The following is a 72,089-nucleotide window of genomic DNA, read 5'->3' as shown; positions in this document are numbered from 1 at the left end:
CTTTTTTATTATTTCCTCCTTACGCTCATAAAGAGCAGGCAGAATAAAATTTCACCACGGATATAGGCCCTACAATGCAATCTTAAAATTAAATACCGTTGGAATTCAGTAAATCGGGAAAATGCGTTGTAACTACGCGTACGTATATATACATTTTCATAACAGCTCTTAAAGAAAGTTGTTCTTAAAAGTGATCATATATATAGTACAAATGTGTCAGACATTCAACTTCGTAAACTCTGCTATATTCTAGCTTTTGTTAACATGTCATCCAATATGTATAATATTAAAACAAGGCTAAAATCAAATGACCATGACGGCATTCCTCTAATTGAATTATGGTAATCAAGTAAGATTATTATAAAGGTAAACATACTTCATTTGGCTTGAAGTTCCCATAATCGCTAGACAAAAGTGAAACAAAATCTAGAGTGAAAAGCAGAACAAACCATGTACTGTTTGTAAGATTTATTGATTTGTGGTTTGAATATCATAATGAAATCAGGAAAACAATAAGATTCTAAAGTTTACAGCACTGGGCTGCAGCTGCAGATCTAACACCTTTGCTCCTCTACATGATAAGCTTTGGTGACTGGATTAGCGCCACCACATGTTTCAATTGTGCATCCCATATGCATATATCAGTGTAGGTTTGAAAGAAAAAAACCAAAAACAAAAACAGACACGGCTGACGAATTCGGGAGCTGACCTCGGGTACAATGTTTCGTATTTTCCTGTCGAGAGGGAGGGATTGTTGTAAGGTTTATGTGCTTTTCTCAAAGCAATTCAGGAGCAAGTCTGATGGACTTCACAATACGGTATGAATTACTCCCATTGTTGATTAAAGTTCCTGCAAATCATATCTTGGCACTGCAGCGGCACATTCATAGTCCCATACTCAAATAATCATGTAGTGTTATGAGGAGCGATCTTTTTGCAATGATCAGTGCAGTGTTGACCGCCCGCCTGCAGTGCTGCACCGTCGCCCCGCCGGCCGCGCCCGTTGGTAGCTGTTGCGTGTGGTCCCTAGGCTCCGTGTGCGCCACAACACCACCGCCACGCGCGCCAACACTTGACGCCCGAATAGACAGAATAATAGCTAGATTTCTAGTTATCAGAGGAAATGACTCCAGGTCCAACTCTTCCTTCTTTTAATAACTGCTGAAATGTATTACAGTGTATATTTGTTGAATCAAACTGAAAAATGATGTTGATGATGAGAGCAAGCAACAGAGCAGGGTCAGACTTAGCCCCGGAGACCGCGCCGCTATGCCAACGCTGCACGTTGGGGCTGGTCGCAGTTAGGTCAGACTTAGACAGAAAGATCCGTCTGTCCGGAGGAGTCTTTTAGTTTTTGCCATTAACGCTCTCCACCGTAGATACGGAGGGGATCCGTGAAGCCAGACGTAGTCTCCGCGGAACATTCCCCGGCGGACAGATACAGACCGATCTTTCGGTCAAGGTCAGACTAGAGTAGGCCCTAGAGCTTACAGAGAATCACTATGTCCAGTGACCCGATCCATTCAACACTGGAATTTACAAATTTATGACACGTTTTCATGTGTTTTGGTGGCAGAGACTTGGCACACACTTTGACAAACTTGGCTTGGCTTGGGCGTACGCCTTGGGCTTGTAAAATCTGTAACACTGTATAATGTGGCTGCCACCCATCGAAAGTGATTAGCTAGATCTATGGCTCAGAATTCAGGTTGATCACAGGATTGCCTCTCAAGGTACAGCCACAGGAAGAGCTGAGGAATGCACATGAGTTATAAAATATTGATGCATGCGATACAACAACTGTCTAAATATTATAATTTCAAGTAATGACTGAACTTGATAGTAAGGATGTGTTTGCATTCCTTGTAATTATGTAATCATTGGAACAAAGGCAAGCTTTTTTTGTTCAATGATAAATACTTGTATACTAACTGGAGTGGAGTGATCGACCAAGCTCTATGACCTGTGCTTGGTAATCTCTAACTCAATTTAAAATTTCCAAGATTTCTTTTTAGGCAGCCTCTGAGTGGAACCACATTCCTCCTCGAAGCAAGCATACAGGTTGAGCAAGGCCATTTTCATGATAGGCTTCGCAGCCCTTTGAAGATTTAGAAAGAAGATGAAGATAATACAGCAAAAGTTTTTGTTTTGTTTTGTTATCTTTTTTTTAATTGTGCCCAAAAAGGATACAGTAGTTAATAAGCATTTGATTTGTTTATTGCTTGTCCATTTTCTGTATGAAAAAGAATTTCTCTTTGCTTTAGGTATGGGTAAATATCTCAAACAGGAACACATTATTTATGTGAATTAACAATTACAGTTTTAACTTTTCTCACTTGCAGATACCGCAAACATCACAATGGATAAAAAACAACAAGAAAGAGTATGGTGCACAGGTACAGATTCATGTTCAGTTTCATCGTTTATAGCATGCTTTGCACTGCTTAGCTGTTTAAACATGTCACTTATTTGATCCATTTGTAGAGTGTCAAACCTGTTCAATGTAATTTTGTGACAGCATTGTGCAAACATTTGTGCCCCCATTTTTCCATCACTTGAAAAAATCAAAACAACTTGTTTGCAAGGACACCTTTTCAATGAAAATTTTATGAAACATAAATTTTACTACATAAATGCCAATGCATTGCTTTGTGTATCTTCTATATAATCCACGGTGAATGATAACAGCACTGACTTATGTCTTTTATCAATTGACCCTCCTCTAGTGCTTTTGTTGGTAAATATGCAAACTTGGCAGTCCACTGTCTCTATCTGTCTCTATGACTGTTAATGCTTTGTGTGTCCAGGATTGTAACTTACTGAGGTTTTTCATCAGCATTCACTCATTCATCTGACCTACTATGTAGTTGTGAATGTAGCAAGGCCACTCAGGTGTGGCAATGTGCTTCCAGACCAACAGAAAGGCCATGGTGACCCAGTAGGGATTAACCCTAACCAGGCCGGGCTTTTTTGGGTGTTCTGTGGCCGGGGAGGGGTTGATTCATCCCCCCCCCCTGAGATCTCGGCCGTCGATTGCGCAATCGCCATGAAATTTGGCACGTGCATTACCTGCGGCGTAATCTACCAAGCTATACAAAAAGAAATGGAAATTTTCGTCCTAATAATTAATTATGCTAATATATGCATAAAATCATACATTTTGCTCTAAATCAGAAATTAAAGCTCCTAGAATCCTAATTTTTGGTGAAAACATTCTGTGTAGCATTCCTAACAATGTACTTGAAAAAAAATTTGGTATCAAAATCAATTTCTTATGTATTCTATTGTTTTATGAATTTCTTATGTATTTCTTTGTTTTTTCGACCTTTTGTTTATTTTTTTTTTCGCAAAATTTATGACAGAACCTATATCAAGCGTAATCATGCTAAAATTAATTAGTTTCAGCCTATAAAAGTGAAAATAATCATATCTTTATGAATAAGAAGAGAAAACTCCATTTGCATAGACTTTATACACAAAATTACGTTTTTGAGCCATTTTCGGTCTGACAGGCATGTATAAAATGTTATGCAGCGTCGTAACGGTATGCACGATTTTCGCAAAAATGGTGTCAAAAGATGCGCGAGACTTGAAAGTAAAAAGTCAGCGAACGGCGCGGTCAAAAAATTTCGCGTGGCGGAGTAGTCACGAAAAACGTCGAGGGGGGGGTTGATTCAACCCCCCCCCGGCCTTTTTAGGGTTAAGGGGATTAGGTTTGACAATCTCTCTTCATTGACAATTAGTTCTCAGACATCTGTGCCAAGCAACAAAGGAAGCACTCTAGCATGTGTCCCAATGGTGCACAAAGCACAGTGATGGTTAAGGTAGTCTTCCAGTATGACTCAGTAGGCCTACGTTATACGTGTATCATCTGGCACTTCAGTTCACTTTGTAGGTCATTGGTTGACCAACTGTGGTACTGAATTGTTATGTTTTTTGTTTTTTGTTTTTTTTTTTTGGGGGGGGGGGGGGGTTTCAGTTAAGCCCAAACAAATTTCTTTGGTATATTTAACATCATTTTTAAGCTCCCATGAACAATGCCTTTCACTGGTCTTTTTTAGATTTATGATAAGGTGTCCATCAGGAGCAATATCTTGGATCAGTGTTATTTCACTTTGTTTGTTCACTGTTTTTTCCATGCATTGCTCACTTGCAGAGCAAAGTCAACCTGGAAACTGTTGAGCATCTGGAACGTCTAGCTCTTGTGAACTTCAACAATGCCGCTGGGGTGGAGAGGCTGGAACATGCCATCGCTCTGGCTGAGCAGCTGGATGCAGTGGACACCACTGGGGTGGAACCCATGGCAACTGTGCTGGAAGATCAGTAAGAATTGTCTCATTGCTTTTAAAAAAGGAACATATTTTTGTTATTGCTGTTGTTGTTTTTCTTTTTTTTCCCTAAGTATTGGCATTGGTTTTGCTAGAGAAAGATCGTGACCTTACTTTTACATTATGGCCTGAGTGAATGGGATTTGAAGGGTGTCAGAGGTTGTTAACAGGCTTGGTTGCTTAGATACTGCTCAGCAACAAAGCCAGTTGCAGAATTTGTGTCGTGTGTGTGCAACAGTATTATGAATATGAATATATCACAGGCGGGAAAAAAAGAGAAATCTGTAGAAATTTTGGTTGAAAAAAAAATGAATATCTCTTTGTTTGTTCAAAGACACTCACTTGCTTTACACAGCAATCCGAGCTGGCAGATACAGTGGAAACTCGATAAAACGAGATGGTCGGGACCGAGTCATTTTCCTCGTTATAGCCGATATCTCGTTATATCAGTAGGCATAAAAGAAGGCATAAAATAAAGACATTAATTTGCACATGTGGAACTACCCATCATATTTCAATCAATACTGATAACTTGATATTGTGTGTGAGGGAATTACTCACCTTTATGGGTAAGAAGATGTTTTTCGCCAAGGAAATCCAATATCAAGAATGTGTTTCTTTTTAATTGTAGATGTTTGAATTTGTAAATTTATATAGCTTGCAATTGTAAAGATCGTCTGTGGATTGGTATGTGGTTATCGTATGGGTGTGTGTTGTGTGGAAAGCTTGAATAATCTGGTCTGCACAATGCTGTGTGTGTATGTGACACATTCATGTACATTATGACTGCGTGTCTGTGAAGACGGGGAATTCCCTAAGTAGAAGGCCAATCACAGCATCAGATTGCCTCACACCTGCTAAACGTCATGATGATGTCATGTATACATATGGCCGTCCCACCACATTTTCTGCATGTATCAGTGTGCGTGCACACACACACTTCACACGTACAACATGCAGTGCTAGCTGGAGTGCACTGAAGAAAATGATTATGTGTGTACAAGACAGTTTTTGGCGCATCAAGCTTTACAATCTCGGAAGATGATAGCACAGGCGGAGTAAGCTTTACCGAAGGCATTTTGCTTTACCTCGCTATAGCAGGTGTGATTTACTATGTTTTTCTTTGTTTGGAAGTCACAAAATTTATCTCGTTATAGCAGTTATTTCGTTATAGCCGATCTCGCTATAAGAGTAGCATTTTACATAGACTTGTGTGGAAGGAAATTTGGGACCGAGATAATTTCCTCGTTATAACCGATATCTCGTTATAGCAGTGTTCGTTATACCGAGTTTCCCCTGTACTACATTTGTCTGGGGTTTTTTTTGACATGAAATTTCTGCAGTTATGCATGCTACTACAGATGCATGGAAATGAAAACAACTGATTGTCCTGATAAGATTCCGATGGTTACATTCATGACATTCTTTGTAGCCCGCTCTTACCATTTCTAATAATACAGATAATACAATTTGTGTTGTTTCTGTCTGCCAGGGAGCTGTATCTGAGGGATGATGTTATTACTGAGGGTTACTGCGCTGAGGAAGTCCTCCGCAATGCTGTCAAGACATGTGAAGACTACTTTGTGGCACCTCCTGGTAAGTTTTCATGAAAAATGTGTGTTTTCATAAAAATGCTGCATTAAGATAAGTTAGTTACAACTGTACAGGGACTGTTTGAGTGAATCTTTTCAATACAGTGGAACCCAGTTAAAAAAACCAAAACAACACCCCCAAAACACCAAAAACTTAATGTTGGATATAACAATACCCATTAATAAAAATGTGGTTTTGCAGGTTTTTACTCTTTATATTTCTTTGTTTTTGTACCCTTTATAGTAATGTAACAAAGCAATTTTCATGGCTTTTATGTCCTTGTTGTAACAAGGTTCCCCTGTACATAATGAAAAGATCCAAGCAGAGCTTCAGGCCACTGCATGTGTGGTGCAATACAAGAACTAACACCAACAAAGGGCAACTTTGACAACATATAATATGGTTTGTTAATTATACCGTAAGGTGTACCTTTCATGAGATGATAGTTTTCACATCAGAAAACTTGATATTATATTCATTTATCCTCTCATGAAGTACATACAGTCCAACCTGGGTTACCTGGCCATGTCAGGACCGGTGGCTGTCCATCTAAGTGATGCCAGAATGGCAAAATATGCTCAAGCAGTACACCTTCTGAGAAGTTGCGTTGGGATGAATATAATCCAGGTCAATTCAGTATTGTTATTTTCATATTTACCTCTGGCAAGGAAGGAGGAGGTTTGTCTGTTTGCAAAATAACTCAAGAAGTTGTGTACAGATTAACGTGAAACTTGCATAACAAGTCGATATCGACACAGGGAACACCTCATTCAAGTTTGGTTGCAACCCGGGAAGTTTTATGGATTTTTGAAGGATTTTTTCCTCTTTTGGCACATAAGGTCAATAAACTTGGGGTTGAAGCTGCGCATACTGGAGGTTTACATACGCGCACTAAAGCGCTTGCTCAGCTCGGGCAAGGGGCCGTGCAATGACGTAAACAAAAGGCTTCCATTTTGGGAAACGAGCTGCTGGCTTGGCAGAGGTCTGTGCTCTCCGAGTGCTTGTCTATTTCATCATTTTCATTATGTGAAATAAAATCAAATGCATGTGTAAGTTGATGTACCACTTCTTATGCATCCTTGTTTCTTCAAGTTTGCTTGCCAGCAAAGATAAATCTGGGTGGTCTCCCCCCCCCCCTCCCCATCTCCCTGATCAGACCATCAGTCATGCTGCTGCAGCATACATTTCCTTCTTGTTACAGCATCATAGGTGGTATGAATATGCATCATATCATAGTGATCTGCATTTATGCCCAAACTTTTTCTTGAGTAGGATTTACAAGAAAATTATGTTTGCATTTGGTTTCAGTATTATTTGACAAAAAAAATGCACAAAAACACATTCAATGATGGTAAACATAAATGCTCCAGATGTTGAAACTCACTGCGAACCTGTGCATGTGGAGTTGAATAAAGTTTCTCATGTTAAAGTTGAGTGCAAAACAGTGGGTTGTTTAGCAAGATACGTTGGCTTTATTTCTCTAATGCCTGCTCACCCGATTAACAATTGGTCAAACACTCCTTTTCATTCATTTCATGTTTAATTTTATTTTGTTTTAATTCTTTATTTTGATCTGCAGGTAACATACCACTCTCACCCAAATCTGGTGCACAACTCAGGGAAATAGATGCAGTGAGTGATAAAGACAGGTGACAACAAGCAAGCTGGATTTTTTTTAACCCATTGTTTACTTTATCCCTCACCATGACAACCTGGTTCCACCTGAATGTTCTTCTGTGGCATAGTGGATAAGACTCATGGCTTGCAGTCGGATGGCCCGAGTTTGAACCCTGTCAAGTGCCTACGTCATTGGACGAGATGTTTAACGCACCATGTCCCTCTTTGTATCCAGGTGTATAAATGGGTACCTGGCAACGCGAGGGTGATAACACTGGCAGGGCCCTCTGGTAGAGCAGTGACAACACTGAAGAGGCTACTGTGGATAACGAAGACCATATCATATATATATATTGTAGCAAGCCGGGAGCGGTCTAAGAGCCTTTAATTCTTGTCCCAACGTGTATACTTATGTGTTCGACATGTACTTCCAGGGAATAATGCATCAGCAGTACCTCAGCACCTTAGTCAGATAGCTCTCACTCAGCCTATCTCATACTCCGTGTCTATATACTAGGAATCACAAGGCGCATTAGCACCAGGCATATCACTCTACCATTCAACCATACATCTACCCATTCAGCAGGGTCTAGTGCCCGAGACTAGCAGTTGCAAGAAGGAGGCTGGTGTGGAAACGACAGGCCAAATTACGGTTCAGTGCAGCATGGGCTATATTCTGGTTTCTGCTGTTACAACCGATGGTTTTCTCTCTGCTAAGCTCTGTCACACAGACCTAATGTGAACTAGTGGTTCCCCCCATTTATCGTTTAGTTATTTCTAGAGAGAGAGTGCGGTGGACCGCACTTACCCCCTATAAACCAAACTGAAAAGTTGTGCAGTGAGCTCTCGGTATTTATACCTTTCTGAGCCAGGGTCACGTGACTAGTCCTGCCTTCTTAAACCATCATCTCACCAAATGCTTGGGAGTATTATACAACACTACTTCTATGGCTTAACCGTTTCTGGACCCTTTTCCCTAGGGCTTCTGGCCTTTTTCCCTACTCTGAGCATTTCTGTACAGGGTGTATCATGAAAGCATAGGGTGTTCCAAGATCTTTTATACAATTTCTCCATAGGAAAAGCACAGGGGCAAACTCTATGGGTTTTTTACATGTGTTCAGAAGTTAAGGGTATGAGCCGCATATTTTAAAGGCTCTGTATCGCATTTTCGCCACACTGTATATATTTTTATTATACAGGTGTATTATCATTTGAAGCAATCAGCTGTTCACTCTTCTCAAACAGACCTCTTTAAGATACCAACACAGAGAGTCAAATGTTACAGAGTTGTATGAACATAACTGTTAATTTCAAAGCCATTTACATATGTACAAACCTGTTGCATACTGTGTTAAAAGTGTCATCCACCTGCAAGGTATTTTCTTATGAGTAATATCAAGTCAAAAGCACCTATAAATTGAGCAGAACCGATCAATGCTAATGATCATTGGAAACACTGTAACAGCAGGATTTAGCTTGGCAAAAAAACAGATAGCCATTTGTCATCTGAACTTGGAATGCAGCTCTTTGTGCATTTATCACTCTTGTACGCTACAGTCAAACCTGTCTGTAAAGACGAGGTAGAGGAAATACATAATGCGGACTTTGTAGACGGGTGGTCTTTATTGGACAGGTTTGACACAGCAGCCATTTTGGCAGGCTGCAGGTGGCATTTCTTGTGGAAGCAAAACAAGTTGCTGCTGGTTGTGTGTGGACGGTGGTTGATATGTACTGATTCATTGAAGCACGATTTGTGTATGGGGAAATTTATAGTGGACACTCGGGACAGCTGGTTGCTAAGACAATGTTACAGGCTGTTTCTCTTGCCATTACACTGATTGTCAGCATTTTCACTCGTTGAAGACTGGTCCCAAGTATACTCAGGCAGGTGTCTATGGAAAATGTGTGTTAGAGCAAAATAAATTCTTCCTCAACGGGATAATAAATCAATCTTTCAACTGCAAAGTTTGACTTTTTATTATCTTCTGTTCTTGAAGTCACAAATTTGTACATGTATGTTTAAGCCTATGGAAATAGTCATGGCTACTCTCTGAACTATTCAGGGCAAGAACTGGAGAACTACACTAACAAGATCAATTAAGACATAAATGATCAATGAGTGCTCAGTTGAAACATGGCTACTTTCAAAAGATCTTAAAGTCTACTACAATTCAAACATAAAGTACCTTGAAAATCCATAAAGGTTATAGCCTGCTCTATGTTTTGAAATAATTATGAATTTAAAAGGAGGATGAGGATAAACCGTAGATGATAAATGATGATAATGGTTATTTTGGTACGGCAGCATCATTATAAAAACAATTTATTGCAATTTTGAAGAAAACTGTTTAGTATGAAGATGAGAAAAACAGAAACATTTATAACAACAGTGACGTTCGTAACCATTGTGGCAATCCTGATAATATTTACAAAAGTATGAGCCAACATAATACAGTACATGTATGACTAAAATCCAATTTCATGTACCGGTACCTTAAAGGGATGGTATAGTACCGGTATTGAGATGAGGATTCAGCTTTTATCTTTTTTGTGAGATACTTGGAAACCACTTATGAAATGTTAAGGAGCATATAATTCTCGGAGAATTTCAAAGTTTATTTGATGAAGATCGGTTTTTAAATGGCTGAGATATCCAAAAATAAAATACATGTAAAGCAAAGCGATCCCAATAAAAAGGGGGGGGGGGTCACACCTTTCATTGGGATGGTCTAACGTTTTATTAGGATTGCTTTGTTTTGGATATTTCATCAGCCATTTCAAAACCGATTTTCATCAAATGAACTTTGAATTCTACCTGTTAGAATTATGTTGTATGTATATGTTCTTTCACAATTTGTAAAATATGTATGTTTCTCATTATCTCTCTAAAAAAAGTTGGAAACCTGAAGGCTCATCTCAACCAAAGCCAAAATTAAGAGGAATTCAATTAGGACTACACTGAAACTGATAATTGAAATGGTATATGAACAATTTATGAACAATCACCATCATCATCACCACCACCTATATATCATCATCATCATCATCATCATCATCATTATCATCATCATCATCATCATCATCATCATCATCATCATCATCATCATCATCATCATCTTCACCACCACCACCACCATCATCATCATCATCATCACCATCATCACCATCATCATCATCATCACCATCATCACCATCATCATCACCATCATCACCATCTTCATCACCATCATCATCACCATCATCATCACCGTCATCACCATCATCATCATCATTATCATCATCACCACCATCATCACCATCATCACCATCATCATTTGTTAATTGGCCGTGCGAAATGCACAATACTTTTGATGCATAGATACGAGCGATGAGATACGAGCGAGCGGCATCGCCTCGCGCGCCTCACCTAGTTTGCAGGCACAAACCCTTGTTGGTCGTATAGGAGTCTGCATGCGCCAAGACTAACACACGCACCACTACACTGCAGCCTCTCCCAACAAGGGTTTGTACAGACTTCTAAAAACAGTTTCTCACGGTGAAAATCAAACTCCACCCTCTACCCATGTGATTGGTTGCTTTCCAATGTCCATCACCATCTCTGGGGACTTGGCTGGCAGCACCCAATAACTGGATAATTAGGAAGACAGATTAGGCAGATATCACCAGTCCATGGGTGAAATAAAATCAACACTGGTCAGACAACCCTTCCTCCATTGATACCAGTACACCAGATTCCAAGGGGTGTATCAGGTGACCGTTTCTCCCTACTTTACACAGCAAAGTCATCTTTTCCCCTGACTCTGACTCTTCTGTAAACCATGGAGCAGCATGCAGACCTATGCTATGTGGATTCATGGTGTAAACCATGAAATGACTAAAATGTAATGAGATATTTTTAAGGGCATCATCTGCTTTTCTGAACAAGATTTCAAGGCATGTTTTAACTTTTTACAACAATTAACGAGAATCCACTTTTTATGACTATCAAAAGAGCATTGGCCCCTCCATACTATTCTATTAAAATTTCGTTTGACGAAAATCAAATTTGAGATTCAATTCAATCATAGTTTATTTCCAATCATCGAAAATCAAAAAACATAGTACAAAGTATACATGTGATGAAATATTGTTCAAACGTTTGCAAAAGATTCATGTAATATATATACGAGACAAATTTTAGAACAACATATAACATGTACAATATTTAGGAAAACACTGTATAAATACTTTGTGGGCGAGCGGAAAATAAATTCGATTATGGAAAATAGTGATCCACTAAAAAACATAGCTTGTCGGACGTGGATCGCTAGACAAATAATGAGTAAATTATATACTATTCTGTAACAATATACATGTAATTATTTTGAGATACACCGGTTGGAAAAAAATATAGAATACCAATGCTAGTGCCCGGACACTGGTGGTTGAGATATCCCAAAACAATTGGTCCTAATGAAATGTGGGAACTCTCTCTTATATGGACCACTTTGCTTTACTTTGTTTTTGGATATTTCCAAATCCGACTTTCATCAAATAAAATTTTAACTACTCTTTAATATGTCAAGTAGTTTCTATCATGCAAAAAGTTAAAAGTTGAATCACCATCTCAACCAAAACTACCATTCCTTAAACGCCTTCTTTTTTCTTTTACTCGCTGGTATACTGTGTAGTCATGGGCCCACTAATTAAACACAAACCTAGGTTCATTGTAAGTGTACCAACCTATGTGATAATATGAAATTAATACCCTTGAATTTCATTATGTATATGTTCTGAATAAAACCTTAACTTTGAGAAGATCAAGGTTGAAAAGCAAAGAACAGTTCTGGTGCCTATGCACGAACCAAACCCAGAAAAACATCACTTCTAAGAGGTTTTCTACTTCTAAGAGTAATCTTTAATATGTAGAGTCAGAGATGGTCTTCTGTATACTAGTAACTTCTCTCCCTAGTTTGATCTCTCTCCTATTGCAAGTTCCGACAGTGTTTCAAATTCACTGTTAATTCCTCTATTGGTCTGATAAAACAATGCATTTCCTGAGTGAATTTATACATACATCTTTTAAAACTTGTGATAGATATCACTGTAAAATCTCCTGGATGCTGCAGTTAATCATAACTTGCAATTGATTATAATTCTCTATTCTATACTAGTAAAAATAAGTTGCTGGTTGCAATCAATTGTTTTCCACCTTTATAGATTGCATAACACTGAAAGAGCTAATACTTAGTTGTCATGTGTTCACTCAAAATGAGTTGAATCTGCTGTGTCGTAGCTGTAATAATCTAATTAAGTGCTTTTTGGAAATGAACCTGCAGTCTATTGGCAACAGCGTAATATTTGTCACTGTTGACCAATGTTTTGCCATTATAACAACGTTATTCATATTTTTAAAATCATTTACAATTTTGTGGATAAAACTTTTTCAGTTTTTTAAAACCATTTGAGTTGAAATTTGGGAATCATGACCACTCTATAGCAATGTTATTTTGCACAACACTTAAATAATGCATATGTAGAATTTTCAATATGCCTAGTTCCATTGAACATTAGTATTTTTATGGATAAATACAAAGTCATATGAATTGACCTAACTCCCTCGCTTTTTGAGCATTAGACTTGAAATTTGTCACATGTGACCACCATTGTAGGCCTATACTATACTGTATACAAATTTTATCTTTCGTCATTGTCGACAGTGTTTGCCATGGTAACAGCATTTTTACCAAAAACGTTTGTGGAACAAACTGCCCACTTTTTGAACATTTGCTTTGCAATTTTAGAGACTTATGATCACTCTTACTTACATGTAGGGCCTATGTCATTTAGCAAGACATTTGTGTGTGTATGTGTGGTTTTCAGTCTGTCTGTTGCCATGACATGAATATTTTCTTACATATGTGGATTAATTAACTATAGTTCCCTCAATTATTGAGCATTACATGGAATTGAAATTTCGCATAATTGGCTGCTAAAATGTAAGTGAAGATATGCAAACTTCATCTCTTGTCATTGCTGACCAATGTATTTACGTGATAACATACAAATGACTAATTGATTTAGCTAAATCCAGCAGTTTGTAGGATTTGACTTGAGATTTGACACATGTGACCAATACACATTTCAATTGCTCAAAGCATTTCTTTCCTCAATGTTGAACAATGCATTCCCATGGCAACATCTTTTTTTTGATAAAAGGTGTAAACAAATATTGTGGATAATAATATAGAGCTTACTCCCTCAGTCTTCGAACATTTGACTTGATATTTGGTACATGTGACCACTATAGCATGTTGATGCATAAACTCTGTCTTTGGAGTATGGCAAATCTGTGTTGCCATTTTATAGGCATTATTCATTTAAAAAATATATTCACTTCTTTCATCATGGACGGACAGTATTTGCCACAAAATTTTTCAACTTTCTGAATAAAAATCAATCAATCACACAAAAACATTATGGCTTATGCTATTTTCCTCAATTTTAAGAATGTTGTTATATAATAGCTTTTAATAGATTTGGTACATTTTGGGGGACCATTATAGATTTATATGCACATTGAAAAACACATTTTGTCAATGTTGAATATAATGCATTGCCACGGTAGCAACCTGATAAAAAGAATACAAAAACATTTTGTACTGAGCTAACTCATTCAGGTTAAGGTCCATGGGGTATTAATCACATTTAGTGATAGTTCTAGTCTGGATTGCATTTATTGTTGCTGCCAGTCCTCGCCTGTGGTACATTCTCTTTATTTTCTGAGCAACACATTTTTGCTTGTTTGTTTGTTTGTTTTAATGAACTTCTGGTTTTTTTTTAAAGAAATGTAGGTAGGCTATTGTTCTTTAAACTGCAGAGACTCCATATCTCCCTCTTTCGACTGGAGATCTCCCGCCGAAAGCCCATTTTTACAAAATCTCCCGTTCTCCCGCTTGAGATTTAATTTCTCCCGCCCTGGCTCTGTGTCTCCCACTTAAAATGATTTCTTACATTGTGTGTTCGTATGTTGAAAAATAAGCCTTAGATAGCACGAGAGAACATTAAGAACTCTAATTATCAGAGCTTCCAGAGCTCAAGCAGGCCCTGGACCCCGGCCGCAGGGAATTTCGCGCTCGTGATATGCGCTGCGCGCACATCAAGTTGGAGTCTCCCGTTTGCTAGGGATTTCAGGCGGGAGAATCTCCAGATCAGAAGGTACTTGGGGTAGAAGTCTCTGAAACTGTAACCATTTCTGGTAATGTAGCCCATATTATGTGAGGGACCTTGATATTTTTACCTGGTTATAGAAACTTCAAAAATTCATAACTTTTTCTTTATCTAATTTTCCTCTGATATGTTCTAATAATGTTGCTGAACTCTCTCAATCCACATGTATGTCAACACGAACTTGCACAGCACATATTACTTTTACGATATCATCAAAATATATATGATCTCTTTTCTTTTACTCCCCGAACAACATTACTTCAGTTATGCGTTCATGGCTTTATGACAATGCAACACTGTTTTATAGAAATATAAAAAAATCGCAAGAAATATTTTGATGATATTGTAAAAGACAAATTCACATTGAAATACATGTGGATTGAGCGAATTCAGCAATTAGAACATATCAGTGATAGTTTGGGGAAAGTTAGAAAAAGAGAAAGTTATAACTTTAAAAATTTATAACTTTGTAATTAAGTTCTATAATATTATCCACAATATTTGTAAGAAACAGTTTCAATGCATGACAATTACAAATTTGACTTTGGTGTCAGATTTTTACTTGAATGGATTGATCCAGGTTAGCTAATTTTATATCTCAGCTCCTATGGGCCTATTGGCAAGTATTTAGTTGAGAATTCGAAAACTTGAAATCGGGTATATGTTGGTACATGTACCTCACATTAGCAATAGCACGAGTAAGAAATTACGCAGGCCTGAAGGGAAAGGTCATCAACTCATAAAGTATAGTAATCTATTACTGTAGATGAATAAGCCTTGGTACATTTATTATGAAAGTTCGAGTAGGCAAATTTGACGAAATGCATGATAAGCAGGCACCATGCATAAATAGGTGAATTCAGGTTTTATGTAGACTCGCATTAATTCAGAATGTCACATACAAAGCTACTTATTTCTTTTTAAACTGATAAAGATTAGGCTCGTAAAGACAAATAGTTTGGTATAATCTTGATTAAGACTTAGGTATGTTTATAGCTCTTCATGAAATAATAGAAATATGAAAGAAGGAGTTTGAATGCATTTTCAATGTACAAAAACAGAGAATGATTTATTTAGTATTTCTTTCACAAAGAGATTTATTGAGAGAAAGGTGAAAATAGAGGGAAAATCATGTTGGTCTTGACATGATTTGGTAATTATAAAGAGTAGACAGAAAGAAAGAAAGAATAAGATCTAGCAGGGAGGTGAGCACCTCCCTGGATCTAGTGAGAGCTTGAAAAGAGAGAAAAGAAGAAACAAACCAAAAGCAGGGAGGTGGGAAGAGATTCCCACCTCCATGCAGAAAGGGAATGGCTGGGATATGTTCCATGGTTCCTCACGTGCAAGGAGGTGGTCACTCATTGCAGAGGGGAGCTAGTTTGCAGGCACAAACCCTTGTTGGTCGTATAGGAGTCTGCATGCGCCAAGACTAACACACGCACCACTACACTGCAGCCTCTCCCAAAGCTTCAACACAGGGCCTATGGGACAGTGCCAAAGTGGTGCATGTAGTAGTCTTGGCGCAGACTCCTTTACGACCAACAAGGGTTTGTGCCTGCAAACTACGCCTCACCAGCCGACGACCGCGAGGAGTAACACCAGCAGAGTACCGGGTCTAGCAGGTGTGGACACTAAATCGGAGGTGCAAAATTGTATTTAGGTATGTGACGTGACAACTGTTGCGTGCTTTTCACAGACGTGTGTGTATTGATAAGAATGAGATCATGTTTTCGATCTCTTTTTGCAAAGCTATTGATGAATTGCTACTTTTTTGGCACGTGTCTCGGCCAACGAGGGAGGTCTCAGTAGTCCCATACATTTAATTTTATTGAGGTTCATGAGAAAGTTCCGTCTGCTGTATGTAGTGCAGCAGTGTCTGTGTTTGATTTAATGGCGCAAGTGAGTGCGTCAAAAGAATACCCCACACATTCAAAGCAGTTTATATCTTGGAACATGTACCGCAAATCACATTTTTAATGCACGCTCGTGAATTCAGCGTAGTTTTCTTTACATGTGAGTAAAATTTCAGGCAAATTGTGAGATATCTTGAGCTATCTATTGCAATCGATAGAAAAACATTGTCATTTAATAGTGGTGTTCTAGGCCTTTTTAGGGTGCCCAACCATACTCGCTAGCTGCTAGTGCAGTGCTAGCTGTAGATCTATGCACCATTACTTCTTTTGGAGTAGATCCAAGAGTGTACCATTTTGTGTGTGTGTTTTGTTTTTGTTTTTGTTTTTTTTTGGGGGGGGGGGGAATGGGGAGGGGAGGGATTGTAAATATTCCAATTTTTTATTAAAATATTGATGGTAATGATAATTATTTTATTTATTCTTTTATTATTATTTGTTCTTTTTACTTCTTTTCTTTGCCCTCGCCCCCCTCTCTCTCTCTCTCCCTTCTCTCAACATTTTCTCATCTCTCCTCTACTTACCCTTCCTTCGAGGGATTATTCGTCCTTTCTCCATTGATTCCGCATTCCATAGCCACACTGTTCGCCGACTTCGTTTTTCTTTTCTTGGTTTCATGAATCTTTACGGCTCTCCCCTATCTCCATGATTCTCCAACATTCAACTCCTTCCTCTTCCTCTTCCCTTCTATTTCATCTTTCCCCTTCTAACGATGTCCGAACATCCTACTTGATTCTCACACTATTCTTCCTTACCACTCTCTGTGTTCCTTTCTCTACCGTCTCCACTAGTGCAACTTCAACCTCTAGCCCATTACTGTCTCCCACTCTTCACTTTTTGCCCTCCTCACAACCCCCATATGTCGCTTCCCTCTTGGTTTCTCCTCTTTTTAGGCTCTTCTGCCAAACAACGATCCGGTTAAGGACTACATACACATGGTGTCACCGCAAATCTTTCTTCCTCATGATAATTATTGTTATTATGATCGTCAATTATAATCATAATATAGACTCTAGCATACTGTTATCATTTACTTAATCTTAACTCCTTGAGTATCATTATTTGTAGAGTGCTTTTGGTATGAAATCTATTTTTTTTTTCATCTGTATAGGCCTATTTCTCAGGTGCAGTATAAAAACTGAATGAAAAATGTGGTCATGTAGATAACTGCAATTATATTCCACATACTAAGAATCTTGCTATAGGATTAGTCAAGAGCTGATTACGTGATAAAGCATAGTTTTGCCCATCACATCACCTGAAAAGAAAAGTTCGTTACACTCTATGATGATAGTCATTTTGTTTCGCTGATCTCTTAGTCCACACAGTCCAAACGCGTGATATAACTTACAATTTGAGTACGCGCGAAGTAAAAGTGCATTGCACTGTGGTCTATCATTTGACCTGGGTCAAGTGATAGACCACAGTGCAACACACTTTTATTTCGGTGACACGCGCGGGGCGCGGAGCAAATTCGGTGTTTTGTCATCTAGGCGCATAAGTCTAAAGTAAACTACGTAGCCTAAGCCCTGAGGATACCTAAAGACAGCTAAAACAGTTTCAGATGTGGAATAAAATGGGAATATCTAGGACCCTAGATGTGGAATATAAAGCAAATAATCAACTTTTGGTTTCAGGCAATGAGACAAACTATCACCTCCTCGGCGATCTGAATGTGTACGCTATCTTTCCTCAGCTGCGCTTCGGAAAGATAGCTACATCCAGATCGCCTCGGAAGTGATAGTTTGTCCCTTCACCTTCACCTACGTTGATTATTTGCTTACTAGTGATGCATGGTTGTTTTTATTCAAATCTCCTAATTTCTTTTCTTAGCATCTTTGATGTGGAAACCCTCTGTGGAATGACCCGACTTTCTCTTCTTCATGCCTTCCTAATCAGTTTGGCCGGTGCTGTCTGCATGTCTCTCATCTTGCCAACCTCAAGAGGCTTACTCAGGACACTTGTTCCCACCAGACTACTGTCGGCAGTTACCATGGCAACAACTGCAAAGCCTGATGCACTCACTGCAGTCTTCGTTACCGTTCCAGATGTCGCGGTTGGCAAGTCACTAGCTTCGTAAGTGTGGAAAAAAAAAACTGGCTGATTTCACACCAGCTCATTAGATTATAACAGTGATAGTGTAAAGTTTTTTTTGGTTTTTTTTCCAGTGAATCCTCAAACTATTATTATAAGTAAAGATTTGCCATTTCAATTACATTTAAAATGCAATACCATACATGCATCTGATAGAGATTTTAAATGATCAAATGGAAGAAAATTCACCAAATCATCATTCATGAGTGTGAATGATCTTCATCCATCAGTCTCCTTTATAGTTACGTTTTGTACATTCTTTATGTCATCATATGGCCCATATCGTCTCACTCTCCTATCCAATTCAGTCTTCATATAATCAGTTGGTCAAAACCCATCCAAACTACAAGTAGTAAGAAATCAAACAAAAGGGTTAGCACTACCAACTTATACAAGGTTGATATACATGTACTTTTTTATGTCATATTTCCTCTTTGTACTGTGCGCAGGAAAATGGTCGAGCAGAAGCTTGTGGCCTGTGTCAACATCATTCCAGGACTCACCTCGGTCTACGAGTGGGAGGGCAAAGTCGAGACCGACAGCGAGGCACTCCTCATGATCAAGACCAGAGCTTCCAAGGTCGACGACCTCTCGTCCTTCGTCCGGGAGAACCACCCCTATGATGTGGCCGAGGTCATCAGCCTGCCGATTGAGAACGGGAACCCGCCCTATCTGGATTGGGTGCTGTCGTCAGTCCCCAAGTGAGCGGGAGAGATGGCAATGGAAGAGGCAGGGATAGCATCTGGATCTACTTGATGGGTCTTTTGGTCAGAGGGAATGGTTATGTTGATAGTAACATCCTCATTGATATATCATCTTTAAGGTGACGTGAAGCTATTGTAACCTTTGATATGCCCACTGAGCTGTCAGCCAATGCCAAGGTGCTGATTCTTCAGTGCTAGAATGATTCAGAGATCTGTAATAAATGAATCATGGTGGTGACTCTCGCAAAACATTTGCTCATGGGCAAACTTTCTGAAACTCGGGTGCGAGGGGATTACCTTAACAATGTAATCATCTGTAAACACTTTGCTATCTGGCAAGATTAAGAGGTGTAGCCGACAACTGTGTGCCAAATCAATGTGTTTGTGAACATGAACCTGGTACAGTAGACTCCCATTACAACGAAGTCCTCGGTACTGGCAGTTTTCTTTTGTTATATCGAATTTTCGTTATAACTGAACAAATAAACAGTGAAAATACATAGAGCTGATAATGTTACGGCCTGGATTTTTATTTTGTTGTAACCGGAATTTTGTTATAATCGTGTTCGTTATAACGGGAGTGCACTGTACTGTTTTGGAGATGAGTAGACCTAAATGATGTGGCAAGTTTGGAGATAATGCTTTTTAACAGGTGGCTGAGAGGGATTATCATAATTGTTGCAGATTTAGGATGTGGAATTTTTCCATATCTTGCATGATGTTATAGTAAATGTCCAATCAGCATTGTCCATGTTTGTGCAAGGACAAGCAAGGAGCTTGTCCATCCACACTGTGCATGGGGACAGATCATAATTCAACGGCACTCATGCTATTGTTAGCGCCGATAATAGACTGGTTTACTAACACATTATAATTTTATACATACCTTTCTGACAATGGCTCTTGACAACCTGAATATCTGGCTTGCCCGAGGTTTGCCGGACATAGCAACAACTAAAGTATGCAAACTGGATTTAAAGTATTGATAAGTGTTTTTAGACACAGGTTAGTAAGATACAATGTAGCTAGTTACAGTGTCAGGACGAGAGAAACATCCATAGATTTGAATATGTTTGTAAACCGGTCTATTGCGAGTGAAAAGAAGTGAAGAGGAGTACAGTGGACTCTCGTTATAACGAAGTCCACAGGACAGGCAGTATTCTTTCGTTATATCGAAATTTCGTTATAACCGAACAAATAAACAATAAAGAACATAGAGTGGATAATTTGCTGGCCTGAATTTTTACTTCGTTGTAACTGGAATTTCGTTATAACCATGTTCGTTATAAAGGGAGTGCACTGTACATCAGCGCAAAGGCCCTTTGAGATATGCTAATATGATTATTGTTGATGAGCTGTGAGAAGGCTCTGTAGGTGTATCACCCACTCTAAATAATTCACTTGATATCTTAGACCCAAGGAATTACTAGATTTGCACTTTTTTTTTTTTCGCAAATTGGTGCCAAGGGCCTGTCACAAGAAATTAAAATGCACCCGAAAATTTGTGGCTTCACTGTAAGTTTTGAGCACTGTTTACATTTTTGAACCAAAATATGATTTTTGCTTTGAGATAGGTTTAGTGTGAACCGTTGATAGAGAATTAAATTAATGGTAAAAAGAGGGTAGGAAGTTCTGGTTATGTTGATCTTGTCGTTGGTTTCTATTGCATGTACGCAGTGTGGCAGCATTTAAATTGAGAAATTCTGCAAATTGGTACAATGTAAATTGTGTAAAATTTGTATAAAATTGTCACACCAGGCTTGAGTAAAAGAAAACACATATCAATGGAACAAATCTTTTGCTTAGTTTGGCGAGGTCAATATTTTGGATGTGATAGCGGTGTTCATCATGCATTACATTGGTACAGTTGAACCACATGATCAAACGTAAATCTCACATGTATACCTTTTAGTATTGGAGTATCCTATGATCATGTGTTACAAGGGAAAAACTCCCTTCATTTACATGCTATGTTCTATATCTCACTTTTTATTGACTGAAATAAAAGAAACAAATACCAGTACATGTACAATGATGCATTGACTTGCTGTGTTATTCATTTTGAAAGAAAGCTTTCTGAAATATAAATGCACATACATGTAGTCCTGCATGTTCAGTGAGCATGGCAGCTTCTACATATTTACAAACATGCACCTCTCTCTCTTATATATATATATGTATGTATGTATATATATATATGTATATATATATATATATATATGTTGATAAGGTAGTCCACGTGTTGGCAAGATAAAAAGATAAGTAACAAAGCTGCAACAAAGTTCATGCTGTATTCACCACGGTTTATTTCTTCACATTGATATATATATATATATATATATATATATATATATATATATATATATATATATATGCACACACATACATACTTACGTCATAGGCAGCACAATGAGCCATTAAATCAAATGAAATGATAAACTTTTATTATTTGTATTTAAGAATGCTTTCTACACAAATGATACAAATGTACACAGGCCTGAAGTCTACACAAATGCATGCAAGTATTTACACTGTTACTACCACACTGGCAATTTCTACAGACAAGGGCGATAGTGATAGATAACAGAAGATTTGAAATACTTGTACTTTGCCCCATGATCAAAGTATACAGGTATGTAATTTGATTCATCACCAATGTTTTACGAATGTAATGAGACTTGTATTTGCTCTAATCACCAAAGGAAAAAAAAAGACCAAATACATCGCTCAACTCCATTCTGAAAAAAAAAAAATGAGAACTAGAAAATTGGTGTGCTTGTTTCATATGTTTCTCTTGTGGAGATATTGACGATTCATGCACAAAGACTAGCATACACATACAAGTCATTGGGTCAGATGTCTACGGAAGTTGGAATTGATGAACTTTGAAACATTCAATTCTCAACCGTGTCAGACGACAAAAACATGAAAATTAAATTTCATTGCGAAACCATCCTCTACAATCTAATACTGAGCAAAATAAATGATATTAGAATTCTGTTCGATCTGATGTCACGACACTTACCTTGAACACTGAAATGGGATGACGCAATACTAGTAACTCAACTAGGTCATTCACTGTGATTTATTGACTCAGAACATACAATCATTGAAAACACTTTACCAGACATGGCAGCTAGAGTTGCAAATAATAAAGAAATGAGACATTTTCCTTTTGCATATTTTCCAGGGCTAAATTATAGAGTTAAACTACTGTTGGTTAGTCATTACATTGGCTAGTACAGTGTAGCATGATGACATGAAAACCCCACACATTTCTCCTGACCACACAAGCATTGAGAATCAACGGTTTCAGGGACAAACACTGTACTAGGTCTTTCTACAGCTCAGTGGAGCATCAGGCTAGCATCCAAAGGTCTCGTGTTCATATTCCGATGGAATCCCATTTTCTTTGCTCAATTTGTCACATAGAAATTTAAAAAAAAAAAGGATATAAAATCCCAGATTACCTGTCAATTCATCATTATGGTACAGGGCACTCCTGTTCAAACAAACATAGTCATAACGAAATTCTCATTACAACAAGGTGAAAATTTAGGTACCAAGATTATCACCTTAACCTATGTATCTTTATTAACAGCTGTAATTTCATGTTTGGCTATAACAAAATCTTGATACGTGTATAAGGAAAGGAAACTCTGGGTCACAAGGAGTTTGTTATAATGGGAGTCACATGTAGTACTAATGTCTCAATGTGATCACACCAGTCTTGGTCAAGATGCAACTACATTCGGCAGTAATTCTACTGGGCAGGTGCACTCAATAGTAATACAGGGGAAACTCGGTATAACGAACACTGCTATAACGAGATATCGGTTATAACGAGGAAATTTTCCCGGTCCCAAATTTCCTTCCACACAAGTCTATGTAAAATGCTACTCTTATAGCGAGATCGGCTATAACGAAATAACTGCTATAACGAGATAAATTTTGTGACTTCCAAACAAAGAAAAACATAATCAATCAAACCTGCTATAGCGAAGTAAAGCAAAATGCCTTCGGTAAAGCTTTACTTCGCCTGTGCTATCATCTTCCGAGATTGTAAAGCTTGATGCGCCCAAAACTGTCTTGTACACACAATCATTTTCTTCAGTGCACTCCAGCTAGCACTGCATGTGGTACGTGTAAGTGTGTGTGTGCGCGCACACTGATACATGCAGAAAATGTGGTGGGACGGCCATATGTATACATGACATCATCATGACGTTTAGCAGGTGTGAGGCAATCTGATGCTGTGATTGGCCTTCTACGTAGGGAATTCCCCATCTTCACACACACGCAGTCATAATGTACATAGAGAATATGTCACATACACACACAGCATTGTGCAGACCATATTCAAGCTCACACAACACACACCCATACGATAACAACATACCAATCCACAGACGATCTTGATACAATCGCAATTCAAGCTATATGAATTTACAAATTCAAACATCTACAATTGATAAGAAACACATTCTTGATATTGGATTTCCTTGGCGAAAAACATCTTTTTACCCATAAAGGTGAGTAATTCCCCCACACACAATATCAAGTTATCAGTATTGATTGAAATATGATGGGTAGTCCCACATGTGCAAATTAATGTCTTTATGTTATGCCTTCTTTTATGCCTACTGATATAACGAGATATCGGCTATAACGAGGAAAATGACTCGGTCCCGACCATCTCGTTATATCGAGTTTCCACTGTACATACATGTACCGGTAATTGTATACCTGCAGGGCAGCCAACATGTATATCAAGATTGGGGAAGCTTCCAAAGGGCAATCGGGAAGATACCAGTGTGTTCCATAATTTGTATCTAAATAGGCCAACAAATAATTCCATAATCAGGAAGGCTTCCTTAGTATCTTACACGGACACTCCTCCACCATACGGGAGAGGTGGCAGCTCTGTGTACAATGAATGCAGGCAGATCATTTGCTATTTGTTCGTCAGCTGCACAAAATTGGGGGAGTTTCCAAAGAGCAATCAGGGAAATACTTGTGTGTTACATTCATCTAAATAGGCAACAAATATTTCCACAATCAGGAAGGCTTCCATGTTGGCTTCCATTACAAAGACACTCCTCCACAATCATGGAGACTTGGCAGCTCTGTGTAAAATGCACATAGGCAGATCGTTTGAGATTTGCCCTTTAGCTCCACCATACACACTGTCTCTCTTCCTTTTGTCCATTCCTTGGTGTTGTCCTTGATGACCAACCCCACCCTTCCTGATCTTCTCGTCATCAACTGAGCCACTGTGAGCATGAAAGGAAGGAGGAGAGAAGGAAATGATGAGAAGGGGTAAACAAATCAGCAGACTTTATGGCTATTAACCTCATTACGTTTCATTTCATCGCCCTCTTAAAACTCATTACAGTTTTACTGAAATGATTACACTTTTTTTTTTTTGGTCAAAACTATGTGTACATCATTCCTGCATACATGTGCATTGCAGAGATGATGCAAAGGTGAGAGTACAGTGTAGATACATATGTATGCACATTGTCACAGGTCACTATTTTCATGCATACACTTGAACTCCAAAGGAGACATTATGGCCCGAATTCACAAAGGTGGTACAAATGAAACCATGGTTTAAACCATGGACATCAAGAGACCCGGGGGTCACACGCTCACCTGAGTATCGCAAGTTCACCTTCCATGCATTCTTGCAGACTCTTACGTGAGAACAGTGGAAACTTATGGTGGGGGTAGCTTTGAGAGTGGGGGCATGGTGTCCATTTACATATTCCATCACACTGTTAAAAATACCTACCAAGTACACTGTACTTTATAGAATGTTGGATTATGCAGCTTGGGGAAAAAAGACTTAAAGTCCTTTCACTTTTGATTAGAACTAGAGAAATATATTACTGAATATTCATTAATTTAGGAGGTTTGGACCCCCTGGGACCCCCAAGGAAAGTATGGTGCCCATTCAAACACTTTGAAATCTTATCCCCATGGGAATGCTACTTGCCAAGTTTGGTGAAAATCCATTATGTTGTTTTCAGCAAGAAGATGAAAATTTAGGCCCACATTTGGACACCCCCCCCCCCCAATCCCATCACTTCCTTGGGTCCCAAGGGGGTGGGGGGGGGGGGGGGAGGGCACCTCTGATTTTCCCATGAACAAACTTGAAACAACAGTCATCAATATACTGACTCATTGTACCAACTTAGCTCAATCACTTCTGGTTCCAGAGAAAATCTGTAAAGATTCATAATGGCACTTTCAAGAAAAAGATGAAAATGTACATTTTGGACCCGATTAGGACCCCTCCACACCCCCCTCCCCTGGGTCCCAAGGGGGGCACCCCTGATTCTGCCATGAACAAACTTGAAACTTCAGTCATTAATGTACTAATCTATAGCATTGACTTAGCTCTATCACTTCTGGTTCTAGAGAAGAAGATTTTTTAAGATTCCTTTAATAATTTGGGGGGGGGGGGGGCTTGGGCCCCTCTGGGGGCCCCCCAGGTGGGGTAAGGTGCCCACTTGAACAAATTGAGATCTTATCCCCCTAGGGATGCTATCTGCCAAGTTTGGTGAAAATTGGTAAAGAAAATCGGTCAAGAAGAAGATGAAAATGGAAAAAGTTTACGCACGACGGACGACAGACGAAGAGCGATCGCAATAGCTCACTTGAGCCTTGGGCTCAGGTGAGCTAAAAACCATGGAGCGCCAAGTGTCGCATGGAATATTCGTTACGAAATCAGTCATTTCGCCGATGAAATGATTATTTTGTAACAAAATGATATTTTGTGACCAAATGAACAATTTCGCTAACGAAACGGTCATTTTGTCGATGAAATGACCAATTTCATAACGAAATATTCCGTGCGACACTTGGCGCTCCATGGTTTTTGTCCATGGTTTAAACCATGAGTTCATTTGTACCACCTTCGTGAATTCGGGCCAATGTATTTATCTATTTTCGCTCGTATTAAATAGCCAGAATGATTGATGGTTTGACAGTTAAAGACTCACCTCGTTGTCGACCCACGACCCCTCCGGGTCGCTGTTTTCGTATTCGCCGACGTCCTCTCCGCTCTCCTCGATGGCGTCCATGTCGTCTTCCACCGTGGCCTCGAGACTGTCGCTGGCCTTCTCCACCTTCTGCATGCCTTGTAGTGCCTTGTCATTCTCTGGGTCCATGCTAGACAACCAAACGCCAGAGGGGAAATGTACAGAAATTGGCTAACTTGGGCCTTATTCATCTTAAAGAGGAGCTCCATTGACATGGGTGATGAGATGTATCACCATGCACATGTAAAGCAAACTAGAAGCATTATGATGCGGGGGCACAGAATAGAGTTAAATACTCACTGTATATGCCATATTATTTATTTCAAAAGTGTAATATTTGGTAGTCGTGATTTGTGAGGTGATTTCAGGGGTAGTGGAATACTCTGTCAAAAGCTACAGGAACAAAGCAAGAAGTAAGTTTTATCTGGCAATTTCCACCATGGAGACAATAAACATTGCATTTCTTTTAACCCGTTGAGGAGTCCCAAGTATACTCAGGCAGGTGTCTATGGGAAATGCGTGTTGTAGCAAAATCAAACCATCCTCAATGGGTTAAAAGAGACAAGATTTTCAAGAGTGTTTGTTATTGAAAATACTAACTGCCTAGTGGAATTTGTGAAAATAAAGACATTGCACAGCACATGGTATATAGGGTATGCCTTGTTAGTGCTAAGGGTACAAAACCAATCTGAATAATAGTCCTCCTCTTCTTCTGTAACCCCTAGCATGTTAACTATCTGCAAATTATGGGATTCAGCTTTGATTGCCTACATCATGCACTTGATATCTATACTCCCTGATGGGCCCAACAGGAGTAAACTATACCTAGATTTAAAACTTTACCCCTTCTAAATCCCCCCCCCCCCCAAAAAAAGAAACGTATGTGAAAACGCATCACGAAACAAAAAGATGCTGCAAAATAGGTGGAATACCTTAACCTAGTCAGTCTTTAGTTTGGGATATTTTCTGAAAGAGCGATTCTTCCACAGAATTCCAGAGTTTGGGATTATAAAGCAAATGGAAATTTGTGGGTTTTTTGCATATGTGACCCCCTACAACAAAAGGGTCCGAAAGTCGGGGTAGGACAATTTTCTGAAAATGGCATGACATTATTCCCTTACTCTTCTACTTTAATATCATATATAGCACAACTCATAAAAGCACTCGGTTGTGGAGATATTGATGATTTTATTAGCGCATGTCAAGTGGTTAAGGAAATCAGAGTTTTGAGAAAAACGCTTTCAAAGTTTTCCTTCCTATGCTATCATGATCGAGGGGAGGCGAGACAGTTTTAACACTGCTTGACAATAGAAGGCATGCTCCTAGTGACGTCAACGATGTTCATTCAAGCTTAGCGCCAGCGGTCTACGCATGACCAATCAGTAATCAGGATGCCACGCACTGACCAATAAGATCACTCCCTCGTTGCTAGGGGCGGAGTCTAGCTGCGGCGCTAAAATCCAAATCTTCGGACATGTTTCTGTTACGTTTGAAATCGGAAAATCATGGCCCAGAAAAATGCCGATTTCTTGCCTTTGCTTTAATCATTTAGATTCAAAATTTCGGCAGATGATAGACAAAACATTACACTACAAAATTATGCCAAAAACAGAAATCCGATTGTTTTGACCAATTTTGATGATGCAACTTCAAACTCGATTTTCTCGGCTCAGCTGTCAGCAACTTTAGGATCCTTTTGTTGTAGCAGGTCACATATTTTTTGAGAAAAATGTGACTGTGTATAGTTTAGAGGACTTTTTCATTTCTTAAAAACCCTTCACCAACACTTCAGCTTCAACTCTACTTATCTAGTATCATTAGAAAAGATGAGGCTACTGCTTTATAGAAGTTAGCTTTACTCATGAATAGAATGTGCTGATAGAGTGCACAAAACTTCAGCTTAATCTGATAATCCCTTCAGTGTGGTTGCTAAAGAGTTTTACATCCTGTTTGTTTGTTTTTTGTCTCATTCATCGAGCAGGGCACAGCTTTGGTGAGATTAAGTGCTTGAATAGACATTAAACTTCAAAGCCACTAACTTTCTTTCCAGCATTTAGACAGGTTAGGAAAGTCCATTCGTCTTGAGCTATGCATCATTTTAAAGCCTAGAGTCTGCTCTTTCAAAATCTGCCTTGAACTAAAATTCCAACTTTTTGTGAGTTTTTTTTTTTCGGGGGGGGGGGGGGGGGGGGGGGGAGGGGGTTGTGATGCAGGGTCACATATTGAAAGTATGACCACAACTGTCATCAAGAGCAACAACTGGTAAACTGTCTTCACAGAGATAGGTAGATAGAGAGTTGAGTGACCGCTAGACCCGAGTGACCGACTGACCTGAGTGAGATGCTGTACTGGTCAAGGGCCTCCTGGGGCTCGTTGTTGAGTGAGAGACAGTCTCCCAACATCTGATGCAGCTGACTGGTGCTCTGCTGTTCCAGCTGCTTCCTCAGGCTGTATCAACATAAAATGGTAAAATTACTTGGTGATACATTGTAGTAAGGGGTATCAAAGGCAAGCATCATTGATAAGATGGTATGTGCACAATCTTTTTGTATGCCATAATATTTTAATACTATTTCAATTTCAATAATATTTCAATACTATGCAGGAGACCTGCATCTCCAGCCTTTACTCACTCCTGAGGACGGACAGTCAACTGTCCGAAATGTCGAGTCCTTCTCCTTGCTCCATACTCCTCTCTGGTTCACAGTCCTTTTCAGGACTACACACACTCCAGAAAGAATACTCTCCCTCAATTTCTTGCTTTTTCTCCTACCTTCTCATTCCTCCTTTCATTCCAACAGTCCTTTTCAGGACTCACATGTGGTGAACTGCAAACCGAGCACATGTTAAGATTTTATTTGCTCAAAACAATGCAACCATCTTGTGAAATTTGCAACAGAGCAGCACATTTGGCATTTGATGTTGCAAGCTACTATGTCACGGTTACAAAATAGCTTTCACATCAGTATAGAGAATTGCAAAAGATTTTAACTTCCTTCAGTGACACATGATTAAGCAATGGAGTTACAACTGTATAGATATAGATTTAAATTACAATTAAAATCAATAAAGGTCCAGGTCAAGATACATTCAAATCTACATACGTAGATGGGGACTGGGATATCTTACAGCTGAATGGCCCCTGGATACTTCTGTTCTTCATTCAGGATCTCCACAGTGAGGTAAATGGCTGGTAAATAGTTGGGATCTTGTTGTAGCACCTTCTCCAGCATGGTTCTTGCCTGGCGGGGCATAAAACAAATAATGAACAATCCAAACAAATTAATACACATGCATTACCACTAATGTTAATTAATGGACAGTTGTCCTTTCATTTCTTTAGTTAGGCCTTTTTTAAGGCATAAAACAAATAATGAACAATCCAAAAGGAATCAAGACACTTGTGCTATAAAGCTGATGTTAATTAATGGACAGTTGTCCTTTCAGTTCTTTAGTTAGGTCTTTCCTATACTTTGTTCTACACAATAAGACAGATGTTCTTCAGTAATGTAAATGGAATAATGCAAGTACCATTACAATGCCTACCAAGTACAAAATAGTACCCTGCCAAAGAACCCTTTAAAACATGAAACATTCACAAACATGGACAATAGTGTGGACAAATACAGGTTATGCTATCTATAAATACAATGCATGTGACTTGCAGTAAGGACTGAAAGCTGCACAAATTCTATGGTTGATAATCAAAGTGAGAATTGAATATCAAAATCAATCAAATTAAACATTTGAAATGAAAATACATTCTCAGAACATTACAAGTGATCAACTTGACAAGAAAATCTTCAAGGGGAACTGTTTTTCTATTCTATATTGTCAGCAGTGCGAGGTGTTGTTGCTTGTTTTTCACTACCTTTTCCATGGACAGTCTGTCCCTGGCGAGTAGTGAGGCCAGGAAAGTGATAGTTCTGGGATTGTTCCCGAGGACCTTGACCGAGTTAGTGAAAGTTGTGATGGCGTCTCTTATCCTGTTGGCTTTCACGTAGCATTCTACCAGGCCTGAAACAATATGGCAAGGTTTAGTACAAAGCAGCACAGATTTATTCTCAAGTTATCTTGAAGTATCAAGGAATGATTATTTGCTAACACATCAGACACATGGAAAACTCTGAACACGATCCAGTCAAACCCTGTTACAGTGAACACTGATACAAGACTTGGTTTTTGCAAGATGATTTTTCCTGCATACATATTTTTAACATGCATGTCTACGGCATGTTCCTTGGTACAGTGAGCTAGTTCTGAAAACACATAATGAGATTTCATAAGTACAAGAGGATTTTACTAGTACAGATGTCACTGTTAAGCCTTACTTGCTTTGTTTGTTACAATGAGATTAAAAGAGTGAGGGGAAACGCTTGATGTTGTAAACAAGCTTCGAGGAGTCACGACCAGGAGCACATCTGATGTACTCAAGATTCTTGTTCACACAGCATGCGCACAAGCAATGTGGTGCACATCACACCTCTGATCGCATAGAAAGGGTAGAGGTTACACTGGCTGTGCAATGCAGGTATAAAAAGTTTCATGTCTGTAGCATGTACGGTAGTTTACAACATACTTTCTACCAATTTATGCACATGGTAGCAAGAGAGGTTGTGACAGATGCTTTGGTTATGATTGGGAGCATGTGCTTCCACTCCTGTATGGAAGATAGGAATTCATGGAAAGCTCGTCATTGGAAACAAGTAAAGCATTCTCCCCCCCCCCCCCCTCCCCCTCACACAAACACACACACATACTGTTTTTTTCTCTACACAGTAGGCTACTAACAGATAAACTGAACCTGCATATAAACTAGTTGGTTAGTTTAAAGGTTCCGTTTACCTTTGGCAGCAGTGATTTAAAATTTTTTCAAGATATCACATTTGATGCATATGTGTAGGTCTGTTGTATCACAAAACATCCTATCATATAAAATTTTTGCAATAAAGCCTAAAATATAAGGAGATAACAGTATTTTTCTCAATAAACCATAACTGCAGACGGTTTAGTATGGAAACATTTTTATTATGACTATTGTTCACATTTTACGTATTTAACAATACTTAACATCAGTTATATGGATTCAAATTTTTACAGTAGTTGTTTCTATCCCTATCTCAAAGTTTAGAACTATTTTAAAGCACTAATGCTGGGTTTTTGTTTCATCTGCAAATGGTAAATTATGCCTTTAACTGTCAGTTTCCAAACACATATTTACAAAGTTACTTTTCATAGTACGGTTAATATATGACCATGACTGTATGTTGCTACACAATACACTACTGTAGATGCAACACAAAGGTCCTCAGCTGACACAACTGTGGGTTATCATATTGAAAATTATGCATGTTAGCCTTTAAGTATGAAGAAGACGATTTTCGAGGCATTATAAGGAATGGCATGTTCACCAGCGATAGCTGGGAAGGGATATGTTTCCTGCGGATGCTCACCCTCGTGTGCCTCGAACCGACTCGGTGCGCACCTGACTGCCTCCCTGAAGTGAAGGGTGGCCTCTGGTACCTTGTTCATCTCCAGCAAACCTTTACCCTTCAGGAGCAGAGCTTGGACCTTGCCCCCTTTCAGAGGATATGCCTGTAAAAACACAGACACACAGACACGCAGAGGAACACACAGAGAGATGAATGATGGAGAATGAAAAAACAATGAACAAAAAGCAATCCAAAAACTATAAAACAATCAAATAAACAAACAACCTTCAGACTGGCTGTACACTGGAGAATGAAGTAACCATACCTACAAAAAACAATAAAACACACTCACGAAAGAAAACAATCACACATGGCAATCTTCCCCCTCAAAAAAAAAAATACAAACAAGCAAACAAACAAACAAACAAACAAACAAACAAACAAACAAACAAACAAACAAACAAACAACCCCAACCTTCAGTCTGTGCACGAAACCATGAGAGACTATTTCCAATGTATGCTCCAGCTGATGGTGTAAAGGTGATAGTCTTTTTAAAGTGATATAACCTTCACTCTGATAGCAACGAAACAAAAGCTTGCCACGGTTTGTCACTAAATGAAAAGCTTGGCTGGCGTGAGATAAAAATGTGATTCTTGTTATGAAAACTGAGCCTTCCTGAACACTAGTACAACAACTGTATGGTGCAGCTATTGATATCACTTCATATTCAAGACCCTATGATGCTGGAAAAGGTCCAAGAAGCAACATAAAATACAAATCCATATCAACCTTGCTAAAGTAGATAACAGAACCACCTACATAGGGACAAGAAAATAGTGAAAACCTTAGGACATGAATCAACAGAGTTTGCTTCAGCCTTCACGGTTGACTGACAGACAGACGGACTATGTAAAACACTTGTACCTTCTGTGCAAAGTACACTGCCCTGGCAAATCTTGATTGGATAGTCGGAGGACAGAGACAGTAGTAACCCATGGCAACCCACGGCTCTCCTCGCTTGTCTGTCACTTCCATCAGCTCCGATGACAGACTGTTAGGAGGGATTGGGTAGGGGTAGAGTCCATTCAGAGATTGCTTACACACTATGAAGATTCATGATCCTAAACTGATACATGTCACATACTAGTTTATACCCATTCATATCCCCTCCTAGCTAGCGCCGGTGAACATGCCAGTCATGTTAATAGTTAATGTCTAAAGTCAAAAATTTGAAGATTTAATTTCACTTGATTTAAATCTATTCTAATTTCTTCCACAGAACATAATGAAAGCAAATTACAACTGATATTGAGTACACACTGATTGATTGTAAGATGAAAATTAGAGGCAATTAACAAATTGAAAGGATGTATATCTGGTACATAGCTTGAAACAAAACTTGTCACATTATCCATGTGTTGTGTACAACATTTAATAGTCAAGAGCATCCCTTGCCTTGGCAAGTCTGAAGATGGAATAGTTTTATACATTTCAAGAAAATGTTTCTTGCGAGAAATGAATAAATGTGATGACACTTTCTGTGTTAAGGCTGTCACTTGAAAAGTACAAATGAGCATATTTTGTGCGATGCAGTTGTGATGTTTTCTTACATGGGATACATCCATTGACAAAGATATCTTTAAAAGAGAATTGCATATATTCTGTTGGAAACATATGCTATGGCGCTATGACATAGGTAAGTAATCCAATCTTGGTTCAATAGCGGTAGAAAGTCAAAAACCAAACCACCAACTAAATAGCAGACAATGTACAAATGTCACTGACAGTGGTACAGAAAAAGAGAAGTGTGTCTACTCTATCAAAAGACAGAACTGATATTGATAATGAAGCTGATATAACTCACCTCTGGAGTTCTTTGGATTTCTTCTCTTTGTATAGAATGTAGGAGTAGATGTCCATTCCTCGCAGGTACTGGGGATCTAACGAGTGAACCTGGTGGATGCAGACAAGAACAACCATGATATAAATAATATGATCCTTCATTTCTTGCGGCTTTGGTCCCTACTTGTTGAAAACCAAAAGTATTTACAAATGTGTCACACAAACAAATACCACAATCGATGATTCAAAAGCTATTTGGCCTGTTTACTTTCAATGCAAGACTGAGAACAAAAAATAAAGAATTGAGATGACATCTACGTTTTGTTTTGTTCAGTTTTTTTCATGCTGCCAGTGAAGCATGCTGGAGATATTGAGATAAATATTAAAAGTTGTGCATTCCTTGACTCTACTTACAGCGTTGCACACATTAACAAGCCTAGAAAAAACATAGAAAATATGAATTTTCATTCTCTTTCATTTTTTGAGGCTACCCTGCAGAAATCAAGATTTAAAGATAAAGTTAATATATTCTTTAAGAAGGGAAATTTCCCAATCAAACTCTTTACTTAAAAGCACACAAATGAACAAATAACAAACAAACAATAACAAAATATGTAAAACATTGTCTGCAGCATTAATATTTGTGCTAGTAGTTTTCACACAGCATTTGTATGGCTCTTATTTAGATTTTGAAGTTTTTTCTAATCCAAAGAGGTTACCCTGTAGAGAGATGTCAAATCTAAGCTTGTAAAAAAAAAAGGCTAACGTTGATCCCCCCCCCCCCCCCCACCAATAATTGTGACAGCTTCAACGCTGTGATACGGTGGAGGGCTCAAATGACCTCCTGTGGGTACAAAGGTCAAGGGTTGACTCTCACCCTTCTGTAGATGGTGGATGCTGTGGACAGATCCCCAGACATGAAGTGGTTCTCAGCGAGACAGCACAGTACATCTGTGTTCTCTCTAAGCACACTCTGTGGATTAAAACCAAGTTGCACACACAGACAGTGAGTGGTAGTACATGGAAGCATGGTATGAGAAAGTAAATAATCTAGACTTCTCTTAATTCTTTTTTATTTCAATTTTAATGGATCCTGTAATGTCACCTGCAATATAGAATAGAAGTAAATCACCATTATTTACTTGGTAATCAACTTATGACATTAGTTAAAGGGATGGCATAGTTTTGGCTTAGATGGGGCTTCATGTTTTTAATCATTTGTGAGATAATGAGAAACCAAACATGAAAGAGCATACAATTCAAAGAGTTTTTCAAAGTTTATTTGATGAAACTGGTTTAGAAATGGGCAGATATTAAAAAAGATAAAGTGGTAGTAATAATAAAAGTTTGGACCTAACTTTTACCAGGACTACTTTGTTTTGGGATATCTCAGCCATTTCATAACTGATTTTCAACAAATAAACTTTGAATTTTCCTTAGAATTGTATGCTCTTCTGTGATTTCTAATTATTTCACAAGTAGTTAAAGACATGAAGCCCAATCTCAACCAAAACTATACAGTATTAACCATCCCTTTAATTAATGATTGAAGATGGACTTCATCAAATTCAAAAGTGGGTGAAAATATGTAAAGTGCCATAAGAAAGCATGCAGGGCAAACACTGATAAAATGTGACATCAGACACACACTCAAAGAAGTCCTGTGAATTTGATATCAAAGTCATACCCCCATTTTCTAAAATTTTAATTAGAATGTGCTACCTCTGTACTTTTCCAGAAACTTTGTAAATTTATCTCTCCTGTTATTTGTTGGGGGTGTTTTTTTAATTTGAGCTTGGTAGTCCTACTGGCAGAAAAAAAGGCAATAAGTCTAGAAGAAGTACATAATGCCATCATCTAGAACATAAAAGCAATGATGAAGTGATAAAGTGACACATCATATTTGATAAATCACTTGAAAAATCACTTTCAGAACAGTGCCTTTTAAAATCTGCATTTCATTGATAAAGATCACAAATACCATCTAAGTTCTGAAGTCATGAGGGGTCGATAATCGGCTGTGGACATAAGAATAGACTCTGGCAGCTTTGCAGCAAACATATTGTAATCACAACTAAATCACTAACTTGTCTAATTACAAATTGTGTCCATGGCATGCACTTCCATGCTCCTTCACTCTTAAAAAAAGGGAGTAGTAACATAGATGTATACTTTACATTTACCCCTGTCTCCAGCACTTTGAAGGTGCTGACTGCTTTGCTGTATTCCTTGCTCGTGTTGTAGGCATGACCCTTCAGCCAGAAAGTAAGCCTGCAAGGGAGAATAAAGGACAAATAAGACTAAAAAAAAAAGAAGTACAGTGTACCTGATACTGTAAACGTCCATATTTTTGCATGATTAATTTTTCGTGCTGAGTGGCTCAAAAACATATTCCCGGGTTCTTGAATTTGCGCTGCGCTATTGTCAACCCAATCAAAATGAGCAGAGAAATTTGTGAATACACTTTCGCTGGTTTTAGAATTGCACTAGCCAAGTGTAGCGCGAAATGCTCGAAAACCAATGTACCACAAAGATTTGTGCATTCACAGTACTGCTTGTTTACTTACTCACACACATATACAGAGAGGATGGCCATGTACATATACATCAATACAGACAGACATCTAGTTGTGTATGGTCCTGCAGTTAGTTTCCCTGGTGGCACAAGTTCTGCCATTTCTGATGTGATCTCCGGGCTACCTAGTCTATGTATGTAACAGACTACATGATGTGCATAGTCTTTGTATGAATTACTGCACGATGTGCAGGTGTGTGACTGTGTCAGTGTGTGTGTGTGTGTGTGTGTGTGTGTGTGTGCACGTCTGTATGCATGTTGTGGCAAAATCTTTTTGTGTATCTACGATGGGCTTCTATCATCACATTTACAGACAAATTAATCAAAATGTTGCAGCTCACACACGAGGGAATCAAGTCTTGTGGGCAGCATTTAAAAATGTTTCAACCTTTCCATTCAGGATGATTCCTCTTCTGTATTGATTTTTTCCCTTATAATTTATTTATTGAAAAAAAAAGCCAAAAGATTCTACATGTATTACTCGGTGTGGCTATAAAGTGCAAGCTCACATGAGGAAAAAAAAGATTGTCCACAAACCTTTTCTGATTAATTCATGCATCATACTGACATTGTACTATTGGGCATTGGAGCTTACCATTCCACATTTGCAGAGCTGGGCATACTATTGACAGTGAGGAAAGCAACTTCAGTCCCTCTTACGCCGAGAGATAACAGGCCCAGCACAGCTTGCAGCGCCAGGGGACATTGCCTATTATGTAGACAGAGATTTCAATAAGAATAGACGTGTGAAACAATCATGTCATAAAAACTGAAATACTTTGTGGGAAAAGGTAGAGAAGGAGGACTACAACAAATAATATCTTACATATGTGGTTATTGGCTAAAAGAAAAAGTGGCCTTTTGAAGGACAGATTAATGATTTGCTTGCAATATACACTGTAAGACGAGTGTCTAAGTACTATTGATTCTCACGGTGACTGCATTCTTTGATAAAAGTCAAATACTCATTGTGGTCAGAGAGAATTAATGGATACACAGCAACAACGAAGCATCACGATGGTTGGCTGACTGTACTAAAGTGTGAGTGCCATAATCCTGAATTTGAAACACTGAAATACCCGGCCACTTCAAGGATGATAAATGAATAGCAAAATAACCACATAGAGCAGGGAATGTCAGTCCACAGAAAGACTACATTACAGGGTCCTACAAGAGACTAGCGGCCTTGTGTCTCTTGCCTGAAAAGTGCACTATCCAGCAGAGCTCTGCAAAGAATGTGATCCAAACTTCAAACTTTTTTTTTTTTTTTTTTTTTTTTTTTTTAATGTTACGGTGTATGTGTTTTTACAAAAGAACAGACACGATTACACCCATACCTCAGGACCTCTTTGTACCCATAGATGGCGGAACGTTCCATGCCAATTTTCTGGTAGAGTTTGGCCAGAGCCATGTTCACTTTGGGTTCTCTTAGCTTGGCAGGGATGCTCTCCAACTGTGAATTCCAGATACGATGACATGTGGATAAAATGGTGAGAAATAACTGCCATCATAATATCACTTCATGGAAAGTGTAACATAGTTGACTCTTTTTTCTTCTTCTTTTTTTTTTCTAAACAACAGGGGAAAACCAGCACTACTCACTTGCAAATGCAAACATATCTTTCATCAAGGCATTCTGATGACAAAACCTTATGATGAGCACTATCCCTCACGATAAAGGCCAGACAAAGTTAAATGGATTGCATCAGTTAAACTGCTTTACTACTGTAACTACTCTGGAAGCTATAGGAAAGTTCTATGAGTAATAGTAGGCCAGCCAAGACGATTTTTTTTTACTTTGGACGGCAAAATTTGTTAATGCTAAGTTTTCCAGCTGAAAGTCTTGCAAAAATACTCAAGTTTAGCGTACGGCCGGATGTCAAGCGCGTTTTTGCCGAAAAATGCCTTTTTTAGCACAAAATTTGAAAGAATGTCAAAAATCACGATTTTTAATTTTTTACCGAAATAAGTAATGGTTGATGAGTACCTTTCAAACTAGAAATGTGTTATCTTCCATTTCAAGTTTAGAACCTGACTAATATGCATTTGAATGTAGAATTTTTACACGCACATATATGGCGCAATGAAACATAAAAACTTGATTTACTCAAAATTGTACTTTGTAAAATCTACCAATATTTCAAAGTTTTTTTAAACTACCTAAATCAATCTATTCAAAAGTTTTTATTTTTCCGAAATATAATGTATGTTCTGATATCTTATGCAGCAAAGAAATTACAAGATAAGGCGAAAGATAACTCGTTTTATGTTATCCTAAATGGGACGATGTATTTTTACCGGACGCGCATTTTGAATGAAAAATCGAATGTATAGCGTAAGCCCATATATATTGTACATGGTATAGTGCGTGTAGGTATTTATCTTACATAATTGGCGAAGTCAATGGACAGGTTGGATAGCTGACTGCAAAACCCTTTGTGGCACCTTGATATGACTGAAATGTGCTTCTCCCCCCCCCCCCCAAAAAAAAAAAAATAAATAAATAAAATAAAATCAGTAGTGTTGTTACCATGGCAACTGATCACCATTAGGTCACTCCCTGAAAATTTCAAATATTCATGATTGTAAAACGTACGAAAGTGTTGAAACATTTTGTGTGTGTGTGAAAAATGTATCAATCTAACTAATCTATGTTTAACAATGAAACCTAAGAGTTATATATAAATTGTTTACTATGTTCGGAAATGGTTGTCATGACAACCGTGATAACAAATCACGTGTTACTGGGAAAAATTACGATACCAAATCTCCCATCCTGCATACTCACCCCTTCCCCCCGAGAATGCTTTGGAATTCATAATGCTATATATATAGTTTGCATTCTCAGGCCCTGAAACGGAGCCCTGCAAGGGATAGGCACGAAATCACTTTTACTTTTGTAATGTTCTAAGGCGAGGTGTTTGCATTTTATTTTGATTTATTATCCCGCAGAAGACTTATACTAAATGTTTCTTTTATGATGGTTGATTGTTTACATGAACGTTGTTTGGAACGCACACTTAGTCGGCGACATAAAAATTTTATTATGTATCCCGGATTTGTGTGAAAAAGTAAGACAAATATCATCCTCAAAAGAGAAAACAAGAAGTACAAAGGAAGTAGAAGTGAAATGCGTACAATGCAATAACAGCCTCATTTCCCCTTCCCATCATTAAGTCGGTTATATCATCGAGTCTATATTGCAGATTATATTAATCCTTGGCCAAGATCTATGTCCTTGGAGCAGACATGTAACAACTTGTTTGCTTGCAATTTGATTTTTTTTTCTATATCATCACAAATTTGTGAAAAAAAAAATCATTTCAGTTATCACCAACACTCTAAATTCCCAGTCAACCAACAAAACGTACTACACAATGTGCACACGCCCGCAACCACCGTTTCAAACAGCGTTCACGAATGAAATACAGTAAACAGTAAACGAGGCAATTTCTCTTTTTTAAAACAATTATTTGCCATTAGCGTACATTTACTAGAATAGCAGCACTTGACATCTATGTTGATGGTTACCAAAATGCTGATTAGAATACCATACACAGTAAGAACATGCTTGAATCCTGCAAAATATATATAATTATTTCTCATCAACAGTATTTCGTTTTGAAAGGTAAAGAACCTCAGTCTCCATTTGTGGACATCTAAAAACAAACAAAAAAATCCATCTGAAAGCAATCTTCTTAAATGATTAAAAGCATTAGGAAAGAATGAGTCCTCGGTGGAAATGTCTTCATGAACAAATCTCTGTGACATACAACTTTATATCCAAAGAGTTTGAAAAACAGTACAAACTGCGCTGACTACATTAACTGCATTGATAGCCTCAATTTTTTTTTTAAATGTGACATATACTATAATGTGTCCAGCATCACAAACGTTACACCAGTTAGAAAAACAAAATTTTCTCTTGAAGCAATATTTCAATATCTCTATCTTTTTAACAATTTGTGGTTACATATCCTAGCTAATTATGACTGTACGCTGTTGCATTGAACTTTCGTCAATGTACAACTAAATTAAAATGGTGACTGCCAGATTTTTAAAAATCTACTTTTAGTCTGATATCATTTTTGTGTTCTGCAGACCAGTGTGATAAGATATCTGTACTGAATACTCGTCTCTCAGTGAAGAAAAAAAAAATCACCTCTCCAAAATGCATGGGTAATGTTTCCCTCTAATACTTTCCCTTATTCCAAGTACCAGAATACATTGCTGGGGCCCTGAATAGCTAACATATATTACAATATTACCAACATCATGACAATTATGGCACATGTGAAAGAAACCTGGCAAAACATACATCTTGACCAGTACATTTTCTTTTCACTACTTCTTGTACTTGGCGTTTGGATTGAAACCTTTTACTTATGTTCGTTCCTTTAAGCTACATACTATTCTTTTATATCTTAAACTAGAAAAGAAAAAACATGCTCTATGCTATTTCCCTTCAGATTCACCAACTGTTACTTTGTGAAATTTTCTCTTTTTAAGCACTTCAACGTGCAGTTTTCTTTTTTTTTCTGACTAACATGTCACATATTTTCCTCCATCTGATGAAGAAAGGCAAAGTTCACTTCCCTTTTGTTGGCCCCCCCCCCCATAAAAACAAAAACAAAAGACATTCCAATCTGACAGGATTAAAATGTTGGCGTTTGGGCTTCAAAGGAAATAACAGGATCAATTTCCATGAACTACTAGTATGCGGCTTGTAACTCTGAGTCTCAAAGGCATGGTACAACTGTATAGTTTTGGTTGAGATGGAGATTAAGACTTTAACTTTTTGCAAGCAAATAAAAACAACTTATGAAATATGAAAGAGCATCAAATTCTTGGAGTAATTTGAAGTTTGTTTGATTAAAGTTCTTGGTTTTGAAACGGCCGATAATTTTTTTAAAAAGTGACACAGAATGATAATACAGTGTAATTAGAAGTGGGTGCCACCTTTTATTAGGACCTCTTTGTTTTTGTACATCTCCGCCTTTTCAAAACCAATTTTTAACAAATAAATTTGGAATTCCTCTTGGTATTGTTTACTCTTTAATATTTCATAACAGGGTTCTCATTATTTTACAAAATCTCCATCTCAGCTCCCATCTCAACCAAAAGTAGACCATCCCTCATCCATCAAAATTGGAAGTAGATCTATATCAAATCATATTGTAAATGCTCTTTGCCAAGTATTGTATTGCACATTTTGATATCAGGCCTTGTTTTACTTCATCACTAAGGGAAAAAAAGAAAAAAAAATAGAAAAGAAGCACTTAATCTGGATTAGTAGAAATTTCTAATATATACACATGTCTTTTATATATTCAACTTCTATAATAGTCCTGAAAGCACATTGTGATTATATTTGAGAAGTTTAGATGGATGCATTCCACATGTAAGTTCAGGTTCTGATGACATCCTTCATACGTAATCTGGATGCGGACCGGATAGCCTGGCAGGGTTGTTTCTGGAGAGAGACAGAGAGAGAGAGAGAGAGAGAGAGAGAATGGTATATCCGTCTTTACTTGATGAGGAAAGTGACAAGGGCATTTTAATCTTTGGTGAAGACACAGTGAAATAATTACGCTAATAAAGACATACGGTTACTTGATTTCCTCTATATGTAGTGTTTCCTTGAAAATGTAAAGTATATTATTTTATACAGTAGATCCTAATTGTAGCACTTTAACCGTGAGTACACGATGAAATATAAAATGTAGGAAACTTTCATGATCCAAGTATCCATTTCTTTCCATTAAGCTTTTTATTCCATTCAGAAGAATTTCAAGGTAGTGCTTGCCTGATACTGCAACTGGATACATTCAACACTTTCGTGCATATAATGTCCCCGTGACCTTTCACATCAATACCCTCATAACTAATCAAAGTCAAATTGCTTAGAGGTTATGGCAACTTTGCCATCCGAAGATAAATACAATGTCATGGTAGCAATGCTCTACAGTCAATAAAAATCAGGGTTTCCCTGTAATTTACAATCAGCAGCAAAATCACAACACTCCTAACTAAAATACTACTTGTACAAGGCTCAGCAGGTAATCATCTCTTCTGTATAAAACCAAAGTTGAAGATGATCTGCTGAGTAAATGTTAAGTTATTGCAAGATGAGAATAGGACAGATGTGCGTGTGAATGGATGACTGCAACAACATAAAAACTCCTCCAACCATCTTTGACAGAGGCTAAAAAAAAAAAAAAATCAGCGTTAATTCATGTAAATCTTCGTTGTTGGAGTGATTGACTACATGCATATGCAGTACTGCATTCATTTAGCAAAACATGCGTTAATTTTCTGCCCAATGAACGATCGACAGTCAAAAATTTGGTCAAGATGTCAAAGGCTTGACAAAATATTCCAACATATTTGGGGTTTACATTTTACATGTACTATTGCTTACCTCCCATATTTCCTTTCGAAATAGAGTACAGGATGCACAGATTAGAAGTTGGTAGTCAGGACATCTGTCTCTTTCTTTTTTCTCTCTCTCTCTCTCTTGTCCGTAGTTGGCTGTGGTTTGCAGGGTCCATTTTGTCCACTTTGTGCTAATTCTGGTTGAAAATACAATTAACAAAAACTTAAATAAGTTATCATTTTTATGAGTGAAACAGGATAATCATACTGCAACAAAAAACAAACACATTCATCATGAATTAGAATTAATCATCACGATCTCATGAATCCCTCAGTATGAGATTTTGGATCTTCAGATCACTGTCAACATTAATTTGTCTTACATGTAATACATTAATCATGTCATTGTTATTATCATCTTTGATGCTCTAAAGCCATATCTTACTGAAAATGAATTATATAGGACGAAAGTCATCTTGACACCTGTAATTCCTGTACACAAATATTTGATTGTATCATGCTCTCATTTGTATGTGGATTAGAATATGATTTCCTTGCATAAATCGGTTTGTATTCATGAGATGATATTCCTAATTTCAAATCGTTGACACTTACTTGTGAGCTGGAAAGGGCATTCACATCGCAGTCAAGACATCTTTCTAACTCCCCCTCACTCTAGTGGATGTGATTTCAAACTCAGCATGTCCATTTGTTGCTGACACCTTGATAAAAATAAAAAACAATACATCACAGTTTATCACCCTTACGTCATACTTAACGCAACATAATAACAATGGAAAGTTAATTGATTTGAGACTACAGACGTATTTTCATCTGTTCACACATTAAACAATTGTGCCAATTGACATGGTTGAGAAATATTTCATTACATACAATATCTTACTTGATTACATTTATGTTTTGATTTTTATATGATCTCATCTTCAGTAGATAGAATACCGTTCTTTCATGTGATCCTCTACAATAGAACATGCAATGAATTTACAAGAAAACAAGAATACACATTTGATCATAGATTTGCTCCCCTTCTTATATAAATGGAGATACACGTGTATAAGATTATTCTCTCTTTGTTTGCAAAGTACTTGTACACTGCATTGTAATGCAACTGTCAAAGTGAAAACATGCTTGTTACAATTTATTCAAATGGAATAGGAATATTTAATACTCAATGTATTTAGATTTGGCATTATTTTCAACTGGGCACTGAAGTGACACATTTGATAATCAAACACTTAGTAAGTTAGTATTTAAAAGATATTTCAAATTAGACCGCTATTTAAGACATTTACCGTTTCTTACCTTCTGGTTGTTCTGCACTTTGTTGCAGACCAAGAAAGAGCTCAGTCTTTACAATTAGATTTTGGCAAGTCAGGATAGGCCTATGTCTCTCTCTCTCGATTGAAGTTTGAAGACAAGACTCAGTCTGTCCACTTGTTGGTACATCTAGCTGAAAACAGAAATCAACATGACTCAAATAATGTTTTTCATCTTTAAAGCAGAGCATTATAAGCTAACAGTGAACAAAAAATAAAATCAATTTGAAATTTGATTGTTTTGAAAAGGCATCTTGACATTGACATAATTTTCTTTGTTCCCCATGCAAATCAATTATAACTGAAAATATATCTCTTTTATTAAGATGATTTTTTTTTAGCTTTTTAAAAAGTTAAAAAAAGAAGAAGGAAGATATTTAGGTTTCAGTGAGTCGGTCTAAATGATCCATTAAAAATATAATATTTAATTTTTTTTTTTTCAAACGAACCTTAATTCTTTGAGACATTAACATAAGAACTTGGTACTTATGAGTAAAGACATTTCTAAATAGTTCCTCTTTGACTAGATCTATTTGTAAACTAGAACAGTACATGTAAATGATTCACAGATTAGGAGAGGTTGGCAGTCAGGACTGAACACTTTCTCTCTCTCTCTCTCTCTTTCGGGCATATTCGAATGGCAAGATCACTTGGTTGTAGACTCGCTTTTATATAAAACACCTAGGCCTAAATCCTAGACTCTTTTTCTGAACCCACAGGTCTACAAATACCAGAAAGAGTGGAATCAACCTTAGACCTATGCTCTAGAGACTAATATTAGTCTAGCTAATTCACGTTAGAGCTAATGTTAGGATCTTCTAATGTTAGATCTAACATGAACTTTTTGATCAAAGTTAGCCTACATAATATATAGTATAGTTAATATGCATAGATTTTAGAACCTCTAGATGCCTACAATTAGGTCTAGCTAGGCCTAGTAAGCTGGGTCTTTACAACAAAACTGCCTAGACATGAGTAGTAGTAGGTTACTAGAAACCTCTAAAACGTTAGGTAGAATCAGTGGCCCAGATCTTGACTAAGGTTAGACCTAGATCCTAATTCCAGACGCCAGCTATTTATGCTTCAGACCCCCGGCCCTAGTGTTTATATTGTAGGTCTAGTATATTAGACTCTAAACGTTGGTAGCTAGATCTACATCTACACCTTCTGTATAGACTACAGCCCCTTGCCCTGGACCTGGCTCTAGCCCTACAAATACATCTAACCAGCGCAGTAACGTTAGTAGTAGTGGGCCAGTACCGTCCACGTTATACAACTGCTAATGTGCTAACGTTAGGTGTTAAGTTCATTGTGATTATACTATCATAGGGCCTAGCCCGATTGAATTGTTTTGGCATAATAACAGGCGTAGCCGTACATTCTAGCACTAACAGTGTAACATTAAACGTTAAACACTACCCCTACTAGCTAGAATGTCTAACACTAACGTTAGTATTAACAGTTAGAGAGAGTGTAACCGTTAGATAGATTAGACCTAAGAGTAGACGAGGATTCAGTCCAACTGCATGTGATGAGGCCATAGATTACAAACCTAGATCGAACGAACAAGACACCTAAATCTAGACGTAGACCTAATGTTTGTTAGGCCTCTTTTCGCACCGTGTCAAGACGTGCTTTACGGAATAATCGGTGTTCCACTAACAAGCACCGCCGGCACGGTCGGGTGGCGGCCCGGGGGTTGGTAGGCATGCCCGCGCCCACGGGATCGGTGCGAAATACAGTAATTAAAGACATCGGCCTAACGTAGTACTAGCGCTTGAACCTTGATATTAACCAAGTCTCAGATCAAAGTTGTATATCTAACTGTTAGATCAAAACAGATTTTTAAGTTCCATTATGCAGTGCAATAAAGAACTATGTATTTATTTACTAAGGTACTTACATTCGAAGGAAATAGTCCCTTTTTCAGTCACCACGTTTCCAACTCAACGACCGAAACATGCAGCTCTCGCGCGAGAGATTTTACCTGTAGCTAGCTCGTAGGGGTAGACGTACGCACGCACGCACACGTATTAAGTATTCGCGCGCACACAAGCTGCGCGGGGCTACTGGAAAATGCTCGAAAATGCATTTTCTGAGTTCCTGCAAGTTCAGAGTTTTGAATAAAAGTAAAGATTTCTTCAAGAAAACTAGAAATAATATTGACACATTCAATTAAAGAAGCACTTGCAGTTTTATAAAACACTAAATTACTTTTGGAAGATCATCTAATTAGCTTGGAAAAACAAACTTTGCAGAACGTTAATTAATCTGTGAATATTATTTCGAGAAAACAACACCCAAACATTTGAGAGCCCCATATATGGCTGTACAAAATGACTTTTTAAATTGCTAAGGAAACACATTTAAATTGCAATTTCATTAAAAGGGACAATTAAAACTCATGATCTTTCAAATATCAATTGAATGCAAGCAAAAAATAAAAATCGTGATTTTTGACATGCTTCTGAATTTTGTGCTAAAAATGACATTTTTCGGCAAAAACGCGCGTGACATCCGGCCGTACGCTATTCCTTAGTATTTTTGCAAGACTTTCAGTATGAGAACGGAGCATTAACAAAAAATGCCGTCGAATCCTTATCTAGAGCCTTTTTTGAGGTTTGGCTGGTCTACTATAATGTCTGTTTGCTCAATCACTCACAACCTACCACATACACACCTATGTATAAGGGAGCTTAGAATCTGGAGTGAAAAAAAAAACAACAACAAACAAAAACAAACTCAGGCAACACATTAAAAAAAAAATCGTCTAAAAAAGAAAAAAGTAAAACATCGTTATCGATTTCTCAGCTGAGTGGAGCCATGAATATACCTATTAAGGAATTAAGCGATACCAAACTGTCCATTCTACACCAAGCATCATCTACTGCTATCAGCAGGAATGATGAACTGCAAACTGACAGAATAAATAATGAATACCATAAATGCACTACTCATTTCAGACACATCTTACATACTTACATTACAATTGGCTGCATTACATTATTCTCAACGGCAAAAAGGCAGACACATTTGAAATACATTAGGGAGATAAACATTTTCTCCATCTTTATCTCTATGCTATGGGGACCCCCCTCAAAACACAACCAAACAAACAAACAAACACTAAAAGAAGAAATCCATCCCAAGAATAGATAAACTTAAAAAAATGAAAATAGAATAAAATATTCCCTACAGAATGATATAAAAATTACAAAAATCAGATATGAAACATCTGCCTCTGCCTGTCACAAAATGTCACATCTGCCTGAATATTTCTTATTCGATTTTTGTCATTTTTGTATCGTTCTGTAGAGAAAATTTTTCTCTTTCTTGTGAAGTTTATTCAATTTTTTGGTGGATTTCCTCTTTAATAAGAGTCTGCATGGGTGGGGTAAAGGACTAAGCATATGGGATACATCTTTGATCTTACAAACCCACCACTGCAATGGCCTCCCTGTGGTTCTTGAGTTGGTTGTGGCACTGGTAGATGCGGAATCGAACATCAAGTTCTGAGGGTAAGCTGTCATCTGGCTGGCTAGTCTGGGTTGACCCCTTGGCCTTTGTCTTGTTGAGCATCTTTTTCAGCTGCAGAGCCTTGCGGTACATGCCCTAATGATATGCGTCAAGAAATACATAGAAAGTATGTTCATAATGTAACTTCATAAACTTACTGCCTTTGGAACATGTTCTGTTTATAACTGCTGACTATAGATGTTTAAATGAGGAGTTAGTGCCATTGCAACTGGTAATTTATTATTTTGTTTTTCTTTACTCTGTGCTACTTGTGCTAATGACTAGGGAGGCACAATCATTATCTCAGTTTTGTCTACAAATCTATGTAATTCTGATGTTTTTGACAATTAACCTGTCTCCCATGCATTCTTTAATCTCTGAAACTAACATTCCTCTGTTTCAAAGGTTAATGTCTTGTTTGGATCTCCTACACTATTGTATGAGCATGTTTACAATCTGTGTCCACTGCTACTTACAGTTTTAATAAGCCCTCTGAGCTTTTACTCATTTTCCTTTCTTTCAAAATTAATATCAGTTTGTGCAAAGCCTTATTCAAATTTTCCAAAACTTTATCATCATAAATATTAAATCATTGAAATTTGATTCAAATAAACATGATTAAAAAAAATAACATTAAGCAAAGTCAGGTTATTTCAAATTTGTCATCAGATTCATTAAATCATTCAACAAAATGTACATGTAAAAACACACACACACATTTATCATCCTTGCACTGTCTATATCCGCCTTTTCAAAGTACCAACAATCAAGAACTGTTATTTCAGTGTTCATTTCTCAATTTTACCTCAGCTCGCTTGTATTCCTGTTCCTCATAGAGGGCGTCAGCATAAAAAGCAAGAAGCTGATACCTTTCTGCAACAGTCAGCAACTCAGAGTTCTGTTCACTGGCTGTCTTCACCAAGTTTGCCTGAAATGAAATCACCATGGCAGTAAAGTAAGTCACAGAAAATGCAAAACACTGCAAACACTAAGCAGGGATCCAGGACTGAACATTTTAATGGCAACTCCATGAAAGATAAGATCCACTATGTTAGATTGATAATACTGATTTGTTTTCAAGCAACCTTTCTTTTCTTTTAGGTTATACTTATACTTATAAAAATATGATGAAGGATTCCTTATGCAAGATGAAAATGCATAATGAAAAGGATACAAAATTCTTCTATTCTTATTAGGTCCAGAGTTTCTATAGTTTCTACTTACAATAAAAATGCCAACTCTTACTCAGTCATCATGCACACATACCACTCTGATGTGCTTATAATGTACTTTCATATCTATATATTGGGCCATGTAGATATCTCAAATTCCACAAAACCAAATTGCACCAATTCACCGGAAATATTAAATAGCCTATTTCATATCACTCCTCTAAATGTTGACTTTCATGTCGCCGCTCAAAGCAACTCACTCTTTGCAAGCTTTGCATGATCTGTGTACACTGCCTACCCAATCCGACACTGGAAACTAGCCATCTTATTGCTAGGTGAACATGAGGGTATTAGAGTAATCATCTTTGTTTGTGGCAATGTGCCTATTTGTGGCAGGGGCATTCATTCATTGTTGTATTATGAAACTGCCCAATCAGGTTTGAGAGTACCATCACTTCCCATAACCCATGCGAGTAACTCCCGCTTTTGTTCTGTAAGTAGGACTAAGCACACTCAACGCTCTTGAGCTGAAAAACAAATGGACATTTCAAAGCTTCTCAAGCCGCTATGTTAGCATTTACTATTATAAACCAGTAAATTTTTAAAGGTTGATGGACATACCAACAACATTGTAGATATGCCTAGATACCAATATATTGTGTTGTGGGGGTCATTTTGAGATGATGGTAGAGAGTAACAGAGTTGGCCTCTGCTCGCGATTGCTGCAAATATGTAAAATGAATGATTTCACATGGTTTCAGGAATGGCAGCAAACAGGGCTACAATAGAGGGCACATGTTCTGGTTTATGTCAGATGGCATTACATTGGACATGCATTCAATGTACGCATGCAATCTGCAGGGTGCTGTAATAATTGAGCCTCTTATTGTGCATACCACCTACTGCCTCGGGCTGCAATCCGGGAGCATTCCCTGCCGCAAAATCAGACACGCTGCTGCTAACCAGCACATACCCTGCCACATAGACGGACATGCTGACCGCACATTGCCATGCTGGTCACTCTTGCTTGACCATGCAAATCACCATTGAGCTTATTACTTGTGCCCCATGCTGCATGTTGAGTGATCTGCATTTGTTAAAGTCATACTGCTAGTGATCAGATTATTTCTCCCGACTCTTAACGAGTTGGTGGAAGATTTTCCGAGGTTGCTAAAGTGTTTAAATGCCGCAAACAGAGATGAATACTCTGTTGTCTATGGGAGCTAAACATCAATGAATAACCAACAAAAATGTCAAATGGGTTACGTTAAGACAAGTTGAATGAAGTCGTAGAGAAATGCAGTTCTGTGAGACTGCACAAGAACATGGTCATACAAGACACACAGAGTCACAGACTTGTTTCTAGACACAAACAGTACACTGAAGTGACACAGCTCAGACTCAGACAGAGATGTACACAGTAGACAGACAGACAGACAGACAGACAGACAGACAGACAGACACACACACACCCACACACACACACACGTACACAGACCACTAGCACACGTCTGTGTGTGCATGCACCCTAGAAACTACACTTTTGAGTTTTTAGTCACTCGACCACTCCAGGTTATACTGTTTTTACTTGAAACATAAGTTGCATGTTGAAATGGCTCATTTCATGTGCTGACTGCTGCCAGTGCTGTGCTTTCGTGCAGGCATCGGGCAGCGTATTTACACCGACCATGTCTGTGATCATGCATGGTGATGACAGATTGCAAATTAAGGCTCGCGAGGAATCTCAGTCGTGTTGACTGTTGCCGAGTAGATCTAATGTTATATGACTGAGACTGAGTGAGAGTGAGAGTGACGACATAAAATGAAAGTCGACGATATCATTATCAATGCCGAATGGCAATGCTTTCTGATAACCACAATTTACCGCAAGGATGGAAATCAAAACATTAAGTATTTTCTCTTCTATTGGTGCAATTTGGTTTTGTGGAATCCAAGGTATCTAACGCATTAAACTTTCATGGATGCGAAAGTACATTTAATAGCGCCACCAGCGCGCGCCATCGCCACAAGGCCGCGGCCAAAGAGATTTTTCTCCTCCCCACCACTAGAGGGCGGACTCTACAGTGAAGTCAGTGATTTCATGGGGGCCGCCATTGTACCACTTAGTAATGGCAGACTTTGCGTACTAAGTATACATTTCTACAGCGCGTATTACGCGAACTTCTGAACTTTCACGCGAGTACGCACTTGATTTTGGCTGCTCCTCGATTGCTCGTTTGCTAGCGTGTTGTTAGCCCGAGGGGTGAGCCTACCGCCTCGTTGTCATCCAACCGGTAACCTTTAATAGTTCGGCGCATCCAACGCTCCCCTTGCGCTCACAAAACAATGGTACAGGGCGTATGAAGACCCCGCACTCTAGCAGTCACTGGGGAAAATCTCTTTGGCCGCGGCACGGACGCGGCACGGCGTTCTCTGGCTAGTCTTGTTATTTGCTAACATATTCTTTCATACGTGGGACTACAGTAATTCATTCATTGCACATATTCTTAGAACTTACCAATATCGCTAAATTTCCGAACAGTCCTTCCTTCCGGAGAAGTCGCACGTGATCCATTAGCCACGCACCCATATTACCTAGCTTATGCGACTTTATTTAGGCAAATGTAGAGTTAAAGCACTACAAATCTGATGCACAATACGCAACCCCTGTTTGAAAATTTTGCTGCTTGCTTGGGATAAGTTTTTCAAAGTTTAACATTGATGGTCGATGATGGCAGCAAACACAATCACGACAATAGTGTTTGCTGTCCTCAACGCTCATGCGGTACAGAGTACAGTAACCATCTCGGAACTTTTTAAGTTTTAATTATGATTACCATTCCCGTTTCAACAAAATGACAAAATTATGTCGATTTCCCGGTAGGTCCTATGTCATTTCTGCGACTTCGCTTCGTTAGTCTTCAATTCACTTGAACTTGATGTTACATTGGTTAGCTAAAATGAAGCGATCATTTCATTATCTCTGTTCCTTGCCTTCCCTAAAAAGTAACGTAATGAACAGATCAACCAGCAAGTTTGTTTGTTTATTTTTTTTTGTTTGTTTTTTGTTTGTTTGGTTTTTTTTGGTTTTTTTGGGTTTTTTTTTTTTTTTTTTTTTTTTTTTTTTTGGGGGGGGGGGTCTTCTTTTTTACCTTGTTTTATATATCATAGAAACGAGTGTCGCGTAACATAGTCCTAGATTGGACGTACGACTTGGGGTGTTGCTTCTTACTGCGATGCGTGAAACACAGTTTTAATGCCAATGAAATCCAATTAATTCTTAATCTGCTTCGACAAAAGCTTGTGTCGATGTTGAAATGCGTTAACATTTACCATCCGTTTTGAATTATGATATTGAGTCATTGAGAAACTACGTAAACGATGCATTGTATGTTGCATATTGAATGTGAAGAATATGTGTCGTGTCTGGTGCTGGATCTGTAACCAGTGCATGACGCATGCGTAGATATTGGGTGATCACTTTCCTTTTTCTTTTTCTTTTTTAATAACGAGATTGATCGTTGTTTGAAATTAGATTAAAGCGATCAAAAGTTTCGTATATGTATGTCTTTCGAGTCTGAAGCGGTCGTTAAATAGAATGATGTTACAGCGAGTTTCTTTTAGTGCATACATATATCGGTACTAACTAATTACATTTTTATGATAACTGATTAGTGTATTTAATAGACATGTTCGTGATTAGCAGCGATATAGGGATATAGGGCATAATCTCCCAAACTAATTTCTATATATCATTTTCTTTAAGTATCTTTTAACTTTCTTTGCAAGTGATCAAGGAACTTCACATCAAATGTTAATTACGAAATTTTTGATGATGTATATAATCGATTTACATAATGCATCTGTCTGTATGACGTTTGATTGTGAATGAACGAATGAGTTGCCCCTATAAAAAAAGTAGAAATAAAATAGATATTGTATAATTAAATGAATGGCATTGTGAATATCGTAACATTCCCTTATCTGACAGATATACCCAGCGTATCAAATCCAACGAAAATCAACAAAGTAAAGACTTTTATTGTAGGTGTTATTCTCGTGGTCTCTTGTTCAGATAATGCACGATGAGATACTTAGTATGTGATTAGTTCCGTTAATGACAAAATGATTACTATTGAACGTCCATTTTCTATCATATAACTGGTATTTGAAAACGTGGCATACTATCTGGTTGAAAATACTGATTTGTTTGCATACCTTCAGAAGATTCTGACTTTGATAGAATCCTGAACGACTGGACCACAATCTTTGAATGAATAACTTTATCATTGTCCGGGATGATATCATATACACTCAAGATCTCCCTCTCTCCCTGCCTCCCTCCCTCCCCCACCCTCTCTCTCTCTCTAAATATACACATACATACATACATACATACATACATCGTCATGCAGACATCAATGAGAAAGAGAATCTCCGTGTGAATACGTTTCACTCACGTCCTTTATCTCTTTGTATAATTCTTTCAAAGCTCCAACCAGAAAACAAGTTTGAAAGTATAACGTTGTACATTGACACACGTTTATATTGCCTCCTGTTCTCTTTCGCTCTCTCCCTCTCTTTTTCTGTCTTGCTCTCTCCATCCGGAATATTTAGAGCTGACAGCTTTTGATTTAGCAACCCTTTCAGCAACCCTTGGACAGACTTGATAGGGTTGTGCCATATCTTTTAATTGTGTTAGCCTGTTCCTTTTAATACGATCGAAATCATTTAAAAAATTCGACTCGATATTTCCCTCACACATGGCAAATACTGTATATCTCTTTCTGTGGTAACCACTTCCTGCCCACAAATTACACAACCCAAAGAATATCCGTGAAATAACATATCAAGAGCAGTTGAGAAAACCATTCATATCTCACGGAGTCGTCGAGGTTTGAACAGGTTTATATTTGGCGTATAGCACATTCTGAACATGGGATTGGATTTCCTGTGCACTACTCCACGTACTATTTTCAGCATTTTCTACCAAAGAGTTAAGATTTATAAAAGTGGTGTCACGTTACACTGTACATCATTATTAGAGTATAGATTCTGTCCCTTACACGTAAAACATGTCATATTGCGACATGTGGGAAAAGCCCGAGAGAAACAGGTAAGAATGAAGAGCTGACAGAAAATACGTTTGTCAACATTTGCCGTTGATTTCGATTATTTCTTTTTTTTTTAAATTCAGTGTGTAGCCAGTCACTTATGATAAATTTAGTAAATGGCTACAACGTATACATCACTACACGGCACATGTGCTGACAATGAAATAAAGATTCATCTGATATACAACGTTCGTTGAAAGAAAATGATAATAACTTTTGCCTTAAAATTGGTATACGATATTATCCTGTCTGTTTCGTCATTATTTTGTAAAATATACTAGTTCCTTCGCCCTATATAAGGTGCTGCATAAAGGGAAACTCCACTTTGTGTTCAGATTTAGCGTAATGAGAAAAACAGAATCAACAAACATAACAACTAAAAGGTGTCATTAGAATCAGGGCAACAACAAGAACGTCATGTACACATTGCAAAAAGCTTGACATATTTCCGTCATACAGTGATATCGATCACAATCACGTGTGAAAATCAGAAACGATTAAACAACAATCTAATTTAGATAATGACATCTTCTCAAGTGTTAACATTGGTTTGCACATCAAGTTATTATCATAAAGGAAACAGTAAAGGGAATTGGTTTTGAGTTTGTTTACTTTTTGACGAATTCAAATCTCTGCATTCCACAATACGATGATTTCTCAACATCCGGAAACCACAGACTACAGTTCATCGCATCCTCCAAAGACGACAGTACGAGATGCGGTGCAAGACATCTTCACGTTTCACTATCTTCGGAATCATCACTCTCGTCGAAAGCAGACTGACAATCAACTTGCCATCGCCTGAGCTGCCTGCGCTCCTTTGCGGAGCCGGGGACCTCTTTCAGGATAAACTCCCTGAAAGTGTCCTCTGCGGCCGCCAGCTTGTAATACGTCATAAAGACGGACTGCGTTCTTCGCGCCATCGCTTCGGCTTCCCTAGCAACGCTATCGGCTGCCAGACACGTCTGGGCAGCGTCGTCGCTTGGTCCTGCGCGATGCAGTGCCGCCCTCAGGCGGGAGTCCGTCATACCCAAGTAGCGGATGATGAGCCTAGCTGCCGCCACGGCATCCTCCATAGCAACGAAGGCGTGACTGATATCGCGCTTTTGATCCTCGTCAACTGTTTCCTCCGGCCGATTTTGACGGCGAACCTCTACGTCGTCCTCAATGACAGGAGGGTAGATAGCACCACTATCAGGCTGCGCCGACTTTGATCTGGCTGTTGCCTGTACTCTCAGCGCGCTGTGATTGACGCTAAAGGGGATGTGGTTGCCCAAGCTGTCATAGCGATGATCTGTTATCTCCTCGTTGGTCAGAGTGAACAATGACAGTGAGGAAAGAAAAGTCTCTTCAGACTTTGAGATACGCGGTTGAGTATTGGGATCTTCATGAACGAGTGTCACGTTGCACTCCGTGATCGGCCCTACTCGGGTAGCAATCAAGTTGTCTATAAGGCCCTGAACATCCGCGTTATCTCCGACAGTTTTAGGACGCTCCGTTGGTGAATTGGTAACCACGTGTTTTCCCTGTTGATCCTCTATGACTTCTGAGAAACCTTCGGAACTACTTCCAGGTTGTGATGAAACAATGGCGACAGGTGTCGAGGTAACGGCTCTCAATTGGTCTCCTTGCCCCAGAGTGTTAATCGACACTTGGGACTTCGTCGGAGAAGCTGTCAGATTGTCACCTCCACTGTCCTCGATCAATAGATTTTCATCTTCCCCACGTAGCCGAGGTGACGCCAGATCATTTCCGCTTCCAGGACGCTGTGGATGCGGTGACGGCACCTCGGCGACATCAGCCCCGTCGTTTTCGTCTTGCGCGTCGTGCATTTCTCTACATTCATATGATATGAATTGATGTGATGAATGCTCGTCATTTGTTTCCAGGTGATCAGGGTGTGTTCCGTCGATCTTTTCTTCACATGGAGCTTCTGAGTCCTCCTCAATTCCCATGGTCTCCCATTCTTCTGCAGTCGGAGTCATCGTTCCTTTCGATGTTGCTTCGTGAAGGCTGCTGGCAGAATATGACTGTACTGGTTGTTCGCCAACGACGGATTCCCGATGGCTTGATTCATCCCTTCGCAAGTCATTTTCATCACACCGATCAAATGCCACTGCCTCTAGATCCTTCTCTCTCGATGATGTGCGGCAGCTACCGTCAGGGTGTTCCTCATTGCTTAGTCTCTTTGAGTCCTCCAACCCGACAGAAAGTTTATATGAGAATTTCGTATCAAAGAGTAACTCTTCTCCTGTTTGTACTCCGACCGAGACGCTCCCAACTCGGGTGTTTTCGGATGTTGTAACCTCGTCTGTGCAGTCTTCGTTCTCACGTGGGCAGCTAGATTCTTGAAGATGTAGATCCTCTTCAGCCACTGTGACGCAAGAGGAGTCAAAGGAGACGTGTGACACCGGAGTTTCCATCATCTTTTCTATCGAGCCGTAAACCTTGATGCCTATCGGCGATTCAGACTCTTGTTTAGCATCCTCAGTTGAAAGACTTCTTGCGTCTCCTTCCATATTTGACACTGAGTCAACCTCAATGATCGGGGTCATTATCCAATTTTCACTACCAGTTTCGTCTACCTGAGCTTCTGCAGCTTCAAGTCTTTCTGTCGAGAGTTTTTTGATGTTCGCATTTTCGGGTTCAGACCTCTCGGTTATGACCTCGTTCATCGGATGGGCTGGGTCATTTTCTTCTTGATGGCCGATTGGTGTTGGCTTATGATCTTCCTGTTTCTTTCCTATATTATGTGTGTCCTCTTGGTTGTGGAATTTCTTCATTTTGACCTTGGGATCACCTCCACATGCTGGCTTCTTAATCGGAGGGATGGGACTCAATCGTCTCTGCCAGTGATTCTTTTGTTTTGTTCGGACATCGCCGCTGTCTGTATCTCGCCGGAAGTCAAACCCTTGACCTTTGCCTACGGGCACCCAGAAGGCCTGTGTCCTTGGCGCCTTTTTCGTCTGGTTCCGCGTGACCAATGTCGTAGTCTTCTTGAGAACCTCTTCGAGTCGGTTACGCTCAAGAGTAGCGATGCCTGGATGAAAGAATGTTCTCGGAGCGAGGCGGGGTGCGGGTTTCGATGGCGGTCCGTCAAAAAGGGAGCAGCAGTGCTTCTTGTGGTTACTACCTGCTGGTGGTTCTATGGGTTTCTTCCTTCTTGGCGATGGGCAGCGGAACATGTGATTAGTGTGGATGTCGTCGGATGTTGGCGATATTTTTCCAGCTGGGGGCTCTGTTTGTGTTCGCTGAAATAAAAAAATAAAGATACTTTCATCTAGACCGGAGTAATACAGCGTTATTTATCATTTGATGTTTAGTGTCATCTCCCGCACAAGCCATCTCCACCAAGATCCATATACCAAACATTGCTTTTGTAGAAGACTTTTGACATTACTTTCTTGTGAGCCGCAATAAGCGGAAACCTCTCCGGCGATCTTTAACGTTATGAGCATGTTTTGAATCGGCACTTGCCATCAGACAACAAGTGCACATTGGATAGTCTGGCAAATTTCTAGAATACTCATTTTCACATTTCATTTTTTTTAATGTCACGCTTTTCGTGCCCATTTGAAAGCACAAAAAAAAGTTTTACCCTATCTTTATAGCATAATTGAAAACTGCTGGATATGAAACACAGAGTTATATAAATTATTTCTACGATGTATTTGCAGTATAAGACATGATAAAATCATCATCATATTTTATGTTCAATTATATTTGTATTTTTTAATTTGAATCTGAAATATTCATGGAGAAATCTGTCCAGTATTGTAAAAATATCCCTTTATGTATAAATGATCGCTGTCTGAAGGTAACGAAACTTTCGATTGAACTTCCAAAGCTTTTGCACTTTGCTTCCATTTTGTTTTGTTTTTTTCTACGATGGAGTATGTGACAACTTTACACACAAAAAAAAACCAAACCACGACACTGTAAAATTATTTTAAAAAAGTTTTTTTCTCAGCTCACTCACTGTTCAATATCTAATGCTTTTGCTCTGTGAACACAACATTCAGGTAGCTCATGGCCTTGTGGCTAAACAGTTTAGCCTCATAAGCCACATTGCTTTGAGCAACATAACTTCAAGGCCTCTTTGAAGTCAAAGATATTATCTCTATTTATGATAAGTCACGTTATAGAATGACCATCTGAACACTTATACTTGTGCAGACCGTTGTGCAATTCGTTACTCCTTGCGGTAAAGACTCTTTTTGCATAACATTAATTGGTCACTGTTTATGTTTTCAATGCATTCCGGATAATCTCCGAGAACGGTCAGTGAATCATGAACAACAACACACACTTGCGACGATCTTGCTTGCATAAAACATGGTAATCTTCAGTTTGATAAATGTGAGTATATCAGTTATATTATATTCTTTGTTTTATACTCCAGTTAACGAAGTGCCAAATAAGTAACCATTTTCAAAATATGATGCCGATAATGACATAGGGTCTAAATAATAATAATCATCATCTTCATCATGTAAGAAGACGATATATTGACTTGTTCTGCTCTTACCCTTTCCACACGCGTGTACATCTTCGGCCTCCGGAAAGGGTTCTGAATTGGAGGAAGATCTGCACGCGTGCCGGCGATGACGTCATAATGACGATCATCATTGTGGGGTTTCTTTTCCTCAACCGTTTTGTGACTCTGTGCGAGACAAACATCAAAGACAAACATCATCATTAATGAGTTAATTATTTCGGGGTCAGCAGCAAGTTGGGATGAAAAACGTGCAGGGACTATAAGTTTGCAGTACACGAAGTAGGGGAATTTACACTTTACCTTTTTACGTTATCCAAATTAGTTTATAATGCATATATCATTAAAAGTGAATGATTCCGCCTTTCCATGATAGAGTCTATCCATTTTCGGGGTCTTCTTCTTCTTCTTCTGATTAAGTCTGCCTCCTTCAATAGACTGAAGATTCTTGCAGACTGGTGCTATTTACATTATAATACAATTTATTTACAGATATTTACAAGCACATAGAAAATTTGACGAAAATACTAGCCACTGTGATCAACCGTTAGACGGTTTCGAAATGATCCCACAGATGGCGCTGAAACAATTTCTGACGACAGGGAATTCCAGTTCCTTACAGTTCTTGGGAAGAACGAATGGCGATGCGATTCAGTTCTCGAATATGGTACCTGATAGGAGTGTGGTTGCGAGGCTCTCGTTAACTGAGTAGCCTGTTTGATGATATAGTCCTGTGCTGAAAGAGGAGTGGGATTATTGTGTATTTTGTACATCATAATTAGCCTGTCATTTTCTCTGCGCTGTTCCAGAGTGGTCCAATTAAAGGGAAGGTAAACCCAAAGAACAATGTGGAGTGAGTGAAAGCAGCAACATTAGTAGAACACATCAGTGAAAGTTTGAGGAAAATCGGACAATCGATGCAAAAGTTATGAATTTTTAAAGTTTTGGTGTTGGAACCGCTGGATGAGGAGACTACTAGAGGATATGACGTATGAGTGGACAACAATACAAAGAAAATATAAAGGAAATTCAACAAAAATTCACTTTTCTAGAATTATGAAAGAGCAATGGACCAACCGCTTTCAGAAAGCAGGAAGAATAATTGCTACCCTTAACATATGTCAATATCAAGTTGATGGAATTTGTAATTTTCATGAAAAATGGATTTTTGCAGAATTTTCTTCATATTTTCTTGGTATTGTTGTCCACTCATACGTCATAACCTCTAGTAGTCTCCTCATCCAGCAGTTCCAACATAAAAACTTTAAAAATTCATAACTTTTGCATCGATTGTCCGATTTTCCTCAAACTTTCACTGATGTGTTCTACTAATGCTGCTGCTTTCACTCAATCCACATTGCTCTTGGGGTTTACCTTCCCTTTAAGTTCTTGTAGCATTTTGGTGACACTCGAGGTGTTATGGTAGCGATTTAAAGTGAATCGCGCAGCTCTTCTCTGGACCATTTCCACTTGGTGGATTAGGTTCTTGGTAGATGGGTCCCAAACTGTGGAAGCATACTCAAGAATTGGTCGAACCAATGTTTTGTAAGCTGTGGCTTTAACATCAGAAGATTGTATGCGAAGATTGCGTTTTAGAAATGCAAGCACGTTATTGGCTTTATTGACAGTATTGTTGATGTGTTGGGTCCACTTCAAATCAGAAGTGATGGTTACACCCAAGTACTTCACGGATTCAACAGATTAAAGAGGGGCGTTATTTAGATGATACACGTGTTGCACCTTACTTCTTTTCCTGGATATCGTCAAAACCTTACATTTATCTGTGTTCAAATCCATCATCCATTTTTTCGCCCAGTCACCAATTTTGTTTAGGTCCTCTTGAAGATTTTGCGTATGATGTTGATTGTCGATAGTCATGTAAGAAATTGCATCATCAGCAAAAAGGCGAACCTTTGACGCGAGACCATCAGGCAAGTCATTGATGTAAAGTAGAAAGAGGCAAGGCCCAAGAACCGACCCCTGAGGCACTCCAGATCCTACCGCTACTGAAGAAGATTTAATACCATCCAAAACGACCCTCTGACTTCTTCCATTGAGAAAACTTTGAATCCATTTCAGATTTTTCCCCCTGATACCGTAGTAGGTTCAAAACCACTAAATATGTACAATTTAGTGAAATACTTGTCGCAATAGTTTTACCAAAGAAAAAATAAAGCAACGACCGACTGTCATAAGTTTCGGGTAATAGTTACCGTTAGTACATTGTTATCTAGAACTGCCGAGAATTTGAACATCCAGTTATGATTCTTTCGGAAGTTATGCATTCATAAAGATGGTAAACCCGCCAAAAACAGCATGTCGCAAATTAATAGTTTTGCCGATATGTTACTATTATGCAAATGAAAGCATGATCTTTTTTCATTAAAACTTGTTCTAAGGCAAATTAAGCCATTTACCTACACGTTAGAATAAAAAGAAATATAATTGCAAACTATTTAGTTGAATTATTTTACAAGTCAAAATTGTCGCAAAGGCCTGTGAAACATACGTTACCATGATTTCAAGTTTTCCTTTAAAACATTTCCTGGGGTTGAAATTGTGAATTATCTGTCCTAAAAACTTAGAAAATGTCTCGTCCAATGCTGTAAACAATAGTTGTGCCACCTGGTTATCTGCTGCAGAGAAAAAGCTTCAAGCACTAACATGTTTCAGACCGTATGGTTAAGAAATGAAACATACGTTACCACCGCTATGGAAAATTAAAAATGAAAATGTTACAAGGAAGATACCAAACATAGGCATACGGTACCCCAATCTCTCCACTGAGTTTTCAATTATGAGCCATTACTAATCGCTTGAAAAAGTCACATCGAAGGTCAGATTTAACTTACGTTACTGAAACATACGTTACCCCCGAAAAAATAATCTTAATTAGATTCACTAACATCGCAACCATTCATTGATAACAAGTGCTATCTAGAACCATCTTACTCCATAGTTGCTTAGAAACAGTCCTTGCGACAAAATGGCGCATCACGTTGACGACTCACAGGGAATGGACTGCACGAGATCTTTCTCAGTATCTGAGCGAACGGTATATATATTTTCAAAGTCATGTTTAGCGTAATTACATTCAAATATTGGTACACTTTTACTATAAGCAAGTACTTTGGTGTTTGTTTTGTCGAGGAGAATAACAAATTTACATCTCACTGAGATATTTATACAACATTAAGGTACCTAAACATAGGGTCAATGTTGTAACGTAGGTTTCACTTAAGGTAACGTAGGTTTCAATTTTACATCTGCATGTACACTGTCGTACTTTTCACCAAAGCTTTATCCTAAAAAAGACTAATATCCATAAATAAACAGATGAAAAACATATTTAACTTTTAGGCTTGAACTAACCATTCTTTTTGGCGATAATCATTGTCAATGAGGCCCTGAATACCCTGGTAACGTAGGTTTTAATCACTCTATCAAAATCAATCCAATATGTATGTTAATGATATATGAATGATGAAAATAATGGTTTTCATTTTAATTATCATATCATTTACTTCAAAGTTAAAGTGATTGTAGTCTACCAAATTTCATTATGTGACACTTCATTCCTTGAAATTAGAGGTAACGTAGGTTACGTAATTATGTAAGAATATCTTATTACTGATTTGCAGTATGGATTTTCTTATTTCTCTGTGAAGGGAATCTTATCATTACTCCTTGGGTTCCAAGAGGTCAAAATGGGAAAATCAAGAGCCAAGATTCAGGCCGATTACTGAAGAAGGAAAAAGGAAAGATTGGAGAAGAAGCCTTCCTTACTCTCTTAAAAAAACTGAGTGAAAATATTCACTCTTCATGAAGTGAATACAAAAAAGAGTGAATTTAGAGTAAAATTGGAATGAATTTTGAGTGAAAAAAGTTCATTTTCACTCATTTTGGGGTGAGCTCAGGGACCCCTCGAAGATTTAGGAGTGGTCCCTGAGGTCACTCTAAAAAGAGTGAAAATGAACATTTTCACTCTAAATTCACTCTTTTTTTTTTATTCACCCCGTTAAGAGTGAATACTTTCACTTGATTTTTTTTTAGAGAGTAAATCCGAGAAACAACGTGTAAAAAAGTATTACGTTCCTGTGGAAAATCTTAAGAGTTGGGAAAACAAGAGCGCAGATAAAAAAATGAAAGAGTTAAAAAGCACGGAGCCTTCGGCAAGAAAATAAAAGAAGACTTAAACCGATCTCAGCAAAGGGAAGGTGATAATGTCGACTTGATTGACAAGGATTGACAAGGAAATTGATTCACAAATTTGAAAAATTGCTAATGATGTATACTTATGTATGCTTTACAATGAAAGGTACTGGATAAAAGTGTTGGCTTGTAGATATCAAATTGAAAGGATGAATATGTAAATTTCCTTGTTTATGCACCGAACATCATTCATAAAAATTTCTACCCAATCTAAACTCTTCCGAGATATTAATGAAAATATGATGTTTAACCAAGAAAATAGAAGAAAGCGTCATACTAACGCTCTTATACCAAATTTTATATAATTTCACTCTAACACAACTCGCCACTTTTGCATTATTCTCTCCTATGCACTGGCTTACCCACTATACCTTTTATTGAAAGTTGCCTTTTGCAGAAAAATACCAGATTGTGAGTTTACAGTTGTCTTTTACAATGATGTAATATACATTGAAGACATTTTATATGTCATCGAACTTTTATTCTATGTAATGGAAATAGAAGAATTGCAATTTGTTCTTCTGACATTTCTATGCCTTTTCCATTGCCTCTTTCCCCCCCCCCTCTCCCCCCAAAAAGAACAAAACAAGGGGGTAGTCCAAATTATGAAAGGTGCGCCTTTTTGTGTTTATCATTGTTGTCTTTATAGACTAGTGTGTCATAGGTCAGTTATACTCTCAATCTAAAACCGTGAGAAAGCTGTCTATTTACGTGACCACTCTTAAATTGTTCATAATTCTGTATTTTTGTGACTATTACCAAAACCATGCATTATCGTTGCTTAAAACTTACCATGGCACATTATTGAATAATGTGCCAAGAAATCTGTACGTTTTAAGCAACACTAATGCATGCTTTGTTCATTAATGAAAATCGTGATAATCATGCATTATTAATCATAAAGCAGTGCTGGTGTTTGCATTTTAAACTTCATGGGCTCGCTGTGATTTATTTCACATTGTTCACTCTTATGCCTGATATACCTTATTGATGTAAACTTTGATATGCTAAACAGTTAAGTGCTGACCAGCTTGTGCACTCACACTGTGCAATGTTGCTTAGCGATGCATCATTCCTTTTTAATGCACTTTCTAATGCATCTCCACTTTCGAGTGATAAATATTTCAATCTGGAAACATTTGAAACATACGTTACAATTGTTTAAAGTACACACTGATACATTTTAGGGGTTCTTGACAATGTCTTTAGTGACTCTTATATAAATGCATTCCTTTGGTTTTAAACAGGGCACTTCAACAGGTAATTTTGCAGTGAAACTCTTAATATTCAGATAAAATAAACTCTTGAAATTTGAATATGTTATTCCAATTTTTCATATTATTATAGGCCAAATGTATGGTACATTATACTATAAGGACGATAACATCAGACGGCAATTAAATAAATCTGCTTCCAGAAGTACTGAAGGCCTTGCAACGCTGGTACTCTTGATATTTATTAGAACTCTTAAAATTTATCTTTTTCTTTAGTGTTTAATATATTTATGTAACATACGTGACTCATATGCGTAACAAACGTTACCAAGGTTTAAACAGTCACATTTTCATTTGTCATATGGTTACTAAGATTGTTTGAGAATATGTGTAGGACAAATCCATCTAAAATCATTTGGCAGTTTTCTGCAAGTTCTATGTGTACGAATAAAAAAAATATAGGAAACAATCTAACTTTACATAGTTAACAACCTCCATCATATCTATCAATATCTTAATTCACGGTTACAGTAACTCATCAAATGAATGAAAAATATAGCAGGCACATTGAAATAAGATTGGTCATATCTTCGAAACTATCCACCAATAGAAGGATAGTTGCATTGTCCATCCCTAAGCAGAATGAATATGGTCAAAGAAAAATAAGCGCAGTAACGTAAGTTACAGTGGTGAAATTTTCATGTTCAGCTTCAAATTTCAGAACATAAAAAGTTTGCAACATTTGTTGCTCATTTTTGTTTAAGTTGAAATTCAGTGTATCCTCTAGCAATTTTTCGTTGTCGGAATGTTTTTGAGAAAACTTTATTTTTTCAAAATTTCAAAACCTGAATTGTACATTTTTAATGGTTTTGGCCCAGTAGTCCAGTTTACGTAAAAGCCGCTCATGCCCAACCTTGTCAAAAGCTTTTGAAAAATCCATGACTATAACATCCGTTTGACGTCCTGCTTCCAAGTTCCTATGTAAATCGCTTGTGAAATCAAGTAATTGTTGTTCACATGACATGTTCTTACGGAAGCCATATTGCAGGGGGAAAATGATGTTATTTTCGTCCCCGTGCTTCATAATTTTGCTGGCTAAAACGTGCTCCATTAGTTTACAGCAAATACATGTCAGCGAAATGGGGCGGTAGTTTACAGGAGTAGATCGATTACCTTTCTTGTAGACTGGTACAACATTTGCTTCACGCCAATCATTTGGTATTTCACTTAATTCATATGACAACCGGAATATATTGCAAAGAATTGGAGCCAGAATTTTTGCCAGCTGCTTCAAGACTCGTGGAGTTATACCATCCGGTCCAGGGGCCTTACATGTCTTCAAACCACAAAGCAACTTCTCTACACCCTTTGATGTAAACAAAATATCCTCCATTTCTTCAAAGTCTGAGGTTTCCGGTAGTAAGTCATTCGGTATGGGAGTTTCCTTGGTGAAAACACTTTTGAACTGTTGGTTCAATGCTTCAGCTTTTGCAATTGGATCAGTGATCGTAATACCATCACTTTTCAGTTCTCTTATTCCTGTATTATCAGTTCTGTTGTGTTTGATGAAGCCCCAAAATCTCTTCATACTCTCAAATTCTGTGGTATCTTCATCGATAGAAAAAAGAGATTCCACATAATTCCAATAAGCCCTCCTTAGCTCCTGTTGCAGTGATTTCTTAACTGCTTTCAACTCTTCCTCCAATTGAAAAGGGACTACCCCGTGGTTTCTCAATTTCATGTTCCGACTTTTTTTGTTCAACCTATCTCTCCTTTTGATCAACCTTTTAATCTTGTTTGAAATCCAAGGTATGTCATTCTATTTGGAGGTCATCTTATGTGGAACAAACTCTGTCATTCCCTTCTCTATTCCATTCTTGAACATAACCCAAGCCTCATTCACTGAGCAAAAAATCAAGCTTATCTTCAATTTCCTTGCCTACACCTTCGAAGATCTCACGAGGAAGACGACTGCATGCCCTTAATTGCATTATGTACGCAGTTCCATCGACAACGCAGGCATATTTAGCCACTCCATGAGTTTGAAAACTAAAATGGGGTATCCATATGGACATCAACCGGTATTATCACAAACCAACTACACTGCAACGATATTTCTTGAAAAGAGACATCCAAAAATTCAAAACACCAAATATGAACTTACCCGATCCTCCATCTGAGTGTGTGATAGTCGGATTGCACACCTAATTTGGAAGAAATCAAGTACTGAACTGAAGTAAGCAATTTACTCAGTATGAAGACATCGCTGGCTTTTATTGGATTGTCCTACAACTTTGCTTGCTACAAGTGTCTCAGGCCACTACCCTTTCCTCGTTTTGTTTACATTTTTGCGCACTTATCCCATCCTAGCTTGCGCTCTTGAACGTGGTTGTACGCGCAGCAATAAACGCGCAGCGTCATCATCGCTACTATTGTGACGCAACCTGGTGACCGTTGCATGATGACGTAACAATGATAATGAAAATGTTCTGAGACTTAAATCGACGTGACGGCTCTGAAACACTACGCCCCTCAGAAAATACTGGGTAGTGCAATGCCAGTCACATCACAATCCATAATTTCAACCGGAACATGTCTGCTATTACATGGCAAATTTGATTATTAAGTCATGATGGTAGGATATAATACATTTTAACTTACGTCTGTACGGGATCGCAGTCATGATACAGATATCAATCATTTTGTTAGAAGGGAGGGGATATATAATGAGTATTCTATCACCTTATCATTTCTTTCTTCGGCTGACACAAAGTAAGGCCTATGTAGTGTACCAAGTTTATCATTTTCTTTGCTTTCCAAAGAAATACGACATGTTACTAGCCAAAGTTCAGTAAACGACTAAAAAAAAAAACCAAAAAAAAAAAAAAAACCAAACAAACAAAAACATATACGCGTACACATTCCTGAGAGATTGTCAAACAAAAACGGACTGGAGGTCAGATTGATATCTTCGTGAGTTGAGGTGAAAATCGAATTAGTGTTCTTTCTCTTGTCTTTTTTTTTAGGATCATAAAACAATTTTTGATTGCATAAAAAATGTTTCAACGTTCATGATTTGACTCTCGGTTATTCAACACAATATTTATTCATGTATAAAGTTAGATTATAATTAAAGACAGAGCCAGCCTTTTAGGCCTACTTACATTGTTATTTATGTTGGCTCTAGCTGTTAAGAAACGCAGAATGTCTTTACAACGTCATATTCGTTGAACAAGAGGCACCCAATTTTAAAAGTACCTATGCTAAAGATGTAAATAATGTACGGAAATGGAAATAGAAAATGTAAAATATCTATGACAGAAATATCAGTTGCAGAAAAGTCAGTCAAACCTGTTATATTTCCTGCAGGCACCATGATCCTGGGATAAGATATGTTTGGCCGAGATGGCGATTCAGGTTTTAACTTTGTGCAAGATAATTAGAAATCACTTATATGAAATATCGGAGCATGCAACTCTAAGAGGGACTAAAAGCTCATTTGATGAAAATCGGTTTTGAAATCCTGAGATATCTAAAAACAAAGGTAAACAAATTGGTCCTGATAAAAGTTGGCTCCCACCTTTTGTTAGTACACTTTGTTTTTGGATATCTCAGCCATTTCAAAACCGATTTTCATCAAATAAACTTTTAATTCCTCTTGGAATTTCATATTTTCAATATCTTTAGTGATTTCTATAATTATCTCGCAAAAAGTTGAAATCTAAATTCCCCATCTAAACCTTTGGACGAACATCGCCCATGAATGTAGCGCCGTGCACGGTGCAGCCGCGAAGTTAATACCGTCTTCAGTTTTGTTTATAAATGTGCGCTCCACAAGCTCACAGGGCGCACCACACCACCCTTCGAGCCCAAGCGTGCGCTGTCCATGCAATACCTACTACGTACGTACACATGCACGTACGTACACGCGATTACGATTCGATAGTCTCTAGTCATACAGCCCAGTAATACGCGCTACACCACAGTGCATGCAGTAAGTGCACAGTGCATAACGCAGTGGTCTACGGTATACTACTCTCACACTTACAAGGCAGGAAAATCCCGGATAAACAACATGACTCTCTTTTATAGTTACACCAACGTCTGAACATACGGATTGCTACTTTACTTGCAGATACGTTACACTAAAGAATTATGAACATGTGGTAAGTTAAGACTTGTGTGTTTACTAAAGTGAGCACTTGTTGCCGTCCAGCTGTATTCCGTAACCCTACGGCTACGACTGGGTTATCGTGTTAGTGTTACGTCGTCGGACATGCCCACCGTTTCCATGTTGATGACCGCGGGTCTCGTTTAACTGCGTGTGCCGTATGTGGTACGTGTACTCAATAGGCGGATTCTACTTAACGCTGTGATTCCATAATGCCAATGGATGGAGACTGCTTTTTTCAATTGTACAGTCGATTCCGGAATCTACTTTGTACCAGTCGAGTATTCACTGATGAGTGACATCTTTTTGGCATTAAATGTATACATGTAGGCCTACATGTATGTAGGCCTAGTATATCATATGTGACCCTGCATCACAAAACAGAAAGTCGCCAGACATGAAATTTAAGTTAAGACTGAAGAGCATATGTATTCTAAAAGAGCAGTTTATAAGCTTTATTAAAATGATGTATAACTCTCCTAACCTGTCTAAATATTGGAAAGAAGGCACACACTCAGGAAAAGTGTGAACTGAGAAAAGAGGCTCTGAAGTGTTGTACTTACAATGTCTATTCAAGCGCTTCTTTACCAAGTCGTGCTGGCTGTGCGATGAATGGGACAAAAAAACAGGATGTAAACCATCGGAGTAACAACAATGAAGAGATTATCAGATTCAACTGAAATTGAGCATGCCTTATTAACACATTCTGTTCTTAATTAATGCCAACTTTCAAAGCAGTAGCATCATCGCATCCTTTCAAAAGGAATATTAGAGTTGTTCTAAAAGAGAAGAATGTGTATAGTGAGGTGCCGGCACCTCGTCAGGGGCCCTAATACCGTCACCCCGCTTAAAATTGTTTTGAGTGCACTAAACAAAAATTTATACCCGGGACTGTGTTCGGTACGCGCTGGAAACTTGGCAGGGCTACCACAACCAAGCAAATTTTGGTGAAAACCGAACAGTCTTTTGCGAAAATCTGAAATTTTAACAGGAACACGTGTTACACCCGCACGCATCTTTTACGTGTATGTCTATGGCCATGGGAGCATCACACAAAACCTCACGGCCACCCGCACACGTCTTTTACATGCTAAGTCTATGGGAGTGCTGGCAACGAGTTGCGGGCCCCTTCCTTAGCGCACAACTATTCCGCATCGTTAGCGTTTGACGACGATAGCTGCAAATTTTCGATATCGATCAGTGAACTTGTGATTCCATTGGAATTTTCAGCATTTTTCCTGTATCATGTGAGTTGGATTTCAAAGAATTTCAGTGGCGAAATGTGATTGAAATATGCGCAAATATTAACTACACTGTATGACGAGGTGTGGGTCACCCAAGTATACAAGGTTTTTAAGAAATGAAAGGGGACTCTAAAGACACTCTTAATCACGCTGTTCTGCCAAAAAATGATTGAGATAAACTGCTAAAAAACACACTTTCCTGCCCATTTTATGACCCCAAATTTTAGCATTTGTAGAAGAAAACTTGCTCTTTCAGAAAATATGAAAATATCAAGATCGTCTCGGTTGACCCATTTCACCTATTATCAGTCCTCACACAAAATCAGTGTGTGCGACTTTTTGTTCATTTTGTGATGCACAGTCACATATACAGTAGCTCCATCATCATCACCGCACTGCACCGTCATCCCCAAAACACATCTGCCCACACAAATTAGCACAACTGGATCGGAACTGAGCAAGAGCAACTCTAACTTCAAGAGAGGGTGCGGGGAGGGAGAGATAATGCAAGGTGTATTAGGGCATCAGTATAGGGTAAGCTAACTGTGCACAGCCCAGTCGCTGTAAGTAGCGACAGTGTACTAACAGTAACACAGCGTCTGGTCTGGCTAAGAGTAAGCCTACCAGCAGTAGGCTATTCGCTTCGGTCACCTACCAAAGTTCAGTCACCCACATCACTAATCACGAGCACAATCAGTGCTCAATATTAGCAGTGGCCCATGGCCACTGGAAATTGATATCGGGCCACCAAATTTCCAAGAAGGCTATCTTCTGTGGCCTGATAGGGCAGCAGTATTTAGAATGAATTCGTATACTGTAATTCTTTTTATTTTGGGCCACTACAAATGTACATTTCTCTGTCAGGCCACCAGAATTTTAAAGTAAAAGATTTTATTGGGCCAAAGGGGTCACCTGGCGAAAATGTTGGAGTCAAGCCCTGCACAGTCTGAGCACTGTACAAAAGATAGTTGAAATGTCCTCTTTCAATTGCCAACCAAATGAAAGGATAAAATTTGTCACAGACACTATCCTCAATTTATCAAAAGTATGCAGTGTAGGGCCTATACAAATTGTCTACTATTACCCAAGGGGTTCACTAGATATTGATATTTTTGGGACAGCTTTAAATCAAGTGACATGTCTTCACCCTTCACTTTATGTATGGGAGCAGGTGTGTTGCTTTCAAAGTCCACTTGGGCTTCAGATTCTCTAGGGAAAGTTTGAGATCAAAAGATTGTGGTCAGAAATACAGTTGCAGATAAGTCTCAGTTTGCCCCCCCCTTACTGTACAAAAAACAACAACCAAGCAAACAAACAAACAAGCAAACAAAACAAAACAATGAAAACCCAACACTTACAAAAAATAGCATGAAAACTGAAATGAATATTAAAGGACCAAGTCTTTTGTTTCCTTCAACTTTAGATCAACAGTGTAGACTTTATTTTATTTTTTATGCTTCTGTTATGAAGTGTTATGAGGTTATTGTTGGACTGTGAGTAAAGTGAACATAATTGGAACTGACTACTGGTATACTCTGTTTAGGGATCAACTTTTTTTTTTCCATGGCACCTTTGTGTATGGTACGTTGTACATCTGATTGCATCAAGCTACATGTAGTAATGTACTCATGAATACTTTCATAGCAATGCTATAACAGCTTATCAGCATTCAAGGTTTTTGCTTGTTTGCTAGGGCAGCTTGTACTATGAACGTTGACGATACTGTACCTCTGAAGATACTGTACACTAGTTGGACCTACAATGGACAGTACAATTGTACAGTGTACGTATTACAAGTACACTGTACAGGGTGCAAACATCCTGTATACTACAGGCCATTAAAGCAAAGACACTCGCCCTTTGTAGAAATTATTGCAAGGGAAGCAGACCAGTATAATGGTAACCTTCCTTGCTCTCACGTAAAAGGAAACACCATTGTTGTGCCTCCAATGAAAGTCCTTTGAAATTCAAAGGATTTGTCCACTTATTACACTGTTTTGTTTTGTTTTGTATCGCTTTTTGTTTGTTTTTCTGTGAGGGCTTCTGCAGAGCTTCATTCTGTGCAGGCATCTTGAGGATCATTTTTATGAATGCGAAGACAAAGAATACATACGAGTATAAACTCGCTGAGCAACATCGCTTTAAAAGGAGCGGCTCCTTTTGTAAGAAAGCGATGTTGCTCGTGGTCTCTGCGTCTGCCTCACAATCAACTGACTCTGGTTTGATTCCCAAATTACGAGTCTATTCAAGCATTGTTGGATGTTCCCTTTGGTACAGTAAGAAGCAAAATGCTCTATCTGTGGGAGAGGACATTACTTGTTGAACTTGTACTGTAAATGGAGGTCCTGTGTGTGTGTGTGTGTGTGTGTGTGTGTGAGGGAATCATGACTTGTGCACATAACACTGTGCATGTGTGTTCATGTATGTAAAAGATCCTTCTTCATTCATTCATCGCAGAGAGCAGGGTATTAATCCTGCAAAGTGATCTTCTGCCCTAGGTGACTAGCAATACAGTGTAGTTTACATATGGTGCCATTCTCTAGGCAAATAGTGTCATTTACATTTGTAACAAAATAGAAGAAGAAAGAGTTCTAAGAAGACCCATTTTGTAATTGGTTTCTGCAATATGGTATGCACATGTAGAGTCATACCTTATATACTGTACTGTGTATGTACTAGTTTATAAAGTGTTTTTTTTTTAAATCTAAATTTTGGTAAATTTTTGGTCATCCATTCCCAATGCCCACAATGCCCAATAATTGGATGTTTGTCAGAGCAAATCTTCAGAAAGAAACATTTGTAGGTGATATGAATTGCATGAAAAATGAGGCTTCTTGCCAACCATAGTTCTACCATTTTGCAAAATTAACATCTTTATTTGAGATTAT

The 72,089-nt window shown here is 38.3% G+C and overlaps 4 protein-coding genes across 5 annotated transcripts in view; 3 read left to right on the top strand and 1 right to left on the bottom strand.

The window, feature by feature from the left end:
- Positions 1–939: 939 nt before the first annotated feature.
- On the top strand, positions 940–7,574 carry LOC139732857 (glutamyl-tRNA(Gln) amidotransferase subunit C, mitochondrial-like). Its single transcript, XM_071643696.1, has 5 exons — positions 940–1,002; positions 2,343–2,383; positions 4,159–4,323; positions 5,821–5,924; positions 7,501–7,574. The coding sequence occupies exons 1-5, from the start codon at positions 940–942 to the stop codon at positions 7,572–7,574; spliced, it is 447 nt and encodes a 148-aa protein (XP_071499797.1).
- Positions 7,575–16,330: 8,756 nt separating this feature from the next.
- Positions 16,331–19,517, top strand: LOC139732828 (protein CutA homolog). 2 transcript variants are annotated; one of them, XM_071643670.1, is made up of 3 exons: positions 16,331–16,407; positions 18,557–18,733; positions 19,201–19,517. In XM_071643670.1, exons 2-3 carry the CDS (start codon positions 18,576–18,578, stop codon positions 19,454–19,456), a joined length of 414 nt encoding a protein of 137 aa, XP_071499771.1. In that variant the 5' UTR covers positions 16,331–16,407; positions 18,557–18,575; the 3' UTR covers positions 19,457–19,517. The 2 variants fall into 2 exon arrangements, with proteins under 2 accessions (XP_071499771.1, XP_071499770.1); XM_071643669.1 differs by having other exon boundaries at positions 16,332–16,407; positions 18,491–18,733.
- A 5,199-nt stretch (positions 19,518–24,716) lies between these two features.
- LOC139732855 (anaphase-promoting complex subunit 7-like) lies at positions 24,717–51,375 on the bottom strand. Its single transcript, XM_071643695.1, has 15 exons — positions 51,270–51,375; positions 48,385–48,507; positions 47,505–47,675; positions 37,689–37,804; positions 36,947–37,060; positions 35,960–36,047; positions 34,654–34,749; positions 33,799–33,887; positions 32,859–32,985; positions 31,955–32,096; positions 30,373–30,518; positions 29,631–29,743; positions 28,833–28,949; positions 26,463–26,631; positions 24,717–24,728 (listed from the first exon to the last, which is right to left on the bottom strand). The coding sequence occupies exons 1-15, from the start codon at positions 51,339–51,341 to the stop codon at positions 24,717–24,719; spliced, it is 1,695 nt and encodes a 564-aa protein (XP_071499796.1). The 5' UTR covers positions 51,342–51,375.
- Positions 51,376–67,828: 16,453 nt separating this feature from the next.
- The window catches only part of LOC139732854 (E3 ubiquitin-protein ligase RNF34-like), a 24,490-nt gene continuing 20,229 nt past the window's right edge, over positions 67,829–72,089 (top strand). The window contains exon 1 of the mRNA XM_071643693.1: positions 67,829–67,952. The gene's annotated coding sequence lies outside the window, so the exon portion shown is untranslated. The remainder of the gene's footprint in view (positions 67,953–72,089) is intronic.

Source organism: Diadema antillarum, unplaced genomic scaffold (assembly GCF_040938485.1).
Source record: "Diadema antillarum isolate AM-2024a unplaced genomic scaffold, OU_Dant_1.0 seq00000454_RagTag, whole genome shotgun sequence".
Classification (NCBI taxonomy): Eukaryota; Metazoa; Echinodermata; class Echinoidea; order Diadematoida; family Diadematidae; genus Diadema; species Diadema antillarum.
This window is presented reverse-complemented; position numbering and strand designations above follow the sequence as displayed.

Coding starts and splice junctions, on each gene's coding strand:
- LOC139732828 (XM_071643669.1), top strand. CDS start 18,519: ATGACCCGACTTTCTCTTCTTCATGCCTTCCTAATCAGTTTGGCCGGT. Junction 18,734..19,200: donor GTTGGCAAGTCACTAGCTTC/GTAAGTGTGGAA, acceptor TACTGTGCGCAG/GAAAATGGTCGAGCAGAAGC.
- LOC139732855 (XM_071643695.1), bottom strand. CDS start 51,341: ATGGGTGCGTGGCTAATGGATCACGTGCGACTTCTCCGGAAGGAAGGA. Junction 47,676..48,384: donor AGGAATACAAGCGAGCTGAG/GTAAAATTGAGA, acceptor GCATATCATTAG/GGCATGTACCGCAAGGCTCT. Junction 26,632..28,832: donor CAGTACAGCATCTCACTCAG/GTCAGTCGGTCA, acceptor TTGGTTGTCTAG/CATGGACCCAGAGAATGACA.
- LOC139732857 (XM_071643696.1), top strand. CDS start 940: ATGATCAGTGCAGTGTTGACCGCCCGCCTGCAGTGCTGCACCGTCGCC. Junction 2,384..4,158: donor ATAAAAAACAACAAGAAAGA/GTATGGTGCACA, acceptor TCACTTGCAGAG/CAAAGTCAACCTGGAAACTG. Junction 4,324..5,820: donor GCAACTGTGCTGGAAGATCA/GTAAGAATTGTC, acceptor TCTGTCTGCCAG/GGAGCTGTATCTGAGGGATG.